Source organism: Phalacrocorax aristotelis, unplaced genomic scaffold, assembly GCF_949628215.1.
Source record: "Phalacrocorax aristotelis unplaced genomic scaffold, bGulAri2.1 scaffold_71, whole genome shotgun sequence".
Lineage (NCBI taxonomy): Eukaryota > Metazoa > Chordata > Aves > Suliformes > Phalacrocoracidae > Phalacrocorax > Phalacrocorax aristotelis.
The window spans coordinates 87,183-158,525 of record NW_027441314.1 but is presented as its reverse complement, the minus strand read 5'-3'; the positions used below and the strand labels follow the sequence as shown (position 1 = coordinate 158,525).

Sequence of the window (71,343 nt, the reverse complement as noted above, 5' to 3'; positions counted from 1 at the left end):
TTGGCAATGGGGGCGCCTGGGCTCGGCCTCCGCCTTACCCGTCCTGGGTCTGCGTGGCGTTCCAGGGGAATGGTGTTTTCCTTGTGCGGAAGGTGGGCTGGCCGGTCGGCCGTGCCCCGGCCGTTACCGATCCTGCCAAAGGCGCTCGCACGCTCTGGCCCATTACTGCTGCGGTGCCGCGCTGTAGCAGAAAGAAGAGGTGTTGTGTTATCTCACAAAAAGCCTCCTATGGTCAGTTGAAGAAATAACCTCTTTCCGTGGCACTGACTCTTTTCGTACAGTCCATAGCCGGCTTTCGGCTTTTGTCTTTACAGCATTCAGTTTGCTTTCTGCCAAGCTTTCTACCTGCTGTGAAACATTTGGATGGTTTTTTCTTGTTGTTTTTTTTTTCCCCTACTTGCTCCACAACTCCCACACCAACCACCCAGCGCGGCTCGCCTTTCAGCCCCCAGACCGAGGAGCCTTGCCCTGGGACGGCCCTTACATGTCAGCAGAGTTGTTCCAGCTCTCACCCTGTCCCTACCCAGCTGAGGACGTCTGTGTCCGTGGGAGGCACCCAGAAACTCCCCCTGCTGCGTGGCAGTCCCCTGCCCCGTCAGAGAAAACTGCGGCAATATCGGCTAAGTTTAAAAGCGTCGGCAGGAGGTGCAGAATACGTAAATAAAGCGGCGGTTGGCTGCCGGGTATGGGTGCAATATAAATACATTTTGTTTATAGGCCTTCGTGCCTATTCAGCGTTGAACGGCACCGCAGCCCACCCAGCCCGGGGCTCGGAGAAGGGTCTCTCCAAGGGCACAACCTAAGGCAGCGCAGGAAGCCCAGCTGCCACGCTCCCAGTCGCTACGGGACGCTCGCTTACAGTTACACTAACGAGGGTACGGATGAGGCTGGAACTAGCAGAAATGCTGACTCTTCTGGCCTTTTATTTGTGGAAGGTACAGCGCGCGAGCCTCGGCGGCTCACAGGAGAAGCGTGCAGTGCTGCCTGACTCTCATTCTCAGCTCACGTACTACTGCCAAAGCTCCTGCCCTGTGCTGTGCCAGATGCCGGCTGGCGTGAGCGCCTGGGCTCCTGAGGGACCCCCTTGTCCTGAGAGCCAGAGGTACTCACTCCCCTTTGCATGAGGCCTGTAGGAGATATACCCTGCAATTTTAAAAATCTGTATCAAACGTGGCAGACTCAAAAGAGGGCATTTTTAAAAAGGCAGGTTTGTTTTCTTTGTTAACTTTACGATCTACAGCCTAGCAAAGAGCTCCCTTTCAGTGTCAGTCGCTTGGCTTTCTCCCCTACTGACGAGGTCCCAGCCTCCCGGTGAGATCTCGCTGGAGATATTCTGAGTTTCCCTCGAGTACGTGGCTGCCCTGGCCCGAGGCCAGCGAAGAAGCTGACTTTGCCCGTGCCTGAATCAGCAACACGTCCAGCAGGCGACTTGCAGAGCCCAGGGAACCCTCGTAAAGAGGTTTGGGGGTGGGGCGCGCCACATCTGCGGCATCGGCCGTGGGAAAGGACCGGCGCAGTAAAACAGGTGGGTGAAACCGCGGTCCGCGCCAATACGTGCTGCTGCCTGGGGCATCGCTTTGCTGCGGGTCAAGTCAGATGCTCTCTGTAAGAGCGAGTCAGGGTAAAGGCAGCAGCAGATTTCTTTTCTGCTCATTTTAACAAAGGCTGGACGGAGCCCATAGAGGAAGGCACTACGCGTCTTGCTGGGTTTGTTTCCCCGCCTTCTCGTAAGCTGTCGCGGAAACTTGCACGAGGAAAGCCTGTGCAAGCTGATGATGACAGCCACACACGGTTGAAGAGGGAGCAGATGGTGAGAGCAGAGGTACGCGCTCAGGCTGTGCGCTGGAAGCTAATGCTAATGCTGCAAAATAAAGAGTGGATTTTCTTTTTTGGGTTTAGGTGAGCGCTAAACATGACATGTGCGTATGCGCGTGTGTCTCTCGCAGGTTTTTGTCATACACCCCACCCTCCCACCCCAAAAAAACAACCCACACATGCCACGCGTTAAACAGTGGTTTTCCATTGTACTTAGACGTGCTTACATAGGTGTGTTGGTTTGTTACTTTTTTTAATGCAGAAACAGCAATACGATAGATTTAATACAGCTAGCAGTTAGACGGGTGTAGCTTTAGAGCGTCGGCTGTTTACAAAGCAACTGCACACCTTCTTTAACTCACAGTTTAAACAAATGAACTTGCAGTGCATCACACGTGCTTTGTACAGTCACGTTCCACACGGCAGGTCAGATGCTTCACCCTGCCTTGTCCTTGTTCCCCCGACTCCGACGGGACCGCCGAGGCCATCCTGAGGACAGCGCCGCTTTCTAGCAGCTGGGTTGCTTGCCTGGACGCCCCACAGACAAACAATCATTTCCCCACTGAACCTCTTCTCAAATATTTTCCTACCCCTGCAGGCCCCACGTCCTTTGGTTCATATTTCCTTTTTTCCGGGCTTTATGCACAGGACCGATGATTTCCAGAAATAGAAACAGAGGCTGATTCAGTCCAGGCTAAACATTCTCTGACCTAAACCAAACTGCCTTCGAAGAGATAGCTGTACTGTGGGCACCACCTCGGGAACAGAAGTTGCCCTGTCATAAAAAAAAAAAAAAAAAAAAGAAGGAAAACAAGGCATTTCAGGCTGAGGAGGCTGAACGGTGTGCTGGGGGCGGTGGGGAGTTGGAAAGAAACAGTTCAGACGATCAGAGCGAGCTTAGCGTTGCAAAGCGTGCCATTATTTTTAATTTGGCAGTCAGAAGAAAATAGATTCCGACACTGATTTCCTGTGTGCTGCGGGAGTTCTCGCCTCAGCATTCCTGTGCACCATTTTACTTTTGTGTCCCGTCTGCTTTGCTTTTGCGCTGTAGCTCTCCGGTTCTAGCTACGCTTCCCACCACCCCCGTTACTCTTTGACAAGCCCAGCTCTCACTGTGCTTCCCTTCCCGTATGCGCGTGCAGGGAAAAGCCCGCGCGTCTGCCACTACAGGACACGCTCTGGGAGGCAGGAGAGATGACGACGCTCCCTGACAGAGGACACAGCTGAGGGGCGGTCCGCCGGGGCTGGGGAGATGGCAGCACCTTCCCTCAGCTGCCCCATCCGAGCACGGGTGCAGGTGAGCACTGAGGAGAGACAAGCAGGCAGGAGCCGCAGAGCGAGAGAGAAAATAAAATTCACGGGTGGGTGCTACTTACGTCTCATTTTTAGCGCAAGGGATGAATTCTCAGCACATTCTTGGAGCTGCCCCTTTGGGACTCACGGAGAAGAGGGAGGTTGGCCACGCGGTGCAGCCCAGCTCTGCCTCCTCTAAATGGTTTTACTGTTCAGGTGTTGCCCTAATCTGGCCGGTACCCCTGCAAAGAGTTTGGGATTTCTGCTGCCTCTCCGGGCCAGCCGCAGACCCTGACTTCATCGCAGCGAATGACCCTGCGCTCGTCAGAGCGGTTGCCGAGTCACATCCCGCTGCCTTCCCTGCAGAACCGGTGACCCTTTTTCAGCCCTTGCCCCCTCTTCTCTCCGCTCGTTGCCCATCCCTTTTTCAGGGCCAGCACCGATCCCGCCTCCAGCTCGCCCTGTCTCCACCTGCGAGCGCCCAACAGGAGCTAAATGTCTCCTCAAGGACGCACGGAAGAGACGCGCAGGCAACCCAGCACAGACCCCCTGCAAACATCTTCTTTCCATTTTCTTTCCTCTCCTGACACGAAGAGATGACTTAGGAAAAGCGTACTGCTCGCATTTCACCTGCACTGCTTCTACTTTCACTTTCGCTCTCCTTGGCAGTAATTAATAGCGGTGGTTGGGGAGGGCTGGGGCATTCCCCCAAAGCGGCTGCAGTTACCTCCGGGCGGTTGTGGCACTCCATTAGCTTTGTCATTTTAAATCTAAATCTTCTGGAATTGTTAGTGCTCGTCAGGAATCACCCGCACCTGCAAATTTTCTTAATGCCTACGCTTGAACCCAGCCACTGTTTAACAGCTCACCTTTATTTCTGTTCATTTAAGAATCTAAAGCTTCGTTTACTGCTTGGGTTGGAAGCAGGAGCTGTCGCTGCCTCTGAACTTTCTAACAGCCCTGTTACAATTTCAGTATTACCCACTCCCAATTTAGCTTTCCAGTTCAATTTTCATTGTAGATTCTAAAACTGTCCTTATTTTGTTTCTGATCAGGAGTCATTAATGCCTGCAGTTGATGTAATAACGGCTGTATTTAGATTGAGCTATTAATGACTCGCAACTCTATTTATGGCATAAAAAAGGACTGCCTTTATTTTTTTTTTAATTACAGATTAGGAATAATGACTGCCTGGTTTGCTCAGTAATAGGTGCGATTAAATTTAGTCACGACTCCTCCCTAAATAAAATGTATTTATTTGCACTCTAACAATTTAACCTTCCCTTTACCGGCCAGGGGCACCGACAAGTGCCCGTGCGTACCTCCGCTCCCCCTGCGCCGGCTCCCCAGGGAACAGCCTCTTACCCTGACCAGAGCCTGCAGCGGCCCGTTGTCGTCCCAGCTCCTCGCCCTCGAGAAAGCGGCCGCCTGAAGCGGCAGCAGATCCGCTGCTGCCCAAAGGGGACGGAAATGGCGCGGGGTAAATGATAATATGAAATGATAAATGAATGAAATGATCTCACAAGGGGGAAGAAAACCAGCAAAGCAAAAAACAAACCCCAAACAGAACACCATACCACTAAACCGTCTCACCGCCCCCTCAGCGCCCGAAACAACATCCCGGGAGAAAAAAAGCAAAGCAGGCCACAAGGGACCTTTCTAGTACAGATGCTGCCAAAGAGTGCCAAGCTCTGGAATCCTTACCTCAGGCAACGCCTCCGCTTCTCTAAACGCCAGAGCACGCCTGCCCGGGGGGCTGAGACAGCCCCAAAGCTGCGACCGCCCGAGGGAACACGGGAGCACCGACGGCAGAGAAGCCCAGGGGCAGCAAGAGCTGCCCGAGCCCCGGCTGGGGCTCTTCGACCCCCGGGCCCCGCCCCCGCCCTTCCCACAGCGCCCCGCAAAAGGGGCGGGCCGAGCCCCCCCGAGGGATGAAGGCTCGCAGGGTGGCAGCAGAGAGCAAAGTGCACCGCACAGCACCAAAGTGGGTGGGTGGGGCCAGGTGGGTCGGACATCAGACGGCCCGCCTGCCCATCGCCGGGGGCAGGGCCCGTTGCTAAGAGCGTGGCGAGGGGTATCAGGACCGCCCTCAACGGGCTATCGCAAGGGGTCAACACCTGTCGCTAGGGGCTGTGCCTACACGGTTCCGGCCCCCACGGTGACGTCACCACGTAGCGTGCGGGGGGTCACTAAGTGGCGTGGAGAAGTGAGCGCGGCAAAATGTCGCTACAGCCCGTGCACGGCTGCTGGCTGCAGTACCGCAGTTTGGTCGCACGGTGGCAGCAGAGAGCTAAAAGGTCGCCACTGCGCATGCGCGGCTGCCCACCTGCGGTACGAGGGTTTGGGCGCTCGGTGGAAGTAGGGGGCAGAAAATAAAGCGCCACCGCGCATACGGAACTGCCTGGCTGCAGTACCGGCATCTGCTTGCACGGTGGCAGCAGCGACCAGAGGAAAACTTCAGCCTGGGGAACGGGCAGCTTCCCGTCTGCAGTACCCGGTTTTGATCGACCGGTGACTGCCGCGATCGGGTAAGGGGCGGGTGGAAATCTCTACCAGGGTAGCGCAGCTCCCGCCTGCAGTCCCGGGGTTCGGTCGCTTGGTGGAAGCAGCGAGCAGAATACAAAGGGTGGCCACTGCGCATGCGCGGCTGCCCACCTGCAGTACCGCGGTCTGATCGCACGGTGGCAGCAGAGAGCAGAAAAGGCGCCACTGCGCATGCGCGGCTGCCCACCTGCAGTACCGCGGTCTGATCGCACGGTGGCAGCAGAGAGCAGAAAAGGCGCCACTGCGCATGCGCGGCTGCCCACCTGCAGTACCGCGGTTTGGTCGCTCGGTGGCAGCAGAGAGCAAAAAGGCCCACTGCGCATGCGCGGCTGCCCATCTGCAGTACCGCGGTCTGATCGCACGGTGGCAGCAGAGAGCAGAAAGAGACGCCACTGCGCATGCGCGCCTGTCCACCTGCAGTACTGCTGTTTGATCGCACGGTGGCAGCAGAGAGCATGAAGAGACGCCACTGCGCATGCGCGGCTGCCCACCTGCAGTACCGCGGTCTGGTCGCACGGTGGCAGCAGAGAGCAAAAGGGCGCCACTGCGCATGCGCAGCCGCCCACCTGCAGTACCGCGGTTTGGTCGCACGGTGGCACCAGAGAGCAAAAAGGCCCACTGCGCATGCGCGGCCCCCCACGCGCAGTACCCGGGTTTGCTCGCACGGTGGCAGCAGAGAGCAAAAAGGCGCCACTGCGCATGCGCGGCTGCCCAACTGCAGTACCGCGGTCTGATCGCACGGTGGCAGCAGAGAGCAGAAAGAGGCGCCACTGCGCATGCGCGGCTGCCCACCTGCAGTACCCGGGCTTGATCGCACGGTGGCAGCAGCGACCAGCAGAAAAGGCGCCACAGCGCATGCGCGGCTGCCCACCTGCAGTACCCGGGTTTGATCGCACGGTGGCAGCAGAGAGCAGAAAAGGCGACACTGCGCATGCGCGGCTCCCCAGCTGCAGTACCGCGGTCTGATCGCACGGTGGCAGCAGCGAGCAGGAAGAGACGCCATTGCGCATGCGCGGCTGCCCACCTGCAGTACCCCGGTCTGGTCGCACGGTGGTAGCAGAGAGCACAAAGGCGCCACTGCGCATGCGCGGCCGCCCACATGCAGTACCGCGGTTTGATCGCAAGGTGGCAGCAGCGAGCACAAAAAGGCGCTACTGCGCATGCGCGCCTGCCCACCTGCAGTACCGCGCTCTGATCGCACGGTGGCAGCAGAGAGAAGAAAAGGCGCCACTGCGCATGCGCGGCTGCCCACCTGCAGTACCGCGGTTTGATCGCACGGTGGCAGCAGAGAGCAAAAAGGCGCCAGTGCGCATGCGCGGCTCCCCAGCTGCAGTACCGCGGTCTGATCGCACAGTGGCAGCAGAGAGCAGAAAGAGGCGCCACTGCGCATGCGCGGCTGCCCACCTGCAGTACCGCGGTCTGATCGCACGGTGGCAGCAGAGAGAAGAAAAGGCGCCACTGCGCATGCGCGGCTGTTCACCTGCAGTACCGCGGTCTGATCGCACGGTGGCAGCAGAGAGCAGAAAGAGGCACCACTGCGCATGCGCGGCTGCCCACCTGCAGTACTGCTGTTTGGTCGCACGGTGGCAGCAGAGAGCAGAAAAGACGCCACTGCGCATGCGCGGCTGCCCACCTGCACTGCGAGCGTTTGGGCGGTCGGTGGAAGCAGGGGCAGAAAGTAAAGCGCCACTGTGCATACGGAACTGCCTGGCTGCAGTACCGGAATCTGCTTGCACGGTGGCAGCAGCGACCAGCGGAAAACTTCACCGTCGGGAACGGGCGGCTGCCCGTCTGCAGTGCCCGGTTTTGATCGCTCGGTGACTGCCGCGAGCAGGGTAGCGCAGCTCCCCCCGTGCTGTTCCGCGGTTCGGTCGCTCGGTGGCAGCAGCGAGCACAAAAAGGCGCCAGTGCGCATGCGCGGCCGCCCACCTGCAGTACCGCGGTTTGGTCGCACGGTGGCAGCGGAGAGCACAAAAAGGCGCCACTGCGCATGCGCGGCCGCCCACCTGCACTGCGAGCGTTTGGGCGGTCGGTGGAAGCAGGGGCAGAAAGTAAAGCGCCACTGTGCATACGGAACTGCCTGGCTGCAGTACCGGAATCTGCTTGCACGGTGGCAGCAGCGACCAGCGAAAAAACTTCACCCTCGGGAACGGGCGGCTGCCCGTCTGCAGTACCCGGTTTTGAGCGCTCGGTGACTGCCGCGAGCAGGGTAGCGCAGCTGGCCCCCGCTGTTCCGCGGTTCGGTCGCTCGGTGGCAGCAGCGAGCAGTGACACATCGTCGCCACTGCGCATGCGTCTGTTCCGGGTGCGGTACCGCACTTTGGCCGCACGGTGTCAGCAGGGTCCACCATCGCCACTCCGCATGCGCGATTCCCGGCTCCCGTAGCACAGCACGGCGGCAGCGGCACAACGTCCGTGACTCTTCTCTGGGGCAAGACCCGCGCCGGCTCTGGGTCACGTTCGCCGGGATAACGGAACTGTTACTGCGTGCGCAGAGCTCATGTTTCTCTGCACCTTCCCCACTCCCGCAGCCCCAGCAGTGTCAGTCGTTGCCTCCGCACTGCCCACCACCGAAGTGCCTCGAGCATTTTAGTCCTTCCGTCTCGACTGCTTTAAAAATCAGGTGGCCGTTACCGTCCTCCCTCCTGCCCCACTCACCCCCACCCCACGCCCTAGGGAGGAGAAGCAGCACAAACGACCTGGGGAGAAAGGTCCCCTTTCCCACCCCCCACCCCCCCGGAGTGAGCCCCATCAGTTGCTGTAGGCCTGCGGCATCAGGGCTGTGACAGGGAGAGCAGCAAGTCAACAGGTCCTAGAGGGTTAAAGAAGAAAATCAATCAGGGGAACACAGCTGCCCTTCCGAAGGCAGGCTGCCTGGGGTGAGGGGGGCAGCTGTGCGTCAGGGCACGGGGCAGCCAGGCAGACCAGGTGCCAGTGGCTGACCTGCAAAGGACTTGTGCGCTGCTGAGCCTTGGGCTTCGTTGGCTTGGCAGCGCCTCGCCTCGCCTCTGCACTGCCAGCACCCTGCTCTGCTCATCCTGCGTAAGCATAAGGCTTCAGCGAGCACAGAACAGGAGGCCAGGGAGAGGGAGGACGTCACCGGGGAAAAAAGAGTCATGCGGGGGGGCCATGTCAGGGGAAAGCGTTTGGGAGGGCACAGACACACGCAGAGGGAGGGCGGGGGAGGAGGCGGACACCGCTGGACAGGGGCATGTCTGGGCAGACACGCCACGGGGAACATGCATGGGGATGACTGACACCAGGGGGTCCCCCCCAGGATAATCCACAACGGGCAACTCACCTGGGCTAACCTGCAGCAGATGATCCGCTCCAGATAACTGACCCGCTCCGGCGAATCCATTCCAGATAAGCCCCAGCAATGCCCCTCAAACTGCCGGTGTTTCACCCCAAATTTTCCCCAGTTTAGGGTTTTCGGTGGGTTTATTTAGTTTTGGTGATTTCCGGTTGGATGGTTTGGCTTTTTTTGTTGTTGTTCGGGTTACTTTGGTTTTGTCCGTTTGGGGTTTTTTTTTTTTTTGCTTTTCCATAAGGTAAAAGTTGGGATTGCTTTTCCAAACGGTTCACTTCCGGGTTTTTTTCACCCTTTCCACAACATTGAAATTGGCGATTTTTTGCTTTTGTGCATGAGAATGGTTAGCAGGGTTCCGCCCCCCCACCCCCGCTTTTTTTACCCCCCTCCTTTCCAACTGCACAAACCCAGCAGGAGTGGGCTTTCCCAAGAGCCCCGAATTGTTTTCTTTCCCCCAAACCTGTTTGGGGTTTTTCACCCCCCATTGCAGACCCAGACTCAGGGGCTTTGGAGTGTGTGTCTGCCCTGGCAGCAGCTCCCAGGCTGCCTACGCAGCCCCAGAGGGGAAAGTCCCCATTTGGGGGAATCGGCCCCAAATCGGGATGGGAGAAGGAGAACGGGGAAGGGGCAGCATTTGAAAGCGCTTTTGTGCCTTCAGTTGATTGGGGGGTGGGCTGTGTGTCTAATTTTTAAATCTTCTCTATAAACATCTCTATCAACGTGCATTTTAAAACCTTACATAGCATAGACATTTGCACTATGTGTCTACTTACACATCCTTACGGAGTACATCTATATTTTATATATACTATCTGTTTTACATTTACATACAACATCTGTTTAGACTTAGCTATTATATTTACACTTACACCTATTTAGGCTATTTACACTTACACAGAATATCTCTTTACACATACCTGTTTAGACTTCCATATTAACACGTACATAAAACAGCTATTTAGGCTAGCTATCTGCTTACTTACCCTTTGACACTTCAATCTTTTTCGACTTCTCTATTTAGACATCTACTTACAGTTATACCTCGGCTTATTTCACTCTATATAACCTCTATTTAGATTACACATCTACTTAGACTATGTAACACACACTAAGCGTAGATGCTCGCTCTAGTCAGACTTTCTTCTGCTTTGAATTCCTTCATCTATCCTTTTCACTTTAAACTCCTTTATTTTTTGATCTAGATATATAGACGGTCGAGTTACTTTTGTGTTTTAAAACCCTGCATCTCGATGCAGAATTTTTGTATCCCGAAATCCGTTATATAATATAGGAGAGATAAGTTCTTATCTCAAAATCCCTTTATGCATCTATAAATTAATATTACACATGTCAATATATATAAGAGGTTTTTGTAATAGCCCCCCTGAATTTTCAGGCATTTTGGGGCTGTAACCCCCCTTTTTGGGGGGGAACCCCTACATGACGCCCCCACTCACCTGTTCCTCTGACGCATTATCAGCTCCCCCAGTGACACCGGGGCACCCCACATGACATCATCACACCCCCCCCAGGACTCCCCCAATTTTATTCACCCCCAAGAAGGGCACTAAACAAGGGAACCTGCTCCAACCTGCAGCTCATTACTTTAATAGTGCCATTTACAAAGGTACACGCACACCCCTCCCACACCCCCCAGAAAAGGGGGAGCTCTGCTAAAATCTAAAAGGTGGGGCAGCCCCCCAAACAGCTGCAGCCCCCCCAGCCCCTGTCCGCAGGCTGGCGGCTGCCCCACGGCAGAGCAGGAGCGTGCCAGAGGACGGTGTCACGTCTCTCTCGGGCTCCGCTCGGACATGTTCCCGCACTGGGACGGGCTCCCCGGGGTGACAAACAGCCCCGGTCCCTGGGGGCCCCGACTCTCCCCACCGGGCAGCCCTCGCGGCCGCACCTGCGGGGCACCCGCTGGAGACAGAGCCAGGAGCCTCCAGGCCGAGGGATGGCCCCTTACCTTCACCACGCTTAACAACCGGCAGGCATCTCTTGAGCATCACGAGACACTTAGACGACATCTGAAAAACAGAAATCCCAAACTATATTTCAGCACGTTAATAAAATAGCACAGAAGAAAATGGAGGAGCTCAGTCAGCATAAGGGGTAGGAAGGAAATTGAGCCGCAGCAAGATTCCAGGCAAACGGGTCACGTCAAAACACAACACATCCTTTAAAAGCTAGAGTGATTGGAACGCTTGAAAACGGTATTAAGACTAACCGATACCATTTTGAACAGATCCTTCGCGTAACACTGAACGCTCTGGCTGGTGCTGGAAAACGTCTCATCCCTTCCTTACGGCACCGCTGCGGGGAGATAACCCCGTGAGGCTGCGGGGCAAAGTTGTACCGGAACCGGAACCTCCGCTTACAGACCCACCGCAGCAGCTACAGCCCTCGCCCTGCCGCCGCACGTCTTGCTGCCTGGCTCCACGAAGCCTGAAGTGAAGCGTGTCAAACTTGAAAGAGTAACGTAAAAAATTAAGAATAAACCTCAGTAATTCACTTTGTGCTGAGAAGGCGGGCGCGTGTTTACGCACATCCAATATGAGCGTCTAGGCTCTAAAAGCTTTCCATTTTCCTTCTGCGTTCATTCAACTCGCACAGCCGTTCACGCCCGCCATAAGATTATCTATCTCCAAAATACACAGCAGCAACGTGACTGGGGGGTTTTGGCGTGTTACGGAGTCGGGAGGGACGTCCGCCCGGCTGCCCCGCCCAAGAGATGCTGCTGAACTGCCAGGGAAACGCGCGTCGAAAGCGAGACTGAAATAAAGTACTTAAGAGCGCTCCCTCAAAATACCGGCAGGAAACACCCCCCCACAACATTCAGTCGCCCCTCATTAAATATTTACAACAAATACCTACCTGCTTAAGTACACCTAACAAATCGTACCCTACATCTGCTTGGCAGTTACAGCTGAAAGAGCGCAAGTCACGTCGTAAATCAGACGATGTTAGCTTTTTTTTAAACTTTCATTTATGACAGAAGAATCGGTGAGTGAAGAGATCCCCGATACAGTTTTACTTTTTTGGGGGGGGAAAAAAATAATACCACAACAAAAAACCACACAAATCAAATCCCCAGTGTTGCAATACACGGGGCTACCAAGAAGGACCGGCAGACCTGCTAATGCGTTCGGCTGTACCGAAGCATGCAGGCGAACCGCATTTTATGGTATCTCGACTGTTACAACTGAGAACCCAAGCACTACCAATGCCATCAACCTTTGGAGTATGTGCTGTGCTTGGATCTCCGCAAGGACCGTGGATTTTTTTGTCTTTAAAAAAAAGCAATACTTTGCAAGTCTTGTGCTGATGAGTTCTGCTGACAAAGACACTGTCTCTAAGATGCACTCTGATGGCAAGTTCATAGAATGCAACCTCACTGAATAAGAAATATCTCAATTTTTCAAAATCTCTTCCTAACAAAAGTCACACTGTGGGGCTTTCAGATGGGTCAGATTATGCATCCTTTCACAACAAGAAACACACCAGCTAACCAGGATATTCTTGCAGTGGCCAGGTGCCTCTTCATCATGTAAAAAAGGAAAAAACCCAGAGCCAGCAATAAGTATCACACAGGTCAACACAGATCTCTTCCAGAGCACCCCCCTCATCAAAACGAACATGCCCATCGGCTCACCTGCTCTGCACAGATTCCAGCATCACACCCCGCTTCCGTCATCGCTTGTGGCACCAAACGTATCAACACACAGTAAACTACCGTTACGCTCGTGAGAAATCACCGCCCCGTGACTTCCTCATTACTACCCAGCTCACTTCTAATGCTCATACGCCGTTCCAAAGACGGCCCACGTGTTACCTACAAAACGGAAGAGCTCGACGACGGACCACAGCATTCTCTGGTCTTAGATGCTGGCCGCTGCCCCACCTTCTCAGACCTCTCATAGGCGTGCGGCAGCAGCACTCCGAGCCTGCCAGCGGCACCTGCAAAAAGCCAAGCGAAAAGGCACCTCCTGAGATGCTGCCCGATGCCACAGCCTGCCCGCACCGATCCCCGTCTCGCACCCCTTTCCCTCGACAGCCTCCCACCCGGCCTACGTCACTTGCAGCTGAACACGGCACCTCGCCCGCCGTCCGTAACACCCAAACGACACGCGTTGCTTATAACTTCACCAGCAACACAACACCTCAGAAAAGAGCTGCTACTTCAGCCCACCAATCACCACTCGCCTTGCTCGACTTGCCTCCTTTGCTCATTGCTACGCTACTTCAAAACCAAAACAAAAGACAAACGCAAGGAGCAATGGAGTCATAGAGGCATCGGTCACATCTTCCCTCTATATACACCACGCACCGACTCACCCGCTTACATCGGTCCCCTCAGTTCCCCTCCGTCGCCCTGCACGACTCGTCCCTCGGCATCTCCAAAACCAATACGAAACAAGTCGCCTGGTTGCACAGCAGTACCTTAACTGTTCCTGAACACCGACTATAACCTGCCATTAAAAACAAACATATGACATCAAACATGAAGCCCTACGCACGTACAAGCTTGAACACCCTGCAGAGGTAATCTGCTCAGCTGAACTCTAGCTGCCTCTCCCAGATAGCCACGGTCACGGCCTCCGAGCCCACAAAACGTCACGGTGATTACGGTCCTTGCCTGCTGAGGAGGGCCACTCCATCCGAGATGACGGTACCACCTTTCCCCCAACAGCCTTAGCACAGCAACAGATGAACCCTAAGCTCTCATTGCTGTGCCACCTACCCGACTCTACACGGCCAGCAAGGCGGCTCCGAGCCAAACTCACAAAACGCACACACCAACGCTATGAGAAACACTACAAACTGCGCGCCTCCAAGACGAGAGAACGCTCTCGGCAAACACAGAGACAACTGGACGGAAGAGCTCGTCCAGCAACAAGACCTGCAGAACCCTGACAGGGATGCAAGGAGGCCCTAACGAGATCCAAAATGATTAGAAGAGCGTCAGGGCCCGTGACAAGAAGTTCCTCTCAAAACTGAGAGGGAGGAGGCACAAGAAGCCCAGCTACAAGACCTAAGAACGTAAGGATGCAGGGAAGAAATCACGCTCCCTGAAAACAGACAGCGACAGAGCAGAGCTGTTCACGCATCTGGGAACGACGCCGCAGACGACAACTGCCCAGAAACTCCTCAAACATCAGAGCGATCCACGCTTTAAACTGTAACGCAAAAAGAAGCACCCGATGGGCGCCGGCCCCACAATTAGAACCTTGCCAGCCCCTAGGGATAGCGCTGTGCTCCTGAGAGCAAAGAGAACAAAGTCACCAGCCCCATGCGCCCCCTCACTGCGACCCAGCTCGCCTGAAATGCTCCTCAAATAGCCTTCGGTCGCATCCTCCCTTTAATCCCGCACACGGACCCGCTGCCTTAGTGTGCTCTACTCAGCTCTGCTCCATCACCCTGCACAGCTCCATCTTCATCCTCTGCAAGAACAGCATGATAGAACAAGTCACCTGGACGCACAGCAACAGCTTAACCATTCCACAGGTCTTGCTTCCACGTAGGAATACCATCTAGAGCCCAACTACTGCATGCCATTAAAGGAAATACCTTCAATCAAATGTTAAGCCCCACGCACGTACAAGCTTGAACAGCTGAGAGGTGCCCTCTGCTCAGCTAGCACTCTAGCTGCCTCTCCCAGGCAGCTACGGTCATCCCCTCGGCACCCACAAAACACCCCGGAAATTACCATCCTCGCCCGCTGCCAACGGCCACTCGCTCCGACGAGGGTTGTACGGGCGTTGCCAAAACAGTCTATGCATATTAACATTAACCATATACTCTTATTGCTATTCTTTCCTCCGCTCTACCATTGCTACACCCCCAGGCGGAGCAGCTCTGACACAGGCATCGACATGCACGGACCGACACCGCTCACAAATACTACAAGCGACGCGATCGAGGCACCTAAGAAAACTCTCACCGAGACGACGGACTTCCGGCCCAGAGATGCCACCGGGCGAGAAGATCTATACGGCAGCGAGGAAGAAGCTATAGCATCCGCAGAGAAGTCACGTACCATCATCACCTGCAATAAAACCATATACCCACAACTAGGACGACGTACGAGCGACAAGCCACTCTTAAAGACCTCAGAACGTTCAGGTGCAGGGAACAAGTCCCAGAAAAGGGCTCTGCGTATTCAGACTGCTCCTCAGCAGCAGTATCGAGGCCGCCTTAATCACCGCTGCAAAAAGATGACCTTCTATAAAGGTCTAATATTTCAGACACAAGACAAATCTATGCAGTAGACTTAAAATGCGAGAAAGGAAGCTCTCGGTTACCATTATGCCGATGAGCCAGGGCTTGCAAAACCCTCAATATTGCTACCTAGGTGCCTGCTCAGCACGGAGAACAACAGACACATCGAGACCCGAGTACAGTAAGGAACAAAGACAGACTACAAAATCCACACAACAGCACAAGCACAGGCAGGAACTCCCCTGCCTGGCAGATGCTTCTGTTTTGCAGAAAGGACACCACAACCTCTCTCGGCCCAAACGTGTCCGGTCTCTGAACGGTACCCTCCGCTGATTTTACAACCCCTGCCTGCCCCACCTGCGCTTCCCCCAACCGACCAGCCACCCGCACAAAGACCGCATCGGCCCCTCAGCTTCCCTTCCAAATCTGGGGGCTCAAAAGCCATCCTTTAAAAAGGCCACACAGGCTACGTAGGATGGGGCTGCGGTCACACGGATACTCTTCATCTCCAAACGTGCGGTGCCATCACTCAGCATCGCACCACTCAACGCCGGCCACTTCCGCAACAACAGCCTCCTCGGAAGCGCCGTGAACTTCCGCTCCCCCACGCTCTAATGAGGCTGGATGTCGTGGCCGCCGCCACCTACGGTGCCTAGAGAACCAGAGAGACAAGGCGACCCCTGCGCCTGGAAGCGGCCGCCCGCTCACAAACAATTCCACACCTCAAAAATAACAGCTGCTACGGCTCCCTGTTCATCGCTCACCTTGCCCAACGAGCTCGGGGCAGACATCCCGCTTTGCATATAGTTTTGTGAGTCCCTTCATTAACTAGTCACATAGGTGCTCACACTGCACGACCCCTCCGTTGTCACGTGCTGACCTACCTTCTCACGATGCTCTGTTCGCCCCCTCCCTTCCGTGTCCGGCTCCCTACCGCGCATCTGCACCAACAGCCACATTCCAGACTCATCCTTTCCCCTACCGTGCCAACACGGCTCCGCTCACCTCCCAATCCGTGCCTCCCGGGTCAGTGGCCACGTCAGGTGCCTGCTCGCATTCTCGGTCCGTCCCCGATGGCTGGGGAACCGTCACCTTCAATGCCGGGCCCACTTCTGGGGAAATACGGAGAGGCACACAGATGTTGGACACTGCTTTCCAAAAGCAAGAGCTCACCACGCAAAACAAACTAACAAATCCTTTTGACCGACTTGTTCGGCAACACAGAGACCCCAAAGGCAGAAATCCCAGACGAGTGACCTCACAGCCCGCCCCGTCACAGCACACGACGCCATCTGCTCGCCTTTGCCGTCACGCCTCGCTCGACTGTCCTGCTTAACCCTCGACCTGTTACTTAAACTGCAAGAAAAAGTCAAACCACGCAACACACAAAAATCACAGTTCGTGTCAGATGACTCAAGCACAGGCGGACACCGATAGGCCAAACACCAAAAGCAGTATGGGAAGCAAACAGGCGTGGCTGGTGTAGCGACACACTCTCCTTTTGTAGGTAACTCACTCCTGAGCGACTCCATGAACAGCCGCGTGGAGAACCTCTCGGCAGACAGCACGCTCGAGTGGCCATGCTGACACATACGGGGAAGGAGACTGGGCTACCGGAGGCTGCTTGCACACAGAACACGACCATTAGCTAACACTTAAACACCCCTTTCCCAACCATTCCCCGGTACCAAGACTTCAAAAACCCCTCCTCTCCTCCTGAACTGTCAGGGAAGGAACCTCACTCCTTCCCGACAGCTCCTGCCCTGTATTTGCACCCCTAAAGCCCCTCTGTCAGCCGCTCCTCGGGAGCCGCCCTTCCCACCTCTGCCCCGCGTTCTGCGAGCACCTCCCACCTTCCGGCTTCCCGCAGACTCCGTGCTCTCTACAGGCCCACAAAATAACAGAAGCCCTGATGCTTATAATCTACAAGGGACCTGCCGCAAGCTGCAAAGGTTCTCGGGACAACGTGGTACTCTGCAGGCGATCGGGAAAGGCGACGAGCAGTCCCGTACACCGACACACACTATGCGTTACGTCCCTGCTGCTTTCTGAAGGAAGGCTAGAGCTCCATATACAGATGTGTACAACACACTCACCCTAACCCCTACCGCAGCATCTCACCATCAGTCCTATTGAGAGATAACGTCAACAACTTGCACAACACAGGCAAAACTGGTGGAAAAAATATAAGGTTCTACCTTCAGTCAAGTCAAAATTCCTGGAAAACAAGACAAAACAAACAAAAAACCTACCACACACACAAAAGAACAACAAACCACAAACAAAAAAACCCAGACAAAACCATAACACCCCCACAAAACCAAATAATCCAAAACACACTATTAGACCATCTTGCTACCCCTGAACACCCAACACAAACTTACTGACCCAAGGGAAAACAAAAGCTCGTACAAGTGTACTTCCTAATATATATCTGCTGCTCAACTTTGACTGCTCCTTAATCTCTTACCTCAACCAGAAACCTCCCCATCTCTGAATGTCAAAACACACCTACCCAAAGAGCTTAGACAGCTCAAAACCTGCAACCAACTCAAGGAACAGTACCAGAGAAGCCCAGGAGCAGAATGAGCCTCCCGAAAAAAGGCTGGGGCTCATCTACCCCAGCGGAATGGCAAAGCAGAACGAAATCTTTTAAGAACCCCTTCTCAAAAAATATCTCTGGTTATAAAGTAAATCATTTATTGTAAAGCCATCAACCATTCGGAGTCACCTCAACGCTCTCTCTCGCTCAGTCCCTTAACAGAACTAGATCAGTCTCAAAGGACAAAAAACACGAAAAGAAACGTGGAAATACACAAGCGTATCGGGAACCGTATGAAGCAGCTAAATTAACACCTCAGTAGCTGGGGCAAAACTAAATTGTAAAGGACAACAAAAAAACACCCCAGGAGACACATGGATTAAAACAGATGAAGGCTCTCTCTTCTCGCAGAAGCTCAAGAAGAGACCTGAGCCAACGGTACACAGCTCTGGGGTATCGGATACCGAAAAGAAACATACTCGAGACAGAAAACAGACTGCTGCGGAGCACAAAGGTGGCTTTGGCAAAGGTTCTGCCGGGACAAGAGTCACAGTTACAGGGAACGGACAGCGGCCGGCAGGGGAAACGCCGTCGGCGTGGAGGGGCCAGCGGGGTAAATGCCGCCCTCAGCTAACGCTGCGCTATCAAGCCTTAAGCGAAAACTGCAGAGTAGTTACAGGAGACGGGCATAAGATGGATGCTGAATATCACTTGATGGTCACAAAATCTCATGGGGATGGGCACCACGTAGCCTCACGGACACCCCTTAGACCCAAACGCTTAACGAAAGACGCTTCTTGCCAAAACACAAGCTCGACGAGGAAAAGCCAAAGCTGATGCGGGGGCAACTACTAAAATCTCAGTACGTGAGCAGGCATTACTTAAGATGGTGCGGTGGTTCTGCTGGGTCCGTCCAACCTGAGCAACGGGTTCTAATGCCTGTCCAGCAGCGTCCATGATCTCTCTCACGGCCTCCCACATCAGAAACCTCCCCTGCCCAGGACCGCGTTTTGCATGTTCCACCCCTCCCCATCCCCGCAATGAAAATCAAACACAACAAATAAGCAGTCTACTTCATCTTCTTGGCCTCCAAAAGAAGCTTCCTTCCTCTGCTGAGCGTCGACACCAACATCCTCGTGCCGTTCCTCAAAAGCAAGCTGGTCCTCGGGTGCCCGTACTGCCAAAAGAAGACAAAACGATTATGCTCTTATAACGAGCTCCATCATCCTCTCCTCCTTCAGGAAATCGAGTCCCGATTGCTACATACCAGAAGTTTGTGCAGTAGATGGCCGAGGCCAGCCCCGTAAATGAAGCACTCTGTGACCCTGCTTTCTCTTTTGGCCACAGCACCCGCCACTGGGGAGCCCCAAACCCCTTCGTGACTCCCTACAAAAACCAGATACAACTAGTTCAAAACATCTGGCAGGTGAGAGATGACCGACAAACACGTACAGCCCACCTTACCATCAAACCAGCCAGAGAGCTGACTTCCTCCCCCACTGAACTCTCATCTTCGACAAATTCACCAAACAGAACAATGTTTACACTGAACAGAACAAAACCCTTACCCTCTGACACTCTGAAACGGGTTTGTGCACCCACAAAATATATATATTCATGCTACCGACCCACGTACCACACTTCCTCAGGGTCAGCCCCACAAAGACAGGAGAACGCCCAATGCTCTCTCCATGGATACCCCGATGCTCCGCTCCCTTCTTTGCTGCTCCTGTCACGGGAAAACGCTGGGAATAAAAAAAGGTTCAGAGAAGCAAAACAATAAACAATAGGGAGAGGGACCAGCGCAAAGGAATAGAGAGAGGAAGAGACGAACAGGAAGGACAGACAACCCCATCCTGAGCACAGCCTCTGGGAGAGGGAAAGAGGAAACAGCAACCGTTATTACCGCAGATCAACCCTGACCAAAGCCTCCTTCCACAGGGGCTTCTGGACACACCGCTCCTTCCCCGCGCTACTGCTACGGGCCCCTGCGCCGAGGGGGAATCCAGTGCAGGCAGAGAGAGGCAGAGAAAAGTAGCCACAGGCTACAGGACAGAGAGAGGGAGGACTGAAAAGACAGGGAGGCAGGGAGCCACTCAGAGCGAGATGGAGAAAGAAGGTGCGGGGGGGCGCAAAAAAAAAAAAAAACCAAACAAAAAAAAATTTTGCAGCAGGTAAGGAAAGAGACGGGGCCGGGGGAGAGACAGGGAGGGCCCAGGACGCACAAGAGAGGCAACGGGGCCCCACTGGCCCAGGACTCACCGCGACTCTCGCTCTCAGCGCTGCTGGCACAATTTAGCCGTTCAGATGCTTCTTTCCCCTCCTCTCCTCCCTGCCTCTTCTGCAGCTCCAGACTCTAGGCCGACCTCCACCTAAAGAGGATACGTGGGTGTCTTACAGCTCTTACGAGATGAGGCTTCCTCGGCACGTAGCCTAGCTCGCTCGTGCCCTACACGCCCGTACCCAACTCCGGGTTACGCGTACGGACCCTGCGGTGCACGTTGGTGGCCTGGCCCGCTGCGGACTATGAAGGGGGATCCTTCCTCCCTCACCTGCATGGACAGGCTCTCTCTTGCCTGCAGCAGGAAGGCAGCTGGCAGCCAGAGCGCCTTCAGTTTCTTCTGCTTTACCTTTCGTTGGCGTCTCCAGCTTCAGCCGAGGCAGCTCCTGTCCACAGCCGGGAAGGGCTCTGTGTGTCCCTTTTCGCCCCGGCGCCGCGAGGATGGCAAAGCTGGGCAGAGAGAAGCCACGCAAGCCTGAGACGGCCGCAGTCGACGGCGTCCCCGGGGGAAGGACAGACAACCACGTCCTCAGCACGGTCTCTGGGAGAGGGAAAGAAGAAACAGCGACCGTCATTACCATCCATCGACCCTGACCAAAGCCCCTCCTTGCGCAGGGGCTTCCGGACACACCGCCCCTTGCCCGCGCTACTGCTACAGGCCCCTGCGCCGAGGGGGAATCCAGTGCGCTTGAGGGCCGGCTCGCTGCCTTCACGACAGGGCCTGGGGGCGGCCAAGGGCTACGCGGCACGCTTCAGGGGAGGTGCCGGGGCTGGGGGCAGGCGCACGGGGCAAGGGGAGGCTGAGCGGGAGGCTGAGCGGGAGCTCCGGCGAGCCGGGGAGGCGGCCATCATCTGCGCCCTGGGCACGGGGAAAAGGTCCTCCTCCTTTCCCTCTTCCCTTCTGTCAGCTCCCGGGGAACTCACCGCTTCTCGGGGAGCGGCCGCACCCGCAAGCCCCCAGAAATCAACACGAATCCAACCCCAAAAATACACCGCGCCTACCGTACGCGGCACGGCCGCCCGGCACCCGAGCGCCGGAAGACCGCGCCTCCTGCCACGCCCCGGCGAACCACGTGACAGCGCCGGCAGCCACTGCGCCAGGACTACACCTCCCGGCATGCTCTGCGGCACAACACGGCCGCCCGGCAGCCGCGCGCCGCAAGGACTACACCTCCCGGCATGCTCTGCGCCACAACACGGCCGCACGGCCAGCCTCCAGGCGCACCACCACAGCTCCCGGCACGCCGCCAGCCCGCCCTCCCCGCTCTCGGACCCTGCGGGCCACCGTCCCGGCCGCCGATGCACCCGGAAGCCCCACCGAGCCCTCAGCACAGCCTCGCTCTCCCCACCGCCCGCTCCGACCCGGCGCTGCCCCGCCGCAGCCCTCCTCGGGGCTTGACCCGGGACGCAGCGCTCCACCACCCAGCCCCCGCTCACCTCCTCCCTCGCTACAGTCGCAGCCCGCTGACGCTCGGCCACAGCTCCGCTCCGCCCTCGGCTCACACTGGCCCCCCGGAGCCGGGCACCACCCCTTTTCCAGGGAGGAGCCGGCACCGTCAGCCCCACCGCCCGCACCTGGGGCTCCTCCATCCAGACCCCACCATCAGCTGAGGCGCAGCAGCAACGGGGGGCCCCCTCCCCTCACCCCCACAGTGCACCACCTCCTCCCCTGGGCTCCATCACAGCCCCTTGCCCCACGCAAAGGCAGCGCAAACGCAGCCCTGAGGGCAAAGGAGAGGGCAGGTGTTTGTGCAGGCGCGCACGTAACAAGTCCCAGGAGCCATTCGTGGGTCAGGGTCCCCAACGCTCCCCCCCTGCCCCAAGGCCACCTCGGCCGCCGTTGCCGCAGCCGCACGGAGCTGGTGTTGGCTGCGATAGTGCTCATTTTCTCCACAGTAGCTAGGAAGGGATACGTTTTGGATTTATGCTCAAAACACCGTTAATAATGTAGAGATGTTTTGGTTCTTGCTGAGCACTGCTTCCACAGTCAGGGCCTCTTCTGGTTCTCTCAGTGCCCCACCAGCAGGTAGGCTGGGAGAGGACACAGCTGGGAAAGCTTTCCCAGCTAACTGACCAAAGGGATATTCCATACCATTTGACATCATGCTCAGCACACGCAGCTGGGGGAAGAAGGGGGAGTCCTTGGGGGGGGGGGGGGAGGGAGGGCAGGGGCTACAGCATTTCTCTCCCTAAGTAACCGTTACACATGACAGAGCCCTGCTTTCCCAGAGGTGGCTCAACACCTGCCCGCCGAAAAGGAGGAGCGAATTAATTCCTTGCTTTGCTTCCACGCACAGCTTTTGCTTTACCTATTAAACAGCCTTGATCTCAACCCATGATTTTTCTCACTCTTACCCTTCCAGCTCTCTCCCCCAGCCCACTGAGGGTGGAGTGAGCAAGCAGCTCCCTGGTGCAGAATAGCCAGCTGGGGCTAAGCCACGGCACGCGCTTGTCCCGGTTTGGCAGGGAACGGACCGTCCGTCGCCTGGCTCCTGGGGCGACGGGCTGCTGGGCAGAGGGGGAGGCCACCAAAGGTGAGGAGCAGGGCACGGGACAGTAGGAAGAGAGAAGAGAAGAGCGGCATCCGGCTGGACGGGGCGGGGGGGACGTGTGTGCGTGTAGTGAGAAGGCACGAGGCAGGGAACAGGACGGCCAGAGGAGGACAGGGAGCCTGACGGAGGTGGAGATAAAAGCAGCAGAGAGAGGGGAAGAGAGGCAGCAGAAAGAGGGAAGAGCAGGACACAGACCAACAAAGAAGGAAGAGGAGCAGGCTGGAGACGCACAAAGAACCTGGGGCAGGCAGCACGACAGCGAGGGAGGAAAGAAGAATAGGGGCAGGAAGCTGGACCGAGCGCGATGGAGAAAGACAAGATAAGCGACAAGAACAGGGCAGAAAGGGAAGAATGAAGCCACGGGGACAGGGAGCCGAGACAGCCAACGACAGAGGGAAGGGGCCGGGGAGGGAACACCACAAAACAAACCACGGGGCTACGTGGTACAGAGCACGAGAAGGCAGAGAATTAAGAATTAGGGACAGGGAGCCAGAAAAACAACAACAAAACAACACCCAAAACAAAGGGAGATGGGGAGCAAAAGGAATCGCAATGCGTACAGAAAGAAGAGAGAAACAATTCTAAAACAGGGTCACGGGGAAGCCAGAGACAGCAAGATGGAGAAAGGACAAAAGCTACAGGCTACAGGGCAGAGAGGGAAGAATTAATGAATAGACGCAGAGAGCTGGGCAGAAAGAGGTGGAGAAAGGCTGACGATCACACGGCCAACAGGGAAGAGAGAAGAGAGGGAGGAATTTTAAAAACAGGGGCAAGAAGCCAGAGAGAGGGAGAGAGAGGCAACACTAAAATGGGGACAAGCCACAGGGCGGCGAGGAGGGAACCGATGAATAAGAACACGAGACCAAAGAGAACACAACGTAGAATGGAAAAAAGGAACAGCGGCCCAACAGGGAAGGAGGAATTAAAGATCAGGCACTGGGAGGCAGACAGAGACAAACGAAGAAACAAGTGGGAAAAAAAAAACAAAAACCAAAAACACAACAACAGCAATGGGCTACAAAGACAGAGAGAGAGGGAAGAAATAAAACATAGCAGCAAGGAGCTGGACAGAGAGAGATGAGGACAAACAAATAGCACGGGTCTACGTGACAGAGAACGTGGAATTAGAACACAGAGAGAGGGAGCCGGACAGAGAGAGAGGCCGAGAGAAAAATCTAGACGGGCTACAGCGGGCAGAGGCAGGAATTAAAACCTAGGGACAGGGAGCTGGACAGAGAGAGATGGAGGTCACAGGGAACAGCGGTGGCTGCAGGAAGAACAGGAATTCATGAATAGGGCAAGGGAGCTGGACAGAGAAGAACTCAGAAAGGCAAGAACAGTAGCAGGGTACAGAGAAGACGAATTAAAAAGCACGGGGGGAGCGTTGAGGCAGACAGAGAGAGATTAAGAAAAAAGTCACGGGCTACGTGGCAAAGCAGGAGGAATTCAGAAACGGGGATGGCAACCAAGGGAGAGTGAGCTGCTGAAGGATAACGGGCATTCAAAGTGAGGGACGGGGAGCTGGGAAAAGCGAGGCAGAGAAAAACAGAATCACAGAGAGAATCAAACAAAGCCAAAAAAGAAGAAACTGAACAACAGGAACAGGTGTAACCAAAGCGATGAAATCAACCAACCAGAGACGGTGTTCCATTACGGGAACATGGAGCGTACGAATCGGCGTATCCGTCGATCTGCATTTTAGTCCCTAGGCGATCGTTAATGTCAACAGAACAACAGACAACGTGCTTCTGTCAGAAAAGGACGACAAAACGCAGTTTCATGGAGCGGACTGAGAAAACTAGCCAAGAAGGTAAAAAGGTAATTCCGGCAGGGGGAGATCACGACCACCGACTCACAGACCACCACCGACCCAAGTAATACCACCTACTCAGAAGAGAACAACGGAAGAGGACAACCGAGCCTGCGCAGCGATTTACATACGGAACGAGCAAGTTTGTACCGATCAGCAGACAGGGCAATAATGAATATATATGAATACCTAAAATTTTGATCTACAAATTGTACGGGAAAGGTGTGTGAGGTACGCACGCCAGGAGGAGCGATCCCCCGTGCATCTGGCGCCGTGAATAAAGAATGCCTGCTCTTTAATACTAAATTGGCGTTGAGGAGTCGTTTCCGATTTTACCGCGTTTTTCGGTAACACAGGGAGTCAGACCAAGAGGGCCAGAGAAAGACAAAATACCGACAGGCTACAGGACAGAGCAGGAGGAATAAAAAAACGGAGCCAGAGCCAGGCAGAGAGAGGCGGAGATAGAAAAAGGAGCCACAGGCTACAGGACAGAGAAAGGGAGGACTGAAAAAGACGGGGAGGCAGGGAGCCACTCAGAGCGAGATGGAGAAAGAAGGTGCGGGGGGGGGCCCAAAAGAAAAAATAAAATTTTGCAGCAGGTAAGGAAAGAGAGGGGGCCGGGGGAGAGACAGGGAGGGCCCAGGACGCACAAGAGAGGCAACGGGGCCCCACTGGCCCAGGACTCACCGCGACTCTCGCTCTCAGCGCTGCTGGCACAATTTAGCCGTTCAGATGCTTCTTTCCCCTTCTCTCCTCCCTGCCTCTTCTGCAGCTCCAGACTCTAGGCCGTCCTCCACCTGAAGAGAACACATGGGTGTCTTACAGCTCTTACGAGATGAGGCTTCCTCGGCACGTAGCCTAGCTCGCTCGTGCTGGAGCTGGGAGCAGGCGCACTGGGCAAGGGGGGCCAGGGGAGGCTGAGGCGGAGCTCTGGTGAGCTGGAGAGTCGGCCATCTTCTGCACCCTGGGCAGGAGGAAAAGGTCATCATCCTCCTCCTCCTCTCCCTCTTCCCTTCTATCAGCTCCCGAGTAACTCCTAGGGCTGCCCTCACCCACTCGCCTTTAGCATACCAGAAGCCTGCCTCGGCGGGTCGTTTGAAGCTTCCCATCCCACCAGCCCCAGTAGTGCAGGCACGCAAGGAGACACCCCTGCACCCACCAAAGGCGCTCGCTCACCTCGCCGGCAGCCCTAGGCCTCACCCGACACAGGGAATCGTGTCCGACACACCACCACGCTGCAGCAGGAGCGGAGGAGGCCTTTCCTTACCAGGAAGCAGCAACGAGCACGGCGGCATCACCTCGCAGGCACCGCAGCATCGCAGGGCTGTTACCTGCGGAGAGAGCCATGGGGATCACAGGGACGCCACCGCGCGTGCGCGGCTCCCGGGCTCAGTACCCAATTCTGGTCGCTGGGCAGCAGCATTATCTGAATTACTCTTCTCGATTAATACCACCCAGAAACCGTAACTTGGCTGCATCCACAGAGCTTCTATTCCTCTGCACCTTTCCCCCTCGCAGCCCCAGCAGCACCATTCATTGCCTCTGCACCAAACAGCAAAGCGTCTCGAGCATTTGTCCTTTCCTCTCGACCGCTTAAAAACGTCTGGTGCTTGCTACTGTCCATGCCACTGCCCCCCGCATGCCCGAGGGAGGAGAAGCAGCACAGCAAACCTGGGGAACAAGGTTGGGTTCCCCACCCCCGCAGAATAAGCCCCAGGAACTGCTGGTAGGCATGTGGCATCAGGGTTGTGATAGGGTTTTGTTTTGGTTTTCTTTTTTTCCCCGCCTTCTTTACATAATGTAATAATTGGGGTTGCTTTTCCAAACTACTGAGTTCTGTGGGGACTTTTTGTGCTTTTACCCTACAAAAAATGGTCATTTTCACTTTCGGTTTTGTGCATGAGAATGGTTGGTGGGTGCTTTTAGGTGGTTGTTCCTTCCCCACCACCACCCTTTTTTTCCTTTCCAGCTGCACAAATCCAGCTGGAGTTGGCTTTCCCAGAAGCCCCAAGTTGTTTTCTTTCCACCAGAATTCTTTCTGTTTTTTCACCCCCCATTGCAGACCCAGAGTAAGGGGTTTGAGGTATTTTTGTGCCCAGGCAGCAGCTCCCAGGCTGCATAAGCAGCCCCACAGGGGGAAGTCCCCGTTTGAGGGAATCGGCCCCAAATTGGGATGGGAAAGTGAAGAGAAGGAGAAAAAACCCTGAATAACCTGAAAAAGAACACCTACTCCAGCCCACCAAGCACCGGTCACCTTGCCTGACTCACCTCCAGGGCCCAGATCACGCTCGGCTCATCGCTTAGCACCCTCGGATCACAAAAAAAAAAAAAAAAAAGAGTAAAACCCATAATGGAGCCCTATAGCCATCAGTCACATCTTCCCTCCAGTACTACACAGACTCACCTTCTTACAGCGCTCCCCTGGGCCCTCCTCCATTGCCCTGCACGACTCATCCATCTGCACCTGGAAAAACAGCGTTACTGAACAAGTCACCTGGAGGCACAGCAACAGCTTAACCATTCCACAGCTCTTGTGCCCACGTAGGAATACCGTCTAGAGCCCAACTACAGCCTGCCGTTAAAGGAAATGCATTAAATCAAACGTTAAGCCCTCGCACATGCAAGCCGGAACAGCAAAAACACCGCACGCTCGCGCACCCAGGGCGCAGCCCGACGGAGGTCCACGCGCACCTCGCCGGTTTGATGCAGAGCCACCCAGCATCCCTGCGAGCACAGCTGCAGGCGCAACAGCAGTTTCACCTACACCCATCTCGGCGCGCAGCGCTTCTGAAGCTTTAAGCTGAAAGCCCTACCTTGACGCTTGGCCACACTAGAAGCGAGCCGTAGCTAGAACTCCACAGAAACACAGCAACACAAATTGCGCACCCACAGCGGCGACAGCTTCGCAGCTATTTAGACCTGGAACAACAGAGAAAAGTAAAACAGCTTCATCACCCGCACAGGAAAAGCGGCAGACGGAGACAAAGGGTCAGCATTCATAGCCCTTACAGAACACAGGCGTTCTCTCTCCTTCCATTCCTAAACCCATCTCTTAGGTCTAAATATCGCAGCCCTGCTGTGGCAATAGCGAGAGCAGGGAACAAGAGCCCTGCCGCCGGCCGTTTGTGCGGCAGGACACAAAAACAGAGGGACATGTTTTGCCACGCACAACCCTGAATCTCCTGAAAATTTATGTTTACTAAAAATAGCCATTGGGAACATATTCCCAAAAACATTCGGCAATAAAACTTTTGTGTTTGACACCCGCACATTTTTTGGGAACTTGCTATTTGCTTCCTGGTTTTGCTGGTCTTCCCTCAGAAGTTCTACCTGCAGCCAAGTTATTCATTCCTACCCGCCCGACCGGTTCAAGCATTCACCTTCCTGGTATTACCAGCACATTGACACAGGCGAGCAACTTAACTGCTCTTCTAAAACTATCCAAATGACAATTACAGCCCTGAAAGAGGAGTGGAAGAGAAGAAAAGGAGAGATCAGGCAGCAAAAGTGCTCTGCAGGCTGCTGCCGGCCAACACTGCACTCTTTTGTTAAAGCCACCCCGCCCCCCCAAACGCAAACAAAAAAACCCCATGACTGTGGAATGCGTTTTTTTTCTTTTCAGCAGTCCTTTTGGAGCTCATCCCTGTCTCAGCATCTTGTCTTGTCAGAGCATGAAGTGCAGATGATCTGTATCCCGATGACATTTGCATGGGATGAATACATTTTCAGAAATAGACCAGATCCGTGAGACTCCTGTCACCTTTGTGGTTTTAACAATCGTAACTCAATTTTATTGACTGACACACTTATGAGAAAACTAATTAACTTTGAAACTTAGCCTCTCCTCGGGGAAAAAACATGTTAGACACCAAGTGAAACCGATTCAGAGCTCCGAACCATGATGGAGCCGACAGAGCTGTTGTGACTTAGTTTGTATGATTAATTAATTGGTTAATAACTATTCTAAGCAGCGCAGAAAGAAGAGCTGGACCCAAAGAGGGTGCGCTGCGCTGGATCCAAAAAGCACCCTTCCTCCAGAGACCCGCCTCAGGTGGCGAGTTCGCTCTGGTGCATGCCGGCCTCCCGAACTTCGGGGTCCGATGTGACCGGACCCCCACCTCCGGGGAGGGTCCTCGTACCCTGCCCAACCCCTGCTTTCCCCTGCAGCCCCCAATGCCCCCACCCCCCAGCCTGCACAAGCAGCCAAACCGGCTGCTGCTTTTGGCCCCCAAACTAGCTCACTTTGGGACCGGTTCTGAGCCAAAAAGCCCAGCTGCTGAGCCTGTTCTCAAGTCCCAAAAATGCAGCACTTGACCTCTGCTCCTCAGCCCAAAACCACACGACTTAGTCCCCTCGCTCAGGCCCTCAAAACGCACGACTCGATCTGTTTCAGGGCCCCGGCATCAGCCACAGGAGCCTGCTCTCAAGGCCCAGGAACAGAAGAGCTGTGCTCTCCCCGTTCAGGGACCAAACCAGCTGAGCCTGGCTGCGTCCCGGCCCCCTCCGCAGTCCCCACGGGCAACGCTCAGGGCCGCGGAGAGCGCAGCCACCCCGCAGCCCTGCACCCCCACGGCCCACGCGCGCACTGTCGGGGAGGCCTTGGGAACTGAACTGCGCGGGCCCGGCCCCGCACCCCGGCGGGGCAGCCCAGCGCCAGCCCGGCAGCGCTTTCTTCCTGCTCTCGCAGGCCGCGTTTCCCCGGCAGCGCCGGGCCCGCACCCCAACCCCACAGGGGGCCGGGCCCAGCCCGCCTCCAGCAAACCGCGGCGGCAGCAGCCAGGGTCCTTGCCTGCCTCGCGGGCAAGGGGGGACCCGCCCGGCACCACAGGAGCCCCCGCCGGGGTCGCCGCCGCCGCCCGACCCCGACGAGGAGCAGCCGAGAGCCGGGTGGGGCTGCCCCTACTTCCCCACGGCCGGGCACGGGCTCGGCCCCAAAACACAACCACCGACCCACGAAAGCGCTCGGCCCGGGGCCACTGCTGCCCGCAACCCCCCCCCGGGGACTCCGCGGACCGGGAGACCCCACAGCCGAAACCCGCCGACCCACAGCGCGCCCGGCCACGCGGCTCCTCACCTGCCCCCCGGCGCGGCTCCGGCTGCCCCACGGCCCGGCACGGAGCCGAACCCGGCCACCGGACCATCCGCCGCCCCCCCAACGCTCCGGGACGGTTCTCGTCCCTTTTCGCTCTGACGCCTCGAGCCGAGCCGGCCCCGCTCCTCCGAGCTACCGGCGGTGCCCGCTCGGCTGCTCGGGGCCAGGCCCTGTTCTCGCCCAGCCGCGAGAAGCCGCCCCGGGGTCTCCTCGGTGCGTCCAGCCCCGTGCCGTGCCGGAGCGGGGAGAGCCGGGTACGAGCGCCGAGCCCTGGGGCAGGGGTTGCCCCAGTGCCGCCGACTGTGTGGGGGGGTGTCGTCCCCCCCCGCCCCACGCGGGGGGCGCACACACGGTACACCCGCGGGGCAGGGGCATCCCCGGGGAGCCGTGCAGCCGGGCTGCGCCGTAGGAGGGAAGGGTGATGTTGGTTTCCCATTTTCCCCGCAGCCTGATCCTCCCCCTCCCCCGTACTGAGTCGCCCCCCCCCCGCCCACCCCTTCCCGCGCGTTACAGCCCGCGAAAAAGCTTTTAACAACCCGATCAACAACACTCCCTTTATCCCTCTTCCAGCAGCAGCAGCGAGAGATTAAGCCAACTGCAGCACAGAGGAAGAAGGCAAGGAGAGCCTTTTCAAGCAAGGGCAGGACAAAAATGCACGGCGTGGACAGGCACAGGAGAGGCTGCATTATCTGGAAAGCACAACACCTCCCCAACGGCAGAAAATAAGGAACGAATCGTTTCCAAGGAGCTGCAGCAGACGAATCACCTTTTTCTTTATTGCTCTCCTGCCCTTTGTTATCCAAAGCGATAGACTTCACCACCGGGCAGAAAATATCTGCCTAGATTTACACGGACAACCAGAAACAATCAAGCCACCCAGGAAAAAGTTCACAGCAGAGGTATAACACATCAGCAGCTAAAACATTTGTTACGCAGGCACAACTAGGCACTAAACAAAGGCTTTCCAACACTGGAGGTCTAGAACAGGTAGACATTAGCACAGAAGCACAAAGGGCTCTGTCACCCTGCACAAATCTCCCCGTGCCTACACACGCACACGTTCAGAAGTTATTTATCAGAAAACGCCCAACTGAGCCATTTGCCACAGTCACCAGACTCACGACGTGATAACACGACATGACACACGAGGTGGGCTCAGAGTTTTAAGGCAAAAATACCTCCCCCGCCCCCCACCCGAGATCTTTCAGGCTCCAGACCTGCCATCTCCCCGCACCAAACCTACCCGGCCAAAGGGTTTCAGGTGGCCCAAAACACAGTACACAGAATATCGACGGGGAAAGCCCTACATTGTGCAAAAGCGAACGATGCCCGACCAGGGCTTCTCTGCGGGGCCCGGGCCCGGCACGGAGCCGCCCCCCCCCACCGCGGGGTCGGGCCCGGGCCCGGCAGGGAGCCGCCCCCACCCCGGCCCGGGCCCGGGCCCGGCACGGAGCCGCCCCCCCCCCCCACCCCGGCCCGGGCCCGGGCCCGGCACGGAGCCGCCCCCACCCCCACCCCGGCCCGGGCCCGGGCCCGGGCCCGGCACGGAGCCGCCCCCACCCCCACCCCGGCCCGGGCCCAGGCCCGGCACGGAGCCGCCCCCCCCCCCCACCCCGGCCCGGAGCGGCCCGGGCCCGGCACGGAGCCGCCCCCCCCCCCCACCCCGGCGCGGCCCGGGCCCGGCACGGAGCCGCCCCCCCCCCCCACCCCGGCCCGGAGCGGCCCGGGCCCGGCACGGAGCCGCCCCCCCCCCCACCCCGGCCCGGAGCGGCCCGGGCCCGGCACGGAGCCGCCCCCCCCCCCCCACCCCGGCCCGGAGCGGCCCGGGCCCGGCACGGAGCCGCCCCCCCCCCCCACCCCGGCCCGGAGCGGCCCGGGCCCGGCACGGAGCCGCCCCCCCCCCCCCCACCCCGGCCCGGAGCGGCCCGGGCCCGGCACGGAGCCGCCCCCCCCCCCCCCACCCCGGCCCGGAGCGGCCCGGGCCCGGCACGGAGCCGCCCCCCCCCCCCCACCCCGGCCCGGAGCGGCCCGGGCCCGGCACGGAGCCGCCCCCCCCCCCCCCACCCCGGCCCGGAGCGGCCCGGGCCCGGCACGGAGCCGCCCCCCCCCCCCCACCCCGGCCCGGAGCGGCCCGGGCCCGGCACGGAGCCGCCCCCCCCCCCACCCCGGCCCGGAGCGGCCCGGGCCCGGCACGGAGCCGCCCCCCCCCCCACCCCGGCCCGGAGCGGCCCGGGGTCGGGCCCGGCACGGAGCCGCCCCCCCCCCCACCCCGGCCCGGAGCGGCCCGGGCCCGGCACGGAGCCGCCCCCCCCCCCCACCCCGGCCCGGAGCCGCCCCCCCCCCCCCCACCCCGGCCCGGGGTCGGGCCCGGCCCGGAGCCGCCCCCCCCCCCCCCACCCCGGCCCGGAGCGGCCCGGGGTCGGGCCCGGCCCGGAGCCGCCCCCCCCCACCCCGGCCCGGAGCGGCCCGGGGTCGGGACCGGCCCGGAGCCGCCCCCCCCCCACCCCGGCCCGGAGCGGCCCGGGGTCGGGCCCGGCCCGGAGCCGCCCCCCCCCCACCCCGGCCCGGAGCGGCCCGGGGTCGGGCCCGGCCCGGAGCCGCCCCCCCCCCACCCCGGCCCGGAGCGGCCCGGGGTCGGGCCCGGCCCGGAGCCGCCCCCCCCCCACCCCGGCCCGGAGCGGCCCGGGGTCGGGCCCGGCCCGGAGCCGCCCCCCCCCACCCCGGCCCGGAGCGGCCCGGGGTCGGGCCCGGCACGGAGCCGCCCCCCCCCACCCCGGCCCGGAGCGGCCCGGGGTCGGGCCCGGCACGGAGCCGCCCCCCCCCCACCCCGGCCCGGAGCGGCCCGGGGTCGGGCCCGGCACGGAGCCGCCCCCCCCCACCCCGGCCCGGAGCGGCCCGGGGTCGGGCCCGGCACGGAGCCGCCCCCCCCCACCCCGGCCCGGAGCGGCCCGGGGTCGGGCCCGGCACGGAGCCGCCCCCCCCCCACCCCGGCCCGGAGCGGCCCGGGGTCGGGCCCGGCACGGAGCCGCCCCCCCCCACCCCGGCCCGGAGCGGCCCGGGGTCGGGCCCGGCACGGAGCCGCCCCCCCCCCACCCCGGCCCGGAGCGGCCCGGGGTCGGGCCCGGCACGGAGCCGCCCCCCCCCCACCCCGGCCCGGAGCGGCCCGGGGTCGGGCCCGGCACGGAGCCGCCCCCCCCCCACCCCGGCCCGGAGCGGCCCGGGGTCGGGCCCGGCACGGAGCCGCCCCCCCCCACCCCGGCCCGGAGCGGCCCGGGGTCGGGCCCGGCACGGAGCCGCCCCCCCCCCACCCCGGCCCGGAGCGGCCCGGGGTCGGGCCCGGCACGGAGCCGCCCCCCCCCACCCCGGCCCGGAGCGGCCCGGGGTCGGGCCCGGCACGGAGCCGCCCCCCCCCACCCCGGCCCGGAGCGGCCCGGGGTCGGGCCCGGCACGGAGCCGCCCCCCCCCCACCCCGGCCCGGAGCGGCCCGGGGTCGGGCCCGGCACGGAGCCGCCCCCCCCCACCCCGGCCCGGAGCGGCCCGGGGTCGGGCCCGGCACGGAGCCGCCCCCCCCCACCCCGGCCCGGGCCCGGGGTCGGGCCCGGCACGGAGCCGCCCCCCCCCACCCCGGCCCGGGCCCGGGGTCGGGCCCGGCACGGAGCCGCCCCCCCCCCCACCCCGGCCCGGGCCCGGGGTCGGGCCCGGCACGGAGCCGCCCCCCCCCACCCCGGCCCGGGCCCGGGGTCGGGCCCGGCACGGAGCCGCCCCCCCCCACCCCGGCCCGGGCCCGGGGTCGGGCCCGGCACGGAGCCGCCCCCCCCCCACCCCGGCCCGGGCCCGGGGTCGGGCCCGGCACGGAGCCGCCCCCCCCCACCCCGGCCCGGGCCCGGGGTCGGGCCCGGCACGGAGCCGCCCCCCCCCACCCCGGCCCGGGCCCGGGGTCGGGACCGGCACGGAGCCGCCCCCCCCCCACCCCGGCCCGGGCCCGGGGTCGGGCCCGGCACGGAGCCGCCCCCCCCCCACCCCGGCCCGGGGTCGGGCCCGGCACGGAGCCTCCACCGCTGCCCGAACTCACTCACCAGCGCTCTCCGGCCCCTGGCCACGGCCGCGCTGCTCTCCCAGGCGGCTGCCGCAGGCGAGGGTCGGGCGCTGCCAGGCCTCCAGGAGTCCTGAGGAGCTGGCGGCCACCGCAGGGGATGGCTGCCTGCGGTCGGACTGCCGCGGTGCTCCCCGCCCAGCTCCGAGCAGTCTCCGCCGGCCACGGGCTTCCCACGCCGGGCCGCAGAGGGGCCCCGGCACCGCAAAGAGACACCTCGCGGCGCAGCCGCCCCACGCACCGCTCCCACCTCCGCTCCGCCGCGCTGCGCCACCGGAAGCCGGAGCCCCGCGGGGCGGCCCTTAGAGGGCGGCCGGAAGGACCGGCCCCCACCGGCCCCTCCCCCGCGCCGGACCGCCCCCGCGCCCAGCCGTTGAGCGCCAGCGCCCCCTGCTGGCCGGGCCGCGCTCAGCTCGCGAGGGCGCCGTGGGCCGGGCGGGGGGGGACGCGCCGGCTCGGGGCCAGCTCCTTTCGGGGCGAGCGAGCGAGCGGGAAACCCCTGCGGGCCCCGGTCACGGCCGGGCAGAGCCGCGCGCCCTCCGAGAGCTGCTCAACGGGGCTGCCCCTCGTGACACATACCGAGCCGTCCGCGACGGGAGCGGGCAGAGGAGGAAGGGGCCGGCGGCCGCGGGGCCCTGGCCGCAGGCACGGCGGGGGGTGGGGGGCTGGGGCCCGGGGGGCCGCCCTGCTGGGTCACTGCCCTGCGCCGCACCGCGCTGGGGGCTGGGGCCCGACCGGCGCCGGGGGACCGGGGGCAGCCACGAGCAGAGGGCCTGAGCTTAGCCACGGCCAGCAGAACACCCCGAAGCGTGAGACGCTGCAAGGCCAAGGTGGTCCTTGGCAATGGGGGCGCCTGGGCTCGGCCTCCGCCTTACCCGTCCTGGGTCTGCGTGGCGTTCCAGGGGAATGGTGTTTTCCTTGTGCGGAAGGTGGGCTGGCCGGTCGGCCGTGCCCCGGCCGTTACCGATCCTGCCAAAGGCGCTCGCACGCTCTGGCCCATTACTGCTGCGGTGCCGCGCTGTAGCAGAAAGAAGAGGTGTTGTGTTATCTCACAAAAAGCCTCCTATGGTCAGTTGAAGAAATAACCTCTTTCCGTGGCACTGACTCTTTTCGTACAGTCCATAGCCGGCTTTCGGCTTTTGTCTTTACAGCATTCAGTTTGCTTTCTGCCAAGCTTTCTACCTGCTGTGAAACATTTGGATGGTTTTTTCTTGTTGTTTTTTTTTTCCCCTACTTGCTCCACAACTCCCACACCAACCACCCAGCGCGGCTCGCCTTTCAGCCCCCAGACCGAGGAGCCTTGCCCTGGGACGGCCCTTACATGTCAGCAGAGTTGTTCCAGCTCTCACCCTGTCCCTACCCAGCTGAGGACGTCTGTGTCCGTGGGAGGCACCCAGAAACTCCCCCTGCTGCGTGGCAGTCCCCTGCCCCGTCAGAGAAAACTGCGGCAATATCGGCTAAGTTTAAAAGCGTCGGCAGGAGGTGCAGAATACGTAAATAAAGCGGCGGTTGGCTGCCGGGTATGGGTGCAATATAAATACATTTTGTTTATAGGCCTTCGTGCCTATTCAGCGTTGAACGGCACCGCAGCCCACCCAGCCCGGGGCTCGGAGAAGGGTCTCTCCAAGGGCACAACCTAAGGCAGCGCAGGAAGCCCAGCTGCCACGCTCCCAGTCGCTACGGGACGCTCGCTTACAGTTACACTAACGAGGGTACGGATGAGGCTGGAACTAGCAGAAATGCTGACTCTTCTGGCCTTTTATTTGTGGAAGGTACAGCGCGCGAGCCTCGGCGGCTCACAGGAGAAGCGTGCAGTGCTGCCTGACTCTCATTCTCAGCTCACGTACTACTGCCAAAGCTCCTGCCCTGTGCTGTGCCAGATGCCGGCTGGCGTGAGCGCCTGGGCTCCTGAGGGACCCCCTTGTCCTGAGAGCCAGAGGTACTCACTCCCCTTTGCATGAGGCCTGTAGGAGATATACCCTGCAATTTTAAAAATCTGTATCAAACGTGGCAGACTCAAAAGAGGGCATTTTTAAAAAGGCAGGTTTGTTTTCTTTGTTAACTTTACGATCTACAGCCTAGCAAAGAGCTCCCTTTCAGTGTCAGTCGCTTGGCTTTCTCCCCTACTGACGAGGTCCCAGCCTCCCGGTGAGATCTCGCTGGAGATATTCTGAGTTTCCCTCGAGTACATGGCTGCCCTGGCCCGAGGCCAGCGAAGAAGCTGACTTTGCCCGTGCCTGAATCAGCAACACGTCCAGCAGGCGACTTGCAGAGCCCAGGGAACCCTCGTAAAGAGGTTTGGGGGTGGGGCGCGCCACATCTGCGGCATCGGCCGTGGGAAAGGACCGGCGCAGTAAAACAGGTGGGTGAAACCGCGGTCCGCGCCAATACGTGCTGCTGCCTGGGGCATCGCTTTGCTGCGGGTCAAGTCAGATGCTCTCTGTAAGAGCGAGTCAGGGTAAAGGCAGCAGCAGATTTCTTTTCTGCTCATTTTAACAAAGGCTGGACGGAGCCCATAGAGGAAGGCACTACGCGTCTTGCTGGGTTTGTTTCCCCGCCTTCTCGTAAGCTGTCGCGGAAACTTGCACGAGGAAAGCCTGTGCAAGCTGATGATGACAGCCACACACGGTTGAAGAGGGAGCAGATGGTGAGAGCAGAGGTACGCGCTCAGGCTGTGCGCTGGAAGCTAATGCTAATGCTGCAAAATAAAGAGTGGATTTTCTTTTTTGGGTTTAGGTGAGCGCTAAACATGACATGTGCGTATGCGCGTGTGTCTCTCGCAGGTTTTTGTCATACACCCCACCCTCCCACCCCAAAAAAACAACCCACACATGCCACGCGTTAAACAGTGGTTTTCCATTGTACTTAGACGTGCTTACATAGGTGTGTTGGTTTGTTACTTTTTTTAATGCAGAAACAGCAATACGATAGATTTAATACAGCTAGCAGTTAGACGGGTGTAGCTTTAGAGCGTCGGCTGTTTACAAAGCAACTGCACACCTTCTTTAACTCACAGTTTAAACAAATGAACTTGCAGTGCATCACACGTGCTTTGTACAGTCACGTTCCACACGGCAGGTCAGATGCTTCACCCTGCCTTGTCCTTGTTCCCCCGACTCCGACGGGACCGCCGAGGCCATCCTGAGGACAGCGCCGCTTTCTAGCAGCTGGGTTGCTTGCCTGGACGCCCCACAGACAAACAATCATTTCCCCACTGAACCTCTTCTCAAATATTTTCCTACCCCTGCAGGCCCCACGTCCTTTGGTTCATATTTCCTTTTTTCCGGGCTTTATGCACAGGACCGATGATTTCCAGAAATAGAAACAGAGGCTGATTCAGTCCAGGCTAAACATTCTCTGACCTAAACCAAACTGCCTTCGAAGAGATAGCTGTACTGTGGGCACCACCTCGGGAACAGAAGTTGCCCTGTCATAAAAAAAAAAAAAAAAAAAGAAGGAAAACAAGGCATTTCAGGCTGAGGAGGCTGAACGGTGTGCTGGGGGCGGTGGGGAGTTGGAAAGAAACAGTTCAGACGATCAGAGCGAGCTTAGCGTTGCAAAGCGTGCCATTATTTTTAATTTGGCAGTCAGAAGAAAATAGATTCCGACACTGATTTCCTGTGTGCTGCGGGAGTTCTCGCCTCAGCATTCCTGTGCACCATTTTACTTTTGTGTCCCGTCTGCTTTGCTTTTGCGCTGTAGCTCTCCGGTTCTAGCTACGCTTCCCACCACCCCCGTTACTCTTTGACAAGCCCAGCTCTCACTGTGCTTCCCTTCCCGTATGCGCGTGCAGGGAAAAGCCCGCGCGTCTGCCACTACAGGACACGCTCTGGGAGGCAGGAGAGATGACGACGCTCCCTGACAGAGGACACAGCTGAGGGGCGGTCCGCCGGGGCTGGGGAGATGGCAGCACCTTCCCTCAGCTGCCCCATCCGAGCACGGGTGCAGGTGAGCACTGAGGAGAGACAAGCAGGCAGGAGCCGCAGAGCGAGAGAGAAAATAAAATTCACGGGTGGGTGCTACTTACGTCTCATTTTTAGCGCAAGGGATGAATTCTCAGCACATTCTTGGAGCTGCCCCTTTGGGACTCACGGAGAAGAGGGAGGTTGGCCACGCGGTGCAGCCCAGCTCTGCTTCCTCTAAATGGTTTTACTGTTCAGGTGTTGCCCTAATCTGGCCGGTACCCCTGCAAAGAGTTTGGGATTTCTGCTGCCTCTCCGGGCCAGCCGCAGACCCTGACTTCATCGCAGCGAATGACCCTGCGCTCGTCAGAGCGGTTGCCGAGTCACATCCCGCTGCCTTCCCTGCAGAACCGGTGACCCTTTTTCAGCCCTTGCCCCCTCTTCTCTCCGCTCGTTGCCCATCCCTTTTTCAGGGCCAGCACCGATCCCGCCTCCAGCTCGCCCTGTCTCCACCTGCGAGCGCCCAACAGGAGCTAAATGTCTCCTCAAGGACGCACGGAAGAGACGCGCAGGCAACCCAGCACAGACCCCCTGCAAACATCTTCTTTCCATTTTCTTTCCTCTCCTGACACGAAGAGATGACTTAGGAAAAGCGTACTGCTCGCATTTCACCTGCACTGCTTCTACTTTCACTTTCGCTCTCCTTGGCAGTAATTAATAGCGGTGGTTGGGGAGGGCTGGGGCATTCCCCCAAAGCGGCTGCAGTTACATCCGGGCGGTTGTGGCACTCCATTAGCTTTGTCATTTTAAATCTAAATCTTCTGGAATTGTTAGTGCTCGTCAGGAATCACCCGCACCTGCAAATTTTCTTAATGCCTACGCTTGAACCCAGCCACTGTTTAACAGCTCACCTTTATTTCTGTTCATTTAAGAATCTAAAGCTTCGTTTACTGCTTGGGTTGGAAGCAGGAGCTGTCGCTGCCTCTGAACTTTCTAACAGCCCTGTTACAATTTCAGTATTACCCACTCCCAATTTAGCTTTCCAGTTCAATTTTCATTGTAGATTCTAAAACTGTCCTTATTTTGTTTCTGATCAGGAGTCATTAATGCCTGCAGTTGATGTAATAACGGCTGTATTTAGATTGAGCTATTAATGACTCGCAACTCTATTTATGGCATAAAAAAGGACTGCCTTTATTTTTTTTTTAATTACAGATTAGGAATAATGACTGCCTGGTTTGCTCAGTAATAGGTGCGATTAAATTTAGTCACGACTCCTCCCTAAATAAAATGTATTTATTTGCACTCTAACAATTTAACCTTCCCTTTACCGGCCAGGGGCACCGACAAGTGCCCGTGCGTACCTCCGCTCCCCCTGCGCCGGCTCCCCAGGGAACAGCCTCTTACCCTGACCAGAGCCTGCAGCGGCCCGTTGTCGTCCCAGCTCCTCGCCCTCGAGAAAGCGGCCGCCTGAAGCGGCAGCAGATCCGCTGCTGCCCAAAGGGGACGGAAATGGCGCGGGGTAAATGATAATATGAAATGATAAATGAATGAAATGATCTCACAAGGGGGAAGAAAACCAGCAAAGCAAAAAACAAACCCCAAACAGAACACCATACCACTAAACCGTCTCACCGCCCCCTCAGCGCCCGAAACAACATCCCGGGAGAAAAAAAGCAAAGCAGGCCACAAGGGACCTTTCTAGTACAGATGCTGCCAAAGAGTGCCAAGCTCTGGAATCCTTACCTCAGGCAACGCCTCCGCTTCTCTAAACGCCAGAGCACGCCTGCCCGGGGGGCTGAGACAGCCCCAAAGCTGCGACCGCCCGAGGGAACACGGGAGCACCGACGGCAGAGAAGCCCAGGGGCAGCAAGAGCTGCCCGAGCCCCGGCTGGGGCTCTTCGACCCCCGGGCCCCGCCCCCGCCCTTCCCACAGCGCCCCGCAAAAGGGGCGGGCCGAGCCCCCCCGAGGGATGAAGGCTCGCAGGGTGGCAGCAGAGAGCAAAGTGCACCGCACAGCACCAAAGTGGGTGGGTGGGGCCAGGTGGGTCGGACATCAGACGGCCCGCCTGCCCATCGCCGGGGGCAGGGCCCGTTGCTAAGAGCGTGGCGAGGGGTATCAGGACCGCCCTCAACGGGCTATCGCAAGGGGTCAACACCTGTCGCTAGGGGCTGTGCCTACACGGTTCCGGCCCCCACGGTGACGTCACCACGTAGCGTGCGGGGGGTCACTAAGTGGCGTGGAGAAGTGAGCGCGGCAAAATGTCGCTACAGCCCGTGCACGGCTGCTGGCTGCAGTACCGCAGTTTGGTCGCACGGTGGCAGCAGAGAGCTAAAAGGTCGCCACTGCGCATGCGCGGCTGCCCACCTGCGGTACGAGGGTTTGGGCGCTCGGTGGAAGTAGGGGGCAGAAAATAAAGCGCCACCGCGCATACGGAACTGCCTGGCTGCAGTACCGGCATCTGCTTGCACGGTGGCAGCAGCGACCAGAGGAAAACTTCAGCCTGGGGAACGGGCAGCTTCCCGTCTGCAGTACCCGGTTTTGATCGACCGGTGACTGCCGCGATCGGGTAAGGGGCGGGTGGAAATCTCTACCAGGGTAGCGCAGCTCCCGCCTGCAGTCCCGGGGTTCGGTCGCTTGGTGGAAGCAGCGAGCAGAATACAAAGGGTGGCCACTGCGCATGCGCGGCTGCCCACCTGCAGTACCGCGGTCTGATCGCACGGTGGCAGCAGAGAGCAGAAAAGGCGCCACTGCGCATGCGCGGCTGCCCACCTGCAGTACCGCGGTTTGGTCGCTCGGTGGCAGCAGAGAGCAAAAAGGCCCACTGCGCATGCGCGGCTGCCCATCTGTAGTACCGCGGTCTGATCGCACGGTGGCAGCAGAGAGCAGAAAGAGACGCTACTGCGCATGCGCGCCTGTCCACCTGCAGTACTGCTGTTTGATCGCACGGTGGCAGCAGAGAGCAGAAAAGGCGACACTGCGCATGCGCGGCTCCCCAGCTGCAGTACCGCGGTCTGATCGCACGGTGGCAGCAGCGAGCAGGAAGAGACGCCATTGCGCATGCGCGGCTGCCCACCTGCAGTACCGCGGTCTGATCGCACGGTGGCAGCAGAGAGCAGAAAGAGGCGCCACTGCGCATGCGCGGCTGCCCACCTGCAGTACCGCGGTTTGGTCGCACGGTGGCAGCAGAGAGCAGAAAAGACGCCACTGCGCATGCGCGGCCGCCCACCTGCACTGCGAGCGTTTGGGCTGTCGGTGGAAGCAGGGGCAGAAAGTAAAGCGCCACTGTGCATACGGAACTGCCTGGCTGCAGTACCGGAATCTGCTTGCACGGTGGCAGCAGCGACCAGCGGAAAACTTCACCGTCGGGAACGGGCGGCTGCCCGTCTGCAGTGCCCGGTTTTGAGCGCTCGGTGACTGCCGCGAGCAGGGTAGCGCAGCTCCCCCCGTGCTGTTCCGCGGTTCGGTCGCTCGGTGGCAGCAGCGAGCACAAAAAGGCGCCAGTGCGCATGCGCGGCCGCCCACCTGCAGTACCGCGGTTTGGTCGCACGGTGGCAGCGGAGAGCACAAAAAGGCGCCACTGCGCATGCGCGGCCGCCCACCTGCACTGCGAGCGTTTGGGCGGTCGGTGGAAGCAGGGGCAGAAAGTAAAGCGCCACTGTGCATACGGAACTGCCTGGCTGCAGTACCGGAATCTGCTTGCACGGTGGCAGCAGCGACCAGCGAAAAAACTTCACCCTCGGGAACGGGCGGCTGCCCGTCTGCAGTACCCGGTTTTGAGCGCTCGGTGACTGCCGCGAGCAGGGTAGCGCAGCTGGCCCCCGCTGTTCCGCGGTTCGGTCGCTCGGTGGCAGCAGCGAGCAGTGACACATCGTCGCCACTGCGCATGCGTCTGTTCCGGGTGCGGTACCGCACTTTGGCCGCACGGTGTCAGCAGGGTCCACCATCGCCACTCCGCATGCGCGATTCCCGGCTGCCGTAGCACAGCACGGCGGCAGCGGCACGACGTCCGTGACTCTTCTCTGGGGCAAGACCCGCGCCGGCTCTGGGTCACGTTCGCCGGGATAACGGAACTGTTACTGCGTGCGCAGAGCTCATGTTTCTCTGCACCTTCCCCACTCCCGCAGCCCCAGCAGTGTCAGTCGTTGCCTCCGCACCGCCCACCACCGAAGTGCCTCGAGCATTTTAGTCCTTCCGTCTCGACTGCTTTAAAAATCAGGTGGCCGTTACCGTCCTCCCTCCTGCCCCACTCACCCCCACCCCACGCCCTAGGGAGGAGAAGCAGCACAAACGACCTGGGGAGAAAGGTCCCCTTTCCCACCCCCCACCCCCCCGGAGTGAGCCCCATCAGTTGCTGTAGGCCTGCGGCATCAGGGCTGTGACAGGGAGAGCAGCAAGTCAACAGGTCCTAGAGGGTTAAAGAAGAAAATCAATCAGGGGAACACAGCTGCCCTTCCGAAGGCAGGCTGCCTGGGGTGAGGGGGGCAGCTGTGCGTCAGGGCACGGGGCAGCCAGGCAGACCAGGTGCCAGTGGCTGACCTGCAAAGGACTTGTGCGCTGCTGAGCCTTGGGCTTCGTTGGCTTGGCAGCGCCTCGCCTCTGCACTGCCAGCACCCTGCTCTGCTCATCCTGCGTAAGCATAAGGCTTCAGCGAGCACAGAACAGGAGGCCAGGGAGAGGGAGGACGTCACCGGGGAAAAAAGAGTCATGCGGGGGGGCCATGTCAGGGGAAAGCGTTTGGGAGGGCACAGACACACGCAGAGGGAGGGCGGGGGAGGAGGCGGACACCGCTGGACAGGGGCATGTCTGGGCAGACACGCCACGGGGAACATGCATGGGGATGACTGACACCAGGGGGTCCCCCCCAGGATAATCCACAACGGGCAACTCACCTGGGCTAACCTGCAGCAGATGATCCGCTCCAGATAACTGACCCGCTCCGGCGAATCCATTCCAGATAAGCCCCAGCAATGCCCCTCAAACTGCCGGTGTTTCACCCCAAATTTTCCCCAGTTTAGGGTTTTCGGTGGGTTTATTTAGTTTTGGTGATTTCCGGTTGGATGGTTTGGCTTTTTTTGTTGTTGTTCGGGTTACTTTGGTTTTGTCCGTTTGGGGTTTTTTTTTTTTTTGCTTTTCCATAAGGTAAAAGTTGGGATTGCTTTTCCAAACGGTTCACTTCCGGGTTTTTTTCACCCTTTCCACAACATTGAAATTGGCGATTTTTTGCTTTTGTGCATGAGAATGGTTAGCAGGGTTCCGCCCCCCCACCCCCGCTTTTTTTACCCCCCTCCTTTCCAACTGCACAAACCCAGCAGGAGTGGGCTTTCCCAAGAGCCCCGAATTGTTTTCTTTCCCCCAAACCTGTTTGGGGTTTTTCACCCCCCATTGCAGACCCAGACTCAGGGGCTTTGGAGTGTGTGTCTGCCCTGGCAGCAGCTCCCAGGCTGCCTACGCAGCCCCAGAGGGGAAAGTCCCCATTTGGGGGAATCGGCCCCAAATCGGGATGGGAGAAGGAGAACGGGGAAGGGGCAGCATTTGAAAGCGCTTTTGTGCCTTCAGTTGATTGGGGGGTGGGCTGTGTGTCTAATTTTTAAATCTTCTCTATAAACATCTCTATCAACGTGGTTTCTTTGCATTTTAAAACCTTACATAGCATAGACATTTGCACTTGTGTGTCTACTTACACATCCTTACGGAGTACATCTATATTTTATATATACTATCTGTTTTACATTTACATACAACATCTGTTTAGACTTAGCTATTATATTTACACTTACACCTATTTAGGCTATTTACACTTACACAGAATATCTCTTTACACATACCTGTTTAGACTTCCATATTAACACGTACATAAAACAGCTATTTAGGCTAGCTATCTGCTTACTTACCCTTTGACACTTCAATCTTTTTCGACTTCTCTATTTAGACATCTACTTACAGTTATACCTCGGCTTATTTCACTCTATATAACCTCTATTTAGATTACACATCTACTTAGACTATGTAACACACACTAAGCGTAGATGCTCGCTCTAGTCAGACTTTCTTCTGCTTTGAATTCCTTCATCTATCCTTTTCACTTTAAACTCCTTTATTTTTTGATCTAGATATATAGACGGTCGAGTTACTTTTGTGTTTTAAAACCCTGCATCTCGATGCAGAATTTTTGTATCCCGAAATCCGTTATATAATATAGGAGAGATAAGTTCTTATCTCAAAATCCCTTTATGCATCTATAAATTAATATTACACATGTCAATATATATAAGAGGTTTTTGTAATAGCCCCCCTGAATTTTCAGGCATTTTGGGGCTGTAACCCCCCTTTTTGGGGGGGAACCCCTACATGACGCCCCCACTCACCTGTTCCTCTGACGCATTATCAGCTCCCCCAGTGACACCGGGGCACCCCACATGACATCATCACACCCCCCCCAGGACTCCCCCAATTTTATTCACCCCCAAGAAGGGCACTAAACAAGGGAACCTGCTCCAACCTGCAGCTCATTACTTTAATAGTGCCATTTACAAAGGTACACGCACACCCCTCCCACACCCCCCAGAAAAGGGGGAGCTCTGCTAAAATCTAAAAGGTGGGGCAGCCCCCCAAACAGCTGCAGCCCCCCCAGCCCCTGTCCGCAGGCTGGCGGCTGCCCCACGGCAGAGCAGGAGCGTGCCAGAGGACGGTGTCACGTCTCTCTCGGGCTCCGCTCGGACATGTTCCCGCACTGGGACGGGCTCCCCGGGGTGACAAACAGCCCCGGTCCCTGGGGGCCCCGACTCTCCCCACCGGGCAGCCCTCGCGGCCGCACCTGCGGGGCACCCGCTGGAGACAGAGCCAGGAGCCTCCAGGCCGAGGGATGGCCCCTTACCTTCACCACGCTTAACAACCGGCAGGCATCTCTTGAGCATCACGAGACACTTAGACGACATCTGAAAAACAGAAATCCCAAACTATATTTCAGCACGTTAATAAAATAGCACAGAAGAAAATGGAGGAGCTCAGTCAGCATAAGGGGTAGGAAGGAAATTGAGCCGCAGCAAGATTCCAGGCAAACGGGTCACGTCAAAACACAACACATCCTTTAAAAGCTAGAGTGATTGGAACGCTTGAAAACGGTATTAAGACTAACCGATACCATTTTGAACAGATCCTTCGCGTAACACTGAACGCTCTGGCTGGTGCTGGAAAACGTCTCATCCCTTCCTTACGGCACCGCTGCGGGGAGATAACCCCGTGAGGCTGCGGGGCAAAGTTGTACCGGAACCGGAACCTCCGCTTACAGACCCACCGCAGCAGCTACAGCCCTCGCCCTGCCGCCGCACGTCTTGCTGCCTGGCTCCACGAAGCCTGAAGTGAAGCGTGTCAAACTTGAAAGAGTAACGTAAAAAATTAAGAATAAACCTCAGTAATTCACTTTGTGCTGAGAAGGCGGGCGCGTGTTTACGCACATCCAATATGAGCGTCTAGGCTCTAAAAGCTTTCCATTTTCCTTCTGCGTTCATTCAACTCGCACAGCCGTTCACGCCCGCCATAAGATTATCTATCTCCAAAATACACAGCAGCAACGTGACTGGGGGGTTTTGGCGTGTTACGGAGTCGGGAGGGACGTCCGCCCGGCTGCCCCGCCCAAGAGATGCTGCTGAACTGCCAGGGAAACGCGCGTCGAAAGCGAGACTGAAATAAAGTACTTAAGAGCGCTCCCTCAAAATACCGGCAGGAAACACCCCCCCACAACATTCAGTCGCCCCTCATTAAATATTTACAACAAATACCTACCTGCTTAAGTACACCTAACAAATCGTACCCTACATCTGCTTGGCAGTTACAGCTGAAAGAGCGCAAGTCACGTCGTAAATCAGACGATGTTAGCTTTTTTTTAAACTTTCATTTATGACAGAAGAATCGGTGAGTGAAGAGATCCCCGATACAGTTTTACTTTTTTGGGGGGGGAAAAAAATAATACCACAACAAAAAACCACACAAATCAAATCCCCAGTGTTGCAATACACGGGGCTACCAAGAAGGACCGGCAGACCTGCTAATGCGTTCGGCTGTACCGAAGCATGCAGGCGAACCGCATTTTATGGTATCTCGACTGTTACAACTGAGAACCCAAGCACTACCAATGCCATCAACCTTTGGAGTATGTGCTGTGCTTGGATCTCCGCAAGGACCGTGGATTTTTTTGTCTTTAAAAAAAAGCAATACTTTGCAAGTCTTGTGCTGATGAGTTCTGCTGACAAAGACACTGTCTCTAAGATGCACTCTGATGGCAAGTTCATAGAATGCAACCTCACTGAATAAGAAATATCTCAATTTTTCAAAATCTCTTCCTAACAAAAGTCACACTGTGGGGCTTTCAGATGGGTCAGATTATGCATCCTTTCACAACAAGAAACACACCAGCTAACCAGGATATTCTTGCAGTGGCCAGGTGCCTCTTCATCATGTAAAAAAGGAAAAAACCCAGAGCCAGCAATAAGTATCACACAGGTCAACACAGATCTCTTCCAGAGCACCCCCCTCATCAAAACGAACATGCCCATCGGCTCACCTGCTCTGCACAGATTCCAGCATCACACCCCGCTTCCGTCATCGCTTGTGGCACCAAACGTATCAACACACAGTAAACTACCGTTACGCTCGTGAGAAATCACCGCCCCGTGACTTCCTCATTACTACCCAGCTCACTTCTAATGCTCATACGCCGTTCCAAAGACGGCCCACGTGTTACCTACAAAACGGAAGAGCTCGACGACGGACCACAGCATTCTCTGGTCTTAGATGCTGGCCGCTGCCCCACCTTCTCAGACCTCTCATAGGCGTGCGGCAGCAGCACTCCGAGCCTGCCAGCGGCACCTGCAAAAAGCCAAGCGAAAAGGCACCTCCTGAGATGCTGCCCGATGCCACAGCCTGCCCGCACCGATCCCCGTCTCGCACCCCTTTCCCTCGACAGCCTCCCACCCGGCCTACGTCACTTGCAGCTGAACACGGCACCTCGCCCGCCGTCCGTAACACCCAAACGACACGCGTTGCTTATAACTTCACCAGCAACACAACACCTCAGAAAAGAGCTGCTACTTCAGCCCACCAATCACCACTCGCCTTGCTCGACTTGCCTCCTTTGCTCATTGCTACGCTACTTCAAAACCAAAACAAAAGACAAACGCAAGGAGCAATGGAGTCATAGAGGCATCGGTCACATCTTCCCTCTATATACACCACGCACCGACTCACCCGCTTACATCGGTCCCCTCAGTTCCCCTCCGTCGCCCTGCACGACTCGTCCCTCGGCATCTCCAAAACCAATACGAAACAAGTCGCCTGGTTGCACAGCAGTACCTTAACTGTTCCTGAACACCGACTATAACCTGCCATTAAAAACAAACATATGACATCAAACATGAAGCCCTACGCACGTACAAGCTTGAACACCCTGCAGAGGTAATCTGCTCAGCTGAACTCTAGCTGCCTCTCCCAGATAGCCACGGTCACGGCCTCCGAGCCCACAAAACGTCACGGTGATTACGGTCCTTGCCTGCTGAGGAGGGCCACTCCATCCGAGATGACGGTACCACCTTTCCCCCAACAGCCTTAGCACAGCAACAGATGAACCCTAAGCTCTCATCGCTGTGCCACCTACCCGACTCTACACGGCCAGCAAGGCGGCTCCGAGCCAAACTCACAAAACGCACACACCAACGCTATGAGAAACACTACAAACTGCGCGCCTCCAAGACGAGAGAACGCTCTCGGCAAACACAGAGACAACTGGACGGAAGAGCTCGTCCAGCAACAAGACCTGCAGAACCCTGACAGGGATGCAAGGAGGCCCTAACGAGATCCAAAATGATTAGAAGAGCGTCAGGGCCCGTGACAAGAAGTTCCTCTCAAAACTGAGAGGGAGGAGGCACAAGAAGCCCAGCTACAAGACCTAAGAACGTAAGGATGCAGGGAAGAAATCACGCTCCCTGAAAACAGACAGCGACAGAGCAGAGCTGTTCACGCATCTGGGAACGACGCCGCAGACGACAACTGCCCAGAAACTCCTCAAACATCAGAGCGATCCACGCTTTAAACTGTAACGCAAAAAGAAGCACCCGATGGGCGCCGGCCCCACAATTAGAACCTTGCCAGCCCCTAGGGATAGCGCTGTGCTCCTGAGAGCAAAGAGAACAAAGTCACCAGCCCCATGCGCCCCCTCACTGCGACCCAGCTCGCCTGAAATGCTCCTCAAATAGCCTTCGGTCGCATCCTCCCTTTAATCCCGCACACGGACCCGCTGCCTTAGTGTGCTCTACTCAGCTCTGCTCCATCACCCTGCACAGCTCCATCTTCATCCTCTGCAAGAACAGCATGATAGAACAAGTCACCTGGACGCACAGCAACAGCTTAACCATTCCACAGGTCTTGCTTCCACGTAGGAATACCATCTAGAGCCCAACTACTGCATGCCATTAAAGGAAATACCTTCAATCAAATGTTAAGCCCCACGCACGTACAAGCTTGAACAGCTGAGAGGTGCCCTCTGCTCAGCTAGCACTCTAGCTGCCTCTCCCAGGCAGCTACGGTCATCCCCTCGGCACCCACAAAACACCCCGGAAATTACCATCCTCGCCCGCTGCCAACGGCCACTCGCTCCGACGAGGGTTGTACGGGCGTTGCCAAAACAGTCTATGCATATTAACATTAACCATATACTCTTATTGCTATTCTTTCCTCCGCTCTACCATTGCTACACCCCCAGGCGGAGCAGCTCTGACACAGGCATCGACATGCACGGACCGACACCGCTCACAAATACTACAAGCGACGCGATCGAGGCACCTAAGAAAACTCTCACCGAGACGACGGACTTCCGGCCCAGAGATGCCACCGGGCGAGAAGATCTATACGGCAGCGAGGAAGAAGCTATAGCATCCGCAGAGAAGTCACGTACCATCATCACCTGCAATAAAACCATATACCCACAACTAGGACGACGTACGAGCGACAAGCCACTCTTAAAGACCTCAGAACGTTCAGGTGCAGGGAACAAGTCCCAGAAAAGGGCTCTGCGTATTCAGACTGCTCCTCAGCAGCAGTATCGAGGCCGCCTTAATCACCGCTGCAAAAAGATGACCTTCTATAAAGGTCTAATATTTCAGACACAAGACAAATCTATGCAGTAGACTTAAAATGCGAGAAAGGAAGCTCTCGGTTACCATTATGCCGATGAGCCAGGGCTTGCAAAACCCTCAATATTGCTACCTAGGTGCCTGCTCAGCACGGAGAACAACAGACACATCGAGACCCGAGTACAGTAAGGAACAAAGACAGACTACAAAATCCACACAACAGCACAAGCACAGGCAGGAACTCCCCTGCCTGGCAGATGCTTCTGTTTTGCAGAAAGGACACCACAACCTCTCTCGGCCCAAACGTGTCCGGTCTCTGAACGGTACCCTCCGCTGATTTTACAACCCCTGCCTGCCCCACCTGCGCTTCCCCCAACCGACCAGCCACCCGCACAAAGACCGCATCGGCCCCTCAGCTTCCCTTCCAAATCTGGGGGCTCAAAAGCCATCCTTTAAAAAGGCCACACAGGCTACGTAGGATGGGGCTGCGGTCACACGGATACTCTTCATCTCCAAACGTGCGGTGCCATCACTCAGCATCGCACCACTCAACGCCGGCCACTTCCGCAACAACAGCCTCCTCGGAAGCGCCGTGAACTTCCGCTCCCCCACGCTCTAATGAGGCTGGATGTCGTGGCCGCCGCCACCTACGGTGCCTAGAGAACCAGAGAGACAAGGCGACCCCTGCGCCTGGAAGCGGCCGCCCGCTCACAAACAATTCCACACCTCAAAAATAACAGCTGCTACGGCTCCCTGTTCATCGCTCACCTTGCCCAACGAGCTCGGGGCAGACATCCCGCTTTGCATATAGTTTTGTGAGTCCCTTCATTAACTAGTCACATAGGTGCTCACACTGCACGACCCCTCCGTTGTCACGTGCTGACCTACCTTCTCACGATGCTCTGTTCGCCCCCTCCCTTCCGTGTCCGGCTCCCTACCGCGCATCTGCACCAACAGCCACATTCCAGACTCATCCTTTCCCCTACCGTGCCAACACGGCTCCGCTCACCTCCCAATCCGTGCCTCCCGGGTCAGTGGCCACGTCAGGTGCCTGCTCGCATTCTCGGTCCGTCCCCGATGGCTGGGGAACCGTCACCTTCAATGCCGGGCCCACTTCTGGGGAAATACGGAGAGGCACACAGATGTTGGACACTGCTTTCCAAAAGCAAGAGCTCACCACGCAAAACAAACTAACAAATCCTTTTGACCGACTTGTTCGGCAACACAGAGACCCCAAAGGCAGAAATCCCAGACGAGTGACCTCACAGCCCGCCCCGTCACAGCACACGACGCCATCTGCTCGCCTTTGCCGTCACGCCTCGCTCGACTGTCCTGCTTAACCCTCGACCTGTTACTTAAACTGCAAGAAAAAGTCAAACCACGCAACACACAAAAATCACAGTTCGTGTCAGATGACTCAAGCACAGGCGGACACCGATAGGCCAAACACCAAAAGCAGTATGGGAAGCAAACAGGCGTGGCTGGTGTAGCGACACACTCTCCTTTTGTAGGTAACTCACTCCTGAGCGACTCCATGAACAGCCGCGTGGAGAACCTCTCGGCAGACAGCACGCTCGAGTGGCCATGCTGACACATACGGGGAAGGAGACTGGGCTACCGGAGGCTGCTTGCACACAGAACACGACCATTAGCTAACACTTAAACACCCCTTTCCCAACCATTCCCCGGTACCAAGACTTCAAAAACCCCTCCTCTCCTCCTGAACTGTCAGGGAAGGAACCTCACTCCTTCCCGACAGCTCCTGCCCTGTATTTGCACCCCTAAAGCCCCTCTGTCAGCCGCTCCTCGGGAGCCGCCCTTCCCACCTCTGCCCCGCGTTCTGCGAGCACCTCCCACCTTCCGGCTTCCCGCAGACTCCGTGCTCTCTACAGGCCCACAAAATAACAGAAGCCCTGATGCTTATAATCTACAAGGGACCTGCCGCAAGCTGCAAAGGTTCTCGGGACAACGTGGTACTCTGCAGGCGATCGGGAAAGGCGACGAGCAGTCCCGTACACCGACACACACTATGCGTTACGTCCCTGCTGCTTTCTGAAGGAAGGCTAGAGCTCCATATACAGATGTGTACAACACACTCACCCTAACCCCTACCGCAGCATCTCACCATCAGTCCTATTGAGAGATAACGTCAACAACTTGCACAACACAGGCAAAACTGGTGGAAAAAATATAAGGTTCTACCTTCAGTCAAGTCAAAATTCCTGGAAAACAAGACAAAACAAACAAAAAACCTACCACACACACAAAAGAACAACAAACCACAAACAAAAAAACCCAGACAAAACCATAACACCCCCACAAAACCAAATAATCCAAAACACACTATTAGACCATCTTGCTACCCCTGAACACCCAACACAAACTTACTGACCCAAGGGAAAACAAAAGCTCGTACAAGTGTACTTCCTAATATATATCTGCTGCTCAACTTTGACTGCTCCTTAATCTCTTACCTCAACCAGAAACCTCCCCATCTCTGAATGTCAAAACACACCTACCCAAAGAGCTTAGACAGCTCAAAACCTGCAACCAACTCAAGGAACAGTACCAGAGAAGCCCAGGAGCAGAATGAGCCTCCCGAAAAAAGGCTGGGGCTCATCTACCCCAGCGGAATGGCAAAGCAGAACGAAATCTTTTAAGAACCCCTTCTCAAAAAATATCTCTGGTTATAAAGTAAATCATTTATTGTAAAGCCATCAACCATTCGGAGTCACCTCAACGCTCTCTCTCGCTCAGTCCCTTAACAGAACTAGATCAGTCTCAAAGGACAAAAAACACGAAAAGAAACGTGGAAATACACAAGCGTATCGGGAACCGTATGAAGCAGCTAAATTAACACCTCAGTAGCTGGGGCAAAACTAAATTGTAAAGGACAACAAAAAAACACCCCAGGAGACACATGGATTAAAACAGATGAAGGCTCTCTCTTCTCGCAGAAGCTCAAGAAGAGACCTGAGCCAACGGTACACAGCTCTGGGGTATCGGATACCGAAAAGAAACATACTCGAGACAGAAAACAGACTGCTGCGGAGCACAAAGGTGGCTTTGGCAAAGGTTCTGCCGGGACAAGAGTCACAGTTACAGGGAACGGACAGCGGCCGGCAGGGGAAACGCCGTCGGCGTGGAGGGGCCAGCGGGGTAAATGCCGCCCTCAGCTAACGCTGCGCTATCAAGCCTTAAGCGAAAACTGCAGAGTAGTTACAGGAGACGGGCATAAGATGGATGCTGAATATCACTTGATGGTCACAAAATCTCATGGGGATGGGCACCACGTAGCCTCACGGACACCCCTTAGACCCAAACGCTTAACGAAAGACGCTTCTTGCCAAAACACAAGCTCGACGAGGAAAAGCCAAAGCTGATGCGGGGGCAACTACTAAAATCTCAGTACGTGAGCAGGCATTACTTAAGATGGTGCGGTGGTTCTGCTGGGTCCGTCCAACCTGAGCAACGGGTTCTAATGCCTGTCCAGCAGCGTCCATGATCTCTCTCACGGCCTCCCACATCAGAAACCTCCCCTGCCCAGGACCGCGTTTTGCATGTTCCACCCCTCCCCATCCCCGCAATGAAAATCAAACACAACAAATAAGCAGTCTACTTCATCTTCTTGGCCTCCAAAAGAAGCTTCCTTCCTCTGCTGAGCGTCGACACCAACATCCTCGTGCCGTTCCTCAAAAGCAAGCTGGTCCTCGGGTGCCCGTACTGCCAAAAGAAGACAAAACGATTATGCTCTTATAACGAGCTCCATCATCCTCTCCTCCTTCAGGAAATCGAGTCCCGATTGCTACATACCAGAAGTTTGTGCAGTAGATGGCCGAGGCCAGCCCCGTAAATGAAGCACTCTGTGACCCTGCTTTCTCTTTTGGCCACAGCACCCGCCACTGGGGAGCCCCAAACCCCTTCGTGACTCCCTACAAAAACCAGATACAACTAGTTCAAAACATCTGGCAGGTGAGAGATGACCGACAAACACGTACAGCCCACCTTACCATCAAACCAGCCAGAGAGCTGACTTCCTCCCCCACTGAACTCTCATCTTCGACAAATTCACCAAACAGAACAATGTTTACACTGAACAGAACAAAACCCTTACCCTCTGACACTCTGAAACGGGTTTGTGCACCCACAAAATATATATATTCATGCTACCGACCCACGTACCACACTTCCTCAGGGTCAGCCCCACAAAGACAGGAGAACGCCCAATGCTCTCTCCATGGATACCCCGATGCTCCGCTCCCTTCTTTGCTGCTCCTGTCACGGGAAAACGCTGGGAATAAAAAAAGGTTCAGAGAAGCAAAACAATAAACAATAGGGAGAGGGACCAGCGCAAAGGAATAGAGAGAGGAAGAGACGAACAGGAAGGACAGACAACCCCATCCTGAGCACAGCCTCTGGGAGAGGGAAAGAGGAAACAGCAACCGTTATTACCGCAGATCAACCCTGACCAAAGCCTCCTTCCACAGGGGCTTCTGGACACACCGCTCCTTCCCCGCGCTACTGCTACGGGCCCCTGCGCCGAGGGGGAATCCAGTGCAGGCAGAGAGAGGCAGAGAAAAGTAGCCACAGGCTACAGGACAGAGAGAGGGAGGACTGAAAAGACAGGGAGGCAGGGAGCCACTCAGAGCGAGATGGAGAAAGAAGGTGCGGGGGGGCGCAAAAAAAAAAAAAAACCAAACAAAAAAAAATTTTGCAGCAGGTAAGGAAAGAGACGGGGCCGGGGGAGAGACAGGGAGGGCCCAGGACGCACAAGAGAGGCAACGGGGCCCCACTGGCCCAGGACTCACCGCGACTCTCGCTCTCAGCGCTGCTGGCACAATTTAGCCGTTCAGATGCTTCTTTCCCCTCCTCTCCTCCCTGCCTCTTCTGCAGCTCCAGACTCTAGGCCGACCTCCACCTAAAGAGGATACGTGGGTGTCTTACAGCTCTTACGAGATGAGGCTTCCTCGGCACGTAGCCTAGCTCGCTCGTGCCCTACACGCCCGTACCCAACTCCGGGTTACGCGTACGGACCCTGCGGTGCACGTTGGTGGCCTGGCCCGCTGCGGACTATGAAGGGGGATCCTTCCTCCCTCACCTGCATGGACAGGCTCTCTCTTGCCTGCAGCAGGAAGGCAGCTGGCAGCCAGAGCGCCTTCAGTTTCTTCTGCTTTACCTTTCGTTGGCGTCTCCAGCTTCAGCCGAGGCAGCTCCTGTCCACAGCCGGGAAGGGCTCTGTGTGTCCCTTTTCGCCCCGGCGCCGCGAGGATGGCAAAGCTGGGCAGAGAGAAGCCACGCAAGCCTGAGACGGCCGCAGTCGACGGCGTCCCCGGGGGAAGGACAGACAACCACGTCCTCAGCACGGTCTCTGGGAGAGGGAAAGAAGAAACAGCGACCGTCATTACCGTCCATCGACCCTGACCAAAGCCCCTCCTTGCGCAGGGGCTTCCGGACACACCGCCCCTTGCCCGCGCTACTGCTACAGGCCCCTGCGCCGAGGGGGAATCCAGTGCGCTTGAGGGCCGGCTCGCTGCCTTCACGACAGGGCCTGGGGGCGGCCAAGGGCTACGCGGCACGCTTCAGGGGAGGTGCCGGGGCTGGGGGCAGGCGCACGGGGCAAGGGGAGGCTGAGCGGGAGGCTGAGCGGGAGCTCCGGCGAGCCGGGGAGGCGGCCATCATCTGCGCCCTGGGCACGGGGAAAAGGTCCTCCTCCTTTCCCTCTTCCCTTCTGTCAGCTCCCGGGGAACTCACCGCTTCTCGGGGAGCGGCCGCACCCGCAAGCCCCCAGAAATCAACACGAATCCAACCCCAAAAATACACCGCGCCTACCGTACGCGGCACGGCCGCCCGGCACCCGAGCGCCGGAAGACCGCGCCTCCTGCCACGCCCCGGCGAACCACGTGACAGGGCCGGCAGCCACTGCGCCAGGACTACACCTCCCGGCACGCTCTGCGGCACAACACGGCCGCCCGGCAGCCGCGCGCCGCAAGGACTACACCTCCCGGCATGCTCTGCGCCACAACACGGCCGCCCGGCAGCCGCGCGCCGCAAGGACTACACCTCCCGGCATGCTCTGCGCCACAACACGGCCGCCCGGCAGCTGCGCGCCGCAAGGACTACACCTCCCGGCATGCTCTGCGGCACAACACGGCCGCCCGGCAGCCGCACGCCGCAAGGACTACACCTCCCGGCATGCTCTGCGCCACAACACGGCCGCACGGCCAGCCTCCAGGCGCACCACCACAGCTCCCGGCACGCCGCCAGCCCGCCCTCCCCGCTCTCGGACCCTGCGGGCCACCGTCCCGGCCGCCGATGCACCCGGAAGCCCCACCGAGCCCTCAGCACAGCCTCGCTCTCCCCACCGCCCGCTCCGACCCGGCGCTGCCCCGCCGCAGCCCTCCTCGGGGCTTGACCCGGGACGCAGCGCTCCACCACCCAGCCCCCGCTCACCTCCTCCCTCGCTACAGTCGCAGCCCGCTGACGCTCGGCCACAGCTCCGCTCCGCCCTCGGCTCACACTGGCCCCCCGGAGCAGGGCACCACCCCTTTTCCAGGGAGGAGCCGGCACCGTCAGCCCCACCGCCCGCACCTGGGGCTCCTCCATCCAGACCCCACCATCAGCTGAGGCGCAGCAGCAACGGGGGGCCCCCTCCCCTCACCCCCACAGTGCACCACCTCCTCCCCTGGGCTCCATCACAGCCCCTTGCCCCACGCAAAGGCAGCGCAAACGCAGCCCTGAGGGCAAAGGAGAGGGCAGGTGTTTGTGCAGGCGCGCACGTAACAAGTCCCAGGAGCCATTCGTGGGTCAGGGTCCCCAACGCTCCCCCCCTGCCCCAAGGCCACCTCGGCCGCCGTTGCCGCAGCCGCACGGAGCTGGTGTTGGCTGCGATAGTGCTCATTTTCTCCACAGTAGCTAGGAAGGGATACGTTTTGGATTTATGCTCAAAACACCGTTAATAATGTAGAGATGTTTTGGTTCTTGCTGAGCACTGCTTCCACAGTCAGGGCCTCTTCTGGTTCTCTCAGTGCCCCACCAGCAGGTAGGCTGGGAGAGGACACAGCTGGGAAAGCTTTCCCAGCTAACTGACCAAAGGGATATTCCATACCATTTGACATCATGCTCAGCACACGCAGCTGGGGGAAGAAGGGGGAGTCCTTGGGGGGCGGGGGAAAGGGAGGGCGGGGGCTACGGCATTTCTCTCCCTAAGTAACCGTTACACATGACAGAGCCCTGCTTTCCCAGAGGTGGCTCAACACCTGCCCGCCGAAAAGGAGGAGCGAATTAATTCCTTGCTTTGCTTCCACGCACAGCTTTTGCTTTACCTATTAAACAGCCTTGATCTCAACCCATGATTTTTCTCACTCTTACCCTTCCAGCTCTCTCCCCCAGCCCACTGAGGGTGGAGTGAGCAAGCAGCTCCCTGGTGCAGAATAGCCAGCTGGGGCTAAGCCACGGCACGCGCTTGTCCCGGTTTGGCAGGGAACGGACCGTCCGTCGCCTGGCTCCTGGGGCGACGGGCTGCTGGGCAGAGGGGGAGGCCACCAAAGGTGAGGAGCAGGGCACGGGACAGTAGGAGGAGAGGAGAGAAGAGCGGCATCCGGCTGGACGGGGCGGGGGGGACGTGTGTGCGTGTAGTGAGAAGGCACGAGGCAGGGAACAGGACAGCCAGAGAAGGACAGGGAGCCTGACGGAGGTGGAGATAAAAGCAGCAGAGAGAGGGGAAGAGAGGCAGCAGAAAGAGGGAAGAGCAGGACACAGACCAACAAAGAAGGAAGAGGAGCAGGCTGGAGACGCACAAAGAACCTGGGGCAGGCAGCACGACAGCGAGGGAGGAAAGAAGAATAGGGGCAGGAAGCTGGACCGAGCGCGATGGAGAAAGACAAGATAAGCGACAAGAACAGGGCAGAAAGGGAAGAATGAAGCCACGGGGACAGGGAGCCGAGACAGCCAACGACAGAGGGAAGGGGCCGGGGAGGGAACACCACAAAACAAACCACGGGGCTACGTGGTACAGAGCACGAGAAGGCAGAGAATTAAGAATTAGGGACAGGGAGCCAGAAAAACAACAACAAAACAACACCCAAAACAAAGGGAGATGGGGAGCAAAAGGAATCACAATGCGTACAGAAAGAAGAGAGAAACAATTCTAAAACAGGGTCACGGGGAAGCCAGAGACAGCAAGATGGAGAAAGGACAAAAGCTACAGGCTACAGGGCAGAGAGGGAAGAATTAATGGATAGACACAGAGAGCTGGGCAGAAAGAGGTGGAGAAAGGCTGACGATCACACGGCCAACAGGGAAGAGAGAAGAGAGGGAGGAATTTTAAAAACAGGGGCAAGAAGCCAGAGAGAGGGAGAGAGAGGCAGCACTAAAATGGGGACAAGCCACAGGGCGGCGAGGAGGGAACCGATGAATAAGAACAGGAGACCAAAGAGAACACAACGTAGAATGGAAAAAAGGAACAGCGGCCCAACAGGGAAGGAGGAATTAAAGATCAGGCACTGGGAGGCAGACAGAGACAAACGAAGAAACAAGTGGGAAAAAAAAAAAAAACCAAAAACACAACAACAGCAACGGGCTACAAAGACAGAGAGAGGGAAGAAAGAAAACATAGCAGCAAGGAGCTGGACAGAGAGAGATGAGGACAAACAAATAGCACGGGTCTACGTGACAGAGAACGTGGAATTAGAACACAGAGAGAGGGAGCCGGACAGAGAGAGAGGCCGAGAGAAACATCTAGACGGGCTACAGCGGGCAGAGGCAGGAATTAAAACCTAGGGACAGGGAGCTGGACAGAGAGAGACGGAGATCACAGGGAACAGCGGCGGGTGCAGGAAGAACACGAATTCATGAACAGGGAAAGGGAGCTGGACAGAGAAGAACTCAGAAAGGCAAGAACAGTAGCAGGGTACAGAGCAGACGAATTAAAAAGCGCGGCGGGAGCGTTGAGGCAGACAGAGAGAGATTAAGAAAAAAGTCACGGGCTACGTGGCAAAGCAGGAGGAATTCAGAAACGGGGATGGCAACCAAGGGAGAGTGAGCTGCTGAAGGATAACGGGCATTCAAAGTGAGGGACGGGGAGCTGGGAAAAGCGAGGCAGAGAAAAACAGAATCACAGAGAGAATCAAACAAAGCCAAAAAAGAAGAAACTGAACAACAGGAACAGGTGTAACCAAAGCGATGAAATCAACCAACCAGAGACGGTGTTCCATTACGGGAACGTGGAGCGTACGAATCGGTGTGTCTGTCGATCTGCATTTTAGTCCCTAGGCGATCGTTAACGTCAACAGAACAACAGACAACGTGCTTCTGTCAGAAAAGGATGACAAAACGCGCTTTCGTGGAGCGGACTGAGCAAACTAGCCAAGACCGCCAAGATTAAGAGCCAAGAAGGCAAAAGGCAATTCTGGCAGGGGGAGATCGCGACCACCGACTCACGGACCACCACCGAGCCTGCGCAGCGATTTACATACGGAACGAGCAAGTTTGTACCGATCAGTAGACAGGGCAATAATGACTATGTATGAATACCTAAAATTTTGATCTACAAATTGTACGGGAAAGGTGCGTGAGGTACGCACGCCAGGAGGAGCGATCCCCCGTGCGTCTGGCACTGTGAATAAAGAATGCCTGCTCTTTAATACTAGATTTGTGTTGAATAGATATTTCTGATTTTACCGCGTTTTTCGGTAACAGTTTTGGCACCCCAGATGGGACCCTGCTTTTGAATCTCGACGGATCCGCGGGACCGTGGGACCTGCAGCCAGCCCCAAGGAATTCTCGGGGAGAGCTTCCGATCCCCAGGCCAGAGAATTCTGAGCAAGATCCCTTGGACTGAAGTAAACAAGGCATTCTTTTAAGAAGAAACTTAGGTAGAATAATACGTGGGGTTAGCTTCCCACATAGGATAGGATAGTGGGTTTGAGTCCCACGGGCCTGCCCGTAAGGCGTGGCGAAAGCCACGCAGGGTTGGGGCCAAGAGGTACCTCGGTTGGTAAGTCTCTGCTAGGCAAAAGCCTGTGGAGCGGGACCCGAGGGTAGGGGGGTCTTCAACAGGGGGTTGAAGTCTCCAGGGATATCTAGCAGGGCGCTACAGATCCCAGTGGCGGATTTCCAGTGAGACCTCTAACGGGGGTTGGAGTCCCTCTGACTACTATTTGCGATAGCGCACAATCACAACTACTAGTTGACTGGGAGATGGGAGCATTTCTGAGTAAGAAACCTATCCCACAGAGAACACCTTTGGGATGTATTTTGAAGCACTGGAAAGACATCGGGGGCGGTGACCTACTAACTCGGAAACCATTAATTGAATATTGCAATCATTGGTGGCCAACGTATCAATTGGAAGGGGGGCACAAATGGCCAGAACATGAGACATTGCAATATCGTACCATCTTGCAATTAATGTTGTTTTGTAAAAAGGGAAGGCAAATGGGAAGAAGTGGCATATGTTGATTTGTTCTTTACACTGTGGAATCATCCAGCGTGGCAGAAACAGCGTGAGATACGTCCACAGGATTCTACGGCAATGTTTTTGGAGAGAGGAAAATGTGGTGAGAACTTGAAGTGTTGCTCTACTTGTGATACTGGATACTTCACTTGATGGAACTGACAAGAAAATAGTATTGAATACAGCCAGAAGGCAGGTGCAGGGAGCACATGCTAACAGGAATTTACAGAGAACAATTAATAAGAATTTTCCATCTACAAATCCCGAGTGGGACCCTAATCAGCCAGGACCCAGGGGAATGTTGACTAGATGTCAGAGAGAGATTTTATTTGGAGTAAGACATGCAATGCCAAAAGCAATAAATGGGTCAAAATTTATGAAGCGAGACAAGAATTAAAGGAGTCCCCTTCAGCCTTTATGGAAAGACTGAAGGTGACTGCCAGAAAATATACTCATTTGAACGCAGAAAAACCAGAAAAAGCAATTCAGTTGGTCTCTATATTCATAAGACAATCAGCCCCAGATAGTGGGGGGGGGAGAAGAAACCTTCAGAAGCTAGAAGAACCCAAATCCAGAGATCTGGGTAAAATGCTTGAAGTAGCTTGGCATGAAGGAGACCAGGGGAATCAACCCTAGCTGAACACCTGGTTACACTGAAGCTAGGGAATGAAGAAATAGAATTTTTGGTAGATACGGGAGCCACTTCTTTGGTATTGAATACACGTAAAGAGAAATTTAATCATAAATCCGTAGGTGTTGTTAGTGCGACAGGGCAAAGAAAAATTAGCCCCTCTCAGAGCCATTAAAGTTTAAATTGGAGAAGCAATGGGCAACTCACCAATTTCTGTATATGCCTGAATGTCCACTGCCTCTGTTATGATGAGATCTATTAAGTAAATTAGATGCTCAAGTAACTTTTAAAGATGGAGAGATTAAATTACTAATACCAGAATCAAAAGCCACAGAGGCGAGAGCGTTTATGTTACAGGATTCCTCCAGGGAGGAACAGGTTCCCGAAGAAGTGGAAAACGTAGTAATTATCCTTTGGTTTGAGCGAGCGGAGCTCCGGAGCGATCTAAGTGGGCAGAGCCGGTAAAAGTAACCTTAAAGCCTGGAGCCAAGCCGGTAAGACAAAAACAATACCCTATTAAGCGAGAGGCTCAAGAAGGATTAGAGAAGTTAATTATAAAATTTTTCAGAATATGAGCTTTTAGTGGAATGTGAATCAGAATATAGTACTCCTGTGTCGCCAGTAAAGAAATCTAGAGGCAAAGAGTATTAGCTAGTTCACCATTTAAGGGCTATATATCAGGTGGCCCAAGACATACATCCGGTAGTAGCTAATCCATACACTTTACTGACCTCTTTTAAAGGAGGAGCATAAATGGTTTACTGTGCTAGATTTGAAGGATGCCTTCTTTTGCATACCTCCAGGCATAAAAAGTCAAAGCCTATTTGCTTTGGAATGGGAAAGCCCCACCACAGAATGAAAGACACAGCTAACATGGACCGTACTTACACAAGGATTTAAAATTAGTCCTACGATATTTGGGACTCAGCTGGCAAGAAAAAAATTAGAAATGTAGAAATGTATAGAAAAAACAGAACCCAGGGAGAGGCATATTGTTACAGAATGCAGGTGACATTCTGATAGTGGCAGAAAGTAAAGAATAATGTTTTGAAATTTTTAAATTTTCTGGGCCAAGGAAGATGCAGAGTTTCCAGAAACAAAACCCAAATAGGAGAAGCAGCAGCCATTTATTTAGGATTTGAAATATCTCAAAGACAATTAGAAAGTGAAAAGAAAGAAACTATTTGTCAAATTCCCAAACCTAGCGGCCCGAAGGAATTGAGAGCTTTTCTGAAAATAGTGAAATGGCGTCAGCTCTGGATTCTGAACTACAGACTCTATGTAAAACCATTATATGAGGCATTGAAAGAATCAAAGGATAAATATTTAACCCGGACGCCCGAATGCCAAGCGGCATTCAAAGAACTGAAAAGAGCCTCGATGATGGCCCCTGCATTAGGCCTACCTGATTTCGCTAAACCTTTTGAGTTGTTTGTCCACGAAAGACAACATTTAGCCCTTGGAGTGCTGACACAGCGACTGGGAACCTGGAAGAGACCTGTGGGCTACTTCTCCAAACAACTCGACCACGTGAGTAAAAGACGGCCTAGGTGTTTACGGGCAGTAGCAACAACAGCGCTGCCGATCCAGGAAGCCCCAAAGTTAACAATGGGACAGAAGATGACAGTATGTGTCCCGCACATAGCGGTGACTGTTTTAGGACAAAAGGGGGGTCGTTGGCTATCCCTTAGCAGAATGTTGAAATATCAAGTTGTTCTGTTAGAACAAGACGATGTGGAATCGAAGACTACTGCTATACTGAATCCTGCTACGTTTTTAACAACAGAAAACCTTACGGACAATTTCGAACACGATCGCTTGCTAACTATTGAACAAGTCTATTCCAGCAGACCAGACCTGAGACACAAACCTCTGGGAAAATCCTGATCTGGAGTTGTTTACAGATGGAAGAAGCTCTGGGCGAGAAGAGAAGCGAATGGCCGGATATGCTGTCGTTATCGCCGCCGAGGGAACGGAGTCAGGGGTGCTGCCTGCAAACACCTCAGCACAGAAAGCAGCATTGGTAGCATTGAAGCGAGCTCTGCGAATGGCAGAAGGACAAAGGATAAATATCTAGACTGATTCCAAACGTGCATTTGGTGTGATCCACGATCATGGAGCTATTGGGAAGGAGAAAGGACTGCCATCAGCCCAAGAATCATCAATACAGCATAAAGACGACAATCTCCAACTTCCGGAAGATGTGCAGAAACCAAAAGAAGTGGCGGTAAAGCGTTGCAAAGCTCATCAATTCGGCCAGACGGCTGTAAACATAAGCAAACGATTGACAGATAAAGCTGCAAAGAGGACTGCAGAGCAAGGTATCCTTGCACTAGTACCAGTAAAACAGATCAGAATTCCAAAGTTGAAACCGAGATATAATAAATTGGATGAGCAATTAGCAGAACAATTGGAAACATCACAAAACACAGAGAGGTGGTAGATAACACCAGAAAAACAAGTAATAATAATAACAACCCCACAAGTTATGACAGAACTTGAAAAGAAAAGCATGAGCAAACACATTGGGGTGTAGATGCTACGGTTTTGAGTTTAAAAACATCTGTAGCGTGTGTAGGCATGACAAGAATAGTTAAACCCATAGTAGCTAAGTGTCCAATCTGTCCTAGAAATAATCCCCTGAACCAAAGGAAACCACCTTTAGGAGTAACAAAACAAAAAATTCTCCCGGAAATTATTAGCAAATTAAGTTCTCTGAGTTACCCAGACAAAATAGATAGAGCAGTATTTGTTAGTGCTGATTGACAAATTTTCTAGATGGCCAGCAGCTTTCTCGTGCTGCACCGACAAAGCTAGAGTAGTAGTTAAGACGTTGCTGAAGGAAATAATACCAAGATTTAGAGTGCCAATGGGAATGTCCTCTGATAGAGCACCACATTTTTTTGCAGAGGTAGTTCAACAAATTAATAAAATTTTGCGTAGAAAATGGGACCTGCATACACCCTGGAGACCACAATCAAGTGAAAACTTTGAGAAGATGAACCAAACACCAAACTGACATAGTGGAATATTATTGATCTAGGATGGAAGTATTGAGAAAATTATTATTTCAGAACTTCCATACGGGGGAAATGTAACCAAAGCGATGAAATCAACCAACCAGAGACAGTGTTCCATTACGGGAACATGGAGCGTACGAATCAGCGCATCCGTCGATCTGCATTTTAGTCCCTAGGCGATCGTTAATGTCAACAGAACAGACAATGTGCTTCTGTCAGAAAAGGATGACAAAACGCGGTTTCGTGGAGCGGACTGAGAAAACTAGCCAAGAAGGTAAAAAGGTAATTCCTTTACGCAGGGGGAGATCGCGACCACCGACTCACAGACCACCACCGACCCAAGTAATACCACCTACTCAGAAGAGAACAACGGAAGAGGACAACCGAGCCTGCGCAGCGATTTACATACGGAACGAGCAAGTTTGTACCGATCAGTAGACAGGGCAATAATGAATATGTATGAATACCTAAAATTTTGATCTACAAATTGTACGGGAAAGGTATGAGGTACGCACGCCAGGAGGAGCGATCCCCCGTGCATCCGGCGCCGTGAATAAAAAATGCCTGCTCTTTAATACTAAATTGGCGTTGAGGAGTCGTTTCCGATTTTACCGCGTTTTTCGGTAACACAGGGAGTCAGACCAAGAGGGCCAGAGAAAGACAAAATACCGACAGGCTACAGGACAGAGCAGGAGGAATAAAAAAACGGAGCCAGAGCCAGGCAGAGAGAGGCGGAGATAGAAAAAGGAGCCACAGGCTACAGGACAGAGAGAGGGAGGACTGAAAAAGACGGGGAGGCAGGGAGCCACTCAGAGCGAGATGGAGAAAGAAGGTGCGGGGGGGGCCCAAAAGAAAAAATAAAATTTTGCAGCAGGTAAGGAAAGAGAGGGGGCCGGGGGAGAGACAGGGAGGGCCCAGGACGCACAAGAGAGGCAACGGGGCCCCACTGGCCCAGGACTCACCGCGACTCTCGCTCTCAGCGCTGCTGGCACAATTTAGCCGTTCAGATGCTTCTTTCCCCTCCTCTCCTCCCTGCCTCTTCTGCAGCTCCAGACTCTAGGCCGACCTCCACCTAAAGAGGATACGTGGGTGTCTCACCGCTCTTACGAGATGAGGCTTCCTCGGCACGTAGCCTAGCTCGCTCGTGCCCTACACGCCCGTACCCAACTCCGGGTTACGCGTACGGACCCTGCGGTGCACGTTGGTGGCCTGGCCCGCTGCGGACTATGAAGGGGGATCCTTCCTCCCTCACCTGCAGGGACAGGCTCTCTCTTGCCTGCAGCAGGAAGGCAGCTGGCAGCCAGAGCGCCTTCAGTTTCTTCTGCTTTACCTTTCGTTGGCGTCTCCAGCTTCAGCCGAGGCAGCTCCTGTCCACAGCCGGGAAGGGCTCTGTGTGTCCCTTTTCGCCCCGGCGCCGCGAGGATGGCAAAGCCGGGCAGAGAGAAGCCACGCAAGCCTGAGACGGCCGCAGTCGACGGCGTCCCCGGGGGAAGGACAGACAACCACGTCCTCAGCACGGTCTCTGGGAGAGGGAAAGAAGAAACAGCGACCGTCATTACCGTCCATCGACCCTGACCAAAGCCTCTCCTTGCGCAGGGGCTTCCGGACACACCGCCCCTTCCCCGCGCTACTGCTAAGGGCCCCTGCGCCGAGGGGGAATCCAGTGCGCTTGAGGGCCGGCTCGCTGCCTTCACGACAGGGCCTGGGGGCGGCCAAGGGCTACGTGGCACGCTTCAGGGGAGGTGCCGGGGCTGGGGGCAGGCGCACGGGGCAAGGGGGGGCCAGGGGAGGCTGAGCGGGAGCTCCGGCGAGCCGGGGAGGCAGCCATCATCTGCGCCCTGGGCAGGGGGAAAAGGTCCTCCTCCTTTCCCTCTTCCCTTCTGTCAGCTCCCGGGGAACTCACCGCTTCTCGGGGAGCGGCCGCACCTGGAAGCCCCCAGAAATCAACACGAATCCAACCCCAAAAATACACCGCGCCTACCGTACGCGGCACGGCCGCCCGGCACCCGAGCGCCGGAAGACCGCGCCTCCTGCCACGCCCCGGCGAACCACGTGACAGGGCCGGCAGCCACTGCGCCAGGACTACACCTCCCGGCATGCTCTGCGGCACAACACGGCCGCCCGGCAGCCGCGCGCCGCAAGGACTACACCTCCCGGCATGCTCTGCGGCACAACACGGCCGCCCGGCAGCCGCGCGCCGCAAGGACTACACCTCCCGGCATGCTCTGCGCCACAACACGGCCGCACGGCCAGCCTCCAGGCGCACCACCACAGCTCCCGGCACGCCGCCAGCCCGCCCTCCCCGCTCTCGGACCCTGCGGGCCACCGTCCCGGCCGCCGATGCACCCGGAAGCCCCACCGAGCCCTCAGCACAGCCTCGCTCTCCCCACCGCCCGCTCCGACCCGGCGCTGCCCCGCCGCAGCCCTCCTCGGGGCTTGACCCGGGACGCAGCGCTCCACCACCCAGCCCCCGCTCACCTCCTCCCTCGCTACAGTCGCAGCCCGCTGACGCTCGGCCACAGCTCCGCTCCGCCCTCGGCTCACACTGGCCCCCCGGAGCCGGGCACCACCCCTTTTCCAGGGAGGAGCCGGCACCGTCAGCCCCACCGCCCGCACCTGGGGCTCCTCCATCCAGACCCCGCCATCAGCTGAGGCGCAGCAGCAACGGGGGGCCCCCTCCCCTCACCCCCACAGTGCACCACCTCCTCCCCTGGGCTCCATCACAGCCCCTTGCCCCACGCAAAGGCAGCGCAAACGCAGCCCTGAGGGCAAAGGAGAGGGCAGGTGTTTGTGCAGGCGCGCACGTAACAAGTCCCAGGAGCCATTCGTGGGTCAGGGTCCCCAACGCTCCCCCCCTGCCCCAAGGCCACCTCGGCCGCCGTTGCCGCAGCCGCACGGAGCTGGTGTTGGCTGCGATAGTGCTCATTTTCTCCACAGTAGCTAGGAAGGGATACGTTTTGGATTTATGCTCAAAACACCGTTAATAATGTAGAGATGTTTTGGTTCTTGCTGAGCACTGCTTCCACAGTCAGGGCCTCTTCTGGTTCTCTCAGTGCCCCACCAGCAGGTAGGCTGGGAGAGGACACAGCTGGGAAAGCTTTCCCAGCTAACTGACCAAAGGGATATTCCATACCATTTGACATCATGCTCAGCACACGCAGCTGGGGGAAGAAGGGGGAGTCCTTGGGGGGGGGGGGGGAGGGAGGGCAGGGGCTACAGCATTTCTCTCCCTAAGTAACCGTTACACATGACAGAGCCCTGCTTTCCCAGAGGTGGCTCAACACCTGCCCACCGAAAAGGAGGAGCGAATTAATTCCTTGCTTTGCTTCCACGCACAGCTTTTGCTTTACCTATTAAACAGCCTTGATCTCAACCCATGATTTTTCTCACTCTTACCCTTCCAGCTCTCTCCCCCAGCCCACTGAGGGTGGAGTGAGCAAGCAGCTCCCTGGTGCAGAATAGCCAGCTGGGGCTAAGCCACGGCACGCGCTTGTCCCGGTTTGGCAGGGAACGGACCGTCCGTCGCCTGGCTCCTGGGGCGACGGGCTGCTGGGCAGAGGGGGAGGCCACCAAAGGTGAGGAGCAGGGCACGGGACAGTAGGAGGAGAGGAGAGAAGAGCGGCATCCGGCTGGACGGGGCGGGGGGGACGTGTGTGCGTGTAGTGAGAAGGCACGAGGCAGGGAACAGGACGGCCAGAGAAGGACAGGGAGCCTGACGGAGGTGGAGATAAAAGCAGCAGAGAGAGGGGAAGAGAGGCAGCAGAAAGAGGGAAGAGCAGGACACAGACCAACAAAGAAGGAAGAGGAGCAGGCTGGAGACGCACAAAGAACCTGGGGCAGGCAGCACGACAGCGAGGGAGGAAAGAAGAATAGGGGCAGGAAGCTGGACCGAGCGCGATGGAGAAAGACAAGATAAGCGACAAGAACAGGGCAGAAAGGGAAGAATGAAGCCACGGGGACAGGGAGCCGAGACAGCCAACGACAGAGGGAAGGGGCCGGGGAGGGAACACCACAAAACAAACCACGGGGCTACGTGGTACAGAGCACGAGAAGGCAGAGAATTAAGAATTAGGGACAGGGAGCCAGAAAAACAACAACAAAACAACACCCAAAACAAAGGGAGATGGGGAGCAAAAGGAATCGCAATGCGTACAGAAAGAAGAGAGAAACAATTCTAAAACAGGGTCACGGGGAAGCCAGAGACAGCAAGATGGAGAAAGGACAAAAGCTACAGGCTACAGGGCAGAGAGGGAAGAATTAATGGATAGACACAGAGAGCTGGGCAGAAAGAGGTGGAGAAAGGCTGACGATCACACGGCCAACAGGGAAGAGAGAAGAGAGGGAGGAATTTTAAAAACAGGGGCAAGAAGCCAGAGAGAGGGAGAGAGAGGCAACACTAAAATGGGGACAAGCCACAGGGCGGCGAGGAGGGAACCGATGAATAAGAACAGCAGACCAAAGAGAACACAACGTAGAATGGAAAAAAGGAACAGCGGCCCAACAGGGAAGGAGGAATTAAAGATCAGGCACTGGGAGGCAGACAGAGACAAACGAAGAAACAAGTGGGAAAAAAAAAACAAAAACCAAAAACACAACAACAGCAACGGGCTACAAAGACAGAGAGAGAGGGAAGAAAGAAAACATAGCAGCAAGGAGCTGGACAGAGAGAGATGAGGACAAACAAATAGCACGGGTCTACGTGACAGAGAACGTGGAATTAGAACACAGAGAGAGGGAGCCGGACAGAGAGAGAGGCCGAGAGAAAAATCTAGACGGGCTACAGCGGGCAGAGGCAGGAATTAAAACCTAGGGACAGGGAGCTGGACAGAGAGAGATGGAGGTCACAGGGAACAGCGGTGGCTGCAGGAAGAACAGGAATTCATGAATAGGGCAAGGGAGCTGGACAGAGAAGAACTCAGAAAGGCAAGAACAGTAGCAGGGTACAGAGAAGACGAATTAAAAAGCACGGGGGGAGCGTTGAGGCAGACAGAGAGAGATTAAGAAAAAAGTCACGGGCTACGTGGCAAAGCAGGAGGAATTCAGAAACGGGGATGGCAACCAAGGGAGAGTGAGCTGCTGAAGGATAACGGGCATTCAAAGTGAGGGACGGGGAGCTGGGAAAAGCGAGGCAGAGAAAAACAGAATCACAGAGAGAATCAAACAAAGCCAAAAAAGAAGAAACTGAACAACAGGAACAGGTGTAACCAAAGCGATGAAATCAACCAACCAGAGACGGTGTTCCATTACGGGAACATGGAGCGTACGAATCGGCGTATCCGTCGATCTGCATTTTAGTCCCTAGGCGATCGTTAATGTCAACAGAACAACAGACAACGTGCTTCTGTCAGAAAAGGATGACAAAACGCAGTTTCATGGAGCGGACTGAGAAAACTAGCCAAGAAGGTAAAAAGGTAATTCCGGCAGGGGGAGATCACGACCACCGACTCACAGACCACCACCGACCCAAGTAATACCACCTACTCAGAAGAGAACAACGGAAGAGGACAACCGAGCCTGCGCAGCGATTTACATACGGAACGAGCAAGTTTGTACCGATCAGCAGACAGGGCAATAATGAATATATATGAATACCTAAAATTTTGATCTACAAATTGTACGGGAAAGGTGTGTGAGGTACGCACGCCAGGAGGAGCGATCCCCCGTGCATCTGGCGCCGTGAATAAAGAATGCCTGCTCTTTAATACTAAATTGGCGTTGAGGAGTCGTTTCCGATTTTACCGCGTTTTTCGGTAACACAGGGAGTCAGACCAAGAGGGCCAGAGAAAGACAAAATACCGACAGGCTACAGGACAGAGCAGGAGGAATAAAAAAACGGAGCCAGAGCCAGGCAGAGAGAGGCGGAGATAGAAAAAGGAGCCACAGGCTACAGGACAGAGAAAGGGAGGACTGAAAAAGACGGGGAGGCAGGGAGCCACTCAGAGCGAGATGGAGAAAGAAGGTGCGGGGGGGGCCCAAAAGAAAAAATAAAATTTTGCAGCAGGTAAGGAAAGAGAGGGGGCCGGGGGAGAGACAGGGAGGGCCCAGGACGCACAAGAGAGGCAACGGGGCCCCACTGGCCCAGGACTCACCGCGACTCTCGCTCTCAGCGCTGCTGGCACAATTTAGCCGTTCAGATGCTTCTTTCCCCTTCTCTCCTCCCTGCCTCTTCTGCAGCTCCAGACTCTAGGCCGTCCTCCACCTGAAGAGAACACATGGGTGTCTTACAGCTCTTACGAGATGAGGCTTCCTCGGCACGTAGCCTAGCTCGCTCGTGCTGGAGCTGGGAGCAGGCGCACTGGGCAAGGGGGGCCAGGGGAGGCTGAGGCGGAGCTCTGGTGAGCTGGAGAGTCGGCCATCTTCTGCACCCTGGGCAGGAGGAAAAGGTCATCATCCTCCTCCTCCTCTCCCTCTTCCCTTCTATCAGCTCCCGAGTAACTCCTAGGGCTGCCCTCACCCACTCGCCTTTAGCATACCAGAAGCCTGCCTCGGCGGGTCGTTTGAAGCTTCCCATCCCACCAGCCCCAGTAGTGCAGGCACGCAAGGAGACACCCCTGCACCCACCAAAGGCGCTCGCTCACCTCGCCGGCAGCCCTAGGCCTCACCCGACACAGGGAATCGTGTCCGACACACCACCACGCTGCAGCAGGAGCGGAGGAGGCCTTTCCTTACCAGGAAGCAGCAACGAGCACGGCGGCATCACCTCGCAGGCACCGCAGCATCGCAGGGCTGTTACCTGCGGAGAGAGCCATGGGGATCACAGGGACGCCACCGCGCGTGCGCGGCTCCCGGGCTCAGTACCCAATTCTGGTCGCTGGGCAGCAGCATTATCTGAATTACTCTTCTCGATTAATACCACCCAGAAACCGTAACTTGGCTGCATCCACAGAGCTTCTATTCCTCTGCACCTTTCCCCCTCGCAGCCCCAGCAGCACCATTCATTGCCTCTGCACCAAACAGCAAAGCGTCTCGAGCATTTGTCCTTTCCTCTCGACCGCTTAAAAACGTCTGGTGCTTGCTACTGTCCATGCCACTGCCCCCCGCATGCCCGAGGGAGGAGAAGCAGCACAGCAAACCTGGGGAACAAGGTTGGGTTCCCCACCCCCGCAGAATAAGCCCCAGGAACTGCTGGTAGGCATGTGGCATCAGGGTTGTGATAGGGTTTTGTTTTGGTTTTCTTTTTTTCCCCGCCTTCTTTACATAATGTAATAATTGGGGTTGCTTTTCCAAACTACTGAGTTCTGTGGGGACTTTTTGTGCTTTTACCCTACAAAAAATGGTCATTTTCACTTTCGGTTTTGTGCATGAGAATGGTTGGTGGGTGCTTTTAGGTGGTTGTTCCTTCCCCACCACCACCCTTTTTTTCCTTTCCAGCTGCACAAATCCAGCTGGAGTTGGCTTTCCCAGAAGCCCCAAGTTGTTTTCTTTCCACCAGAATTCTTTCTGTTTTTTCACCCCCCATTGCAGACCCAGAGTAAGGGGTTTGAGGTATTTTTGTGCCCAGGCAGCAGCTCCCAGGCTGCATAAGCAGCCCCACAGGGGGAAGTCCCCGTTTGAGGGAATCGGCCCCAAATTGGGATGGGAAAGTGAAGAGAAGGAGAAAAAACCCTGAATAACCTGAAAAAGAACACCTACTCCAGCCCACCAAGCACCGGTCACCTTGCCTGACTCACCTCCAGGGCCCAGATCACGCTCGGCTCATCGCTTAGCACCCTCGGATCACAAAAAAAAAAAAAAAAAGAGTAAAACCCATAATGGAGCCCTATAGCCATCAGTCACATCTTCCCTCCAGTACTACACAGACTCACCTTCTTACAGCGCTCCCCTGGGCCCTCCTCCATTGCCCTGCACGACTCATCCATCTGCACCTGGAAAAACAGCGTTACTGAACAAGTCACCTGGAGGCACAGCAACAGCTTAACCATTCCACAGCTCTTGTGCCCACGTAGGAATACCGTCTAGAGCCCAACTACAGCCTGCCGTTAAAGGAAATGCATTAAATCAAACGTTAAGCCCTCGCACATGCAAGCCGGAACAGCAAAAACACCGCACGCTCGCGCACCCAGGGCGCAGCCCGACGGAGGTCCACGCGCACCTCGCCGGTTTGATGCAGAGCCACCCAGCATCCCTGCGAGCACAGCTGCAGGCGCAACAGCAGTTTCACCTACACCCATCTCGGCGCGCAGCGCTTCTGAAGCTTTAAGCTGAAAGCCCTACCTTGACGCTTGGCCACACTAGAAGCGAGCCGTAGCTAGAACTCCACAGAAACACAGCAACACAAATTGCGCACCCACAGCGGCGACAGCTTCGCAGCTATTTAGACCTGGAACAACAGAGAAAAGTAAAACAGCTTCATCACCCGCACAGGAAAAGCGGCAGACGGAGACAAAGGGTCAGCATTCATAGCCCTTACAGAACACAGGCGTTCTCTCTCCTTCCATTCCTAAACCCATCTCTTAGGTCTAAATATCGCAGCCCTGCTGTGGCAATAGCGAGAGCAGGGAACAAGAGCCCTGCCGCCGGCCGTTTGTGCGGCAGGACACAAAAACAGAGGGACATGTTTTGCCACGCACAACCCTGAATCTCCTGAAAATTTATGTTTACTAAAAATAGCCATTGGGAACATATTCCCAAAAACATTCGGCAATAAAACTTTTGTGTT

The 71,343-nt window shown here is 56.5% G+C and overlaps 1 long non-coding RNA gene across 1 annotated transcript; it reads right to left on the bottom strand.

Annotated features, from left to right (window-relative positions):
- Positions 1-26,666: 26,666 nt before the first annotated feature.
- LOC142051347 (uncharacterized) lies at positions 26,667-68,861 on the bottom strand. Its single transcript, XR_012658431.1, has 2 exons — positions 68,774-68,861; positions 26,667-26,830 (listed from the first exon to the last, which is right to left on the bottom strand). It is a non-coding gene; the product is annotated as an uncharacterized LOC142051347 (long non-coding RNA).
- Between the last annotated feature and the right edge of the window lie 2,482 nt (positions 68,862-71,343).